This window comes from Hemicordylus capensis, chromosome 6 (genome assembly GCF_027244095.1).
Source record: "Hemicordylus capensis ecotype Gifberg chromosome 6, rHemCap1.1.pri, whole genome shotgun sequence".
Classification (NCBI taxonomy): Eukaryota; Metazoa; Chordata; class Lepidosauria; order Squamata; family Cordylidae; genus Hemicordylus; species Hemicordylus capensis.
Window position 1 is genome coordinate 66,940,395 of NC_069662.1, and position 72,089 is coordinate 67,012,483.

General features: G+C 45.6%; 1 long non-coding RNA gene across 1 annotated transcript; it reads left to right on the forward strand.

The window, feature by feature from the left end:
- Nucleotides 1–20,675: 20,675 nt before the first annotated feature.
- Nucleotides 20,676–58,406, forward strand: LOC128330763 (uncharacterized). Its single transcript, XR_008310244.1, has 2 exons — nt 20,676–20,919; nt 57,975–58,406. It is a non-coding gene; the product is annotated as an uncharacterized LOC128330763 (long non-coding RNA).
- Nucleotides 58,407–72,089: the final 13,683 nt, after the last annotated feature.

The window sequence follows — 72,089 nt, forward strand, 5'->3', positions numbered from 1 at the left end:
AAAAATTATTTACATGTTTATTTACATACAGTATTTACATATCTACACTGCATTTTTGAACGTATACCCGCCGCTGCCGCTAAGTCTAGTACTCCGTGGGCTGTGCTACTTTGGGGGGGTGTGCCGTGCCCACGCCAGGTCCCCAAATGCTGACAGGTGGATAGATAAAGGGCCTGTGCTGGTCAGCATTGGGTTTCTTTTTAGGTGGGCGTGGGCATTGTAAACATCTGGCCAGTCGCAGCACTACAACTACTACTACAACTGCATCTCTGTGTGGGCACACTACACGCTGCGACTGGCTGGCACGGCTCAGCATCTGTCACGTCAGCTCAGCTAGAGGTGGAAGGGGGGAGGGTAGGGATAAGCAGAGGTCGAGCCAGGCAGGTGACCAACCATGGGGCAACCCACGGTAATCACTCGCCCGTCTCAAACTCAAGCTTGGGGTAGCCCAACAAGGGGAGGTTCACCTTAAGGAAGACCAGCTGCTCCACCAGACCAGGGTCCAAGCGGGAGCGAGAGGGTGTCACCACGTCCCCGGCACGTGAAAACACCCGCTCGCTCTGGACACTGGTTGGGGGGCAGGAGAGGAGGCGCACAGCCACCACCGCCAGGTCCGGCCAGACTTGGCGGCGGCTCGCCCAGAACTGTGCGCAGTCCACGCCGTCTCCCTCCACAGGCTCCTCCAAGTACTGCGCAACGCATTGCTCAGCACTGGAGGGGGGCCTGGCAGGTCGAGCCTCCCGCATACCAGGCATGGCGCCATAGCAGAACCGCTGAAACCACTGGGCGGATCTCGAGTCGGTAGCAAATGGCTGCTGCGATGGCGCCGCCTGGGATGCCGCGCTGCTGGACTGGGAAGAGGGAGGGGAAGGGGAAGCTGACGCCGGCTGGCCGCCCATGCTGCTGCTGGGTGCGGGTTGGGCCGCGAGGGCTGCCCCCGCACCACTACCAACACCCTGGTCTCTGCGGGCCCTAGCGGCCTCCTCCTCCCTAACCTTCTCGACCAGGATGCCCTTCCACCTGGGCAAGTCGTCGGCACTCACGGCATTGCCCTTGAGGGCTGGGTGACAGAGACAAGCGAGGACATACTCCTCCCTGTCTCCCAGCACATCAACGAGCCGCTTGTCAACCCCAGACCTCAGCCTCCCAGCCAGAGCACGACCCTCTGGCGTGGTCAGAGAGATATGGAGTCCACCCATCAGCTTCTCGAGACCAACAGCTGTGGGCAGCGCCTGGCTCAAGGGAGTGGTGTCGCCACACAAGCCCTTCGTGGCAAGCTGGAAGGGCTCGAGTGCCGACACCGCCTCGGACATCTGCTTCCACTCTGCGTTCGAGAAGTCGCAGACATCCAAGGACTCGTCCCTCGCCAGGGCGACAAGGGCTCTCTCCTGCTCCAACAGGCGCTGGAACAGGAGGAAGGTGGAGTTCCACCGCGTCTCCACATCCGTAGGGATGAGATGGCGAGGAAGGCCAAGGTCATCCTGCTTCTGGCGAAGCAGTCTCCTGGACTTCTCGCTGCGGTGGAAGTGGGCGGCCAGCTTGCGGGACTTATCCACAAGCGTGGCCGTGGCAGCAACAGCACCTGCGATGGGGCGGGCCCCCTTCTCCTGGGACGCCCTCAGCTCCTTAAGGCCAAGGGCGTCCCTGACGGTCAGATGGAGCGTGTGTGCCATACACCGTATGTTCACACAGTCCATGACTGTCTCGACAGCGGCGGTAACGTTGGCTCCATTGTCGGTGACAATGAAGCCGCGGGAGAGGTGTGGACACCCGCCAATCCACTCCTCTATCTGGCGGTCGAGTACGGCCGCCACCTCCTCCGCGGTGTGCCTCGTGTCCATCGTCTCCACGTGCAGGACGGCCCACCTGTGCCGTAGTGCATCGGGAGCCGCGCCGGACCCGGAAGCATCGCCCGCGGAGGTCCCCTCACTCTCCGGTCCCCACCAGTGGGCAGTGAGGGCCAGGAAAGAAGCGTGCATCCCACTGACACTGGTCCAGAGGTCAGTCGTGAAATGCACGCTTGTCCCGGCCGGAGCTGCACGCAGCTCGGCCGACACGAGCTCCCTGCACCGGCGGTACAGGGAGGGGACCACGTTCCGGCTGAACGTCGTCCTTGAGGGGATGACGTATTCGGGAGCCAGGTATTGGAGAATACGGCGGAAGCCGTTGTTCTCGACCACCTGAAACGGCTGGTCATCGGTGGAAATCATCTCCCCTATGAGGCGGGTGAGGTGATGATGGTCCACGCGAACAATACGCTGGCTGCCCGAGGACTGCGTCCACCGCTGGACGGGCAGTGTAGCCTGCCTGCTGGCTGGCACACTGCCGCTGCCCGCCCTAGTGGCAGATGCACAAGGCGCACTAGCGCTGCCAGCCTGTCCCCTGAGACCTGGGTGGTGACGCTCTAGGTGTCTCCACATAGGCGTCGTACCCAGGTGCGCAGGGTCCCTTCCACGGCTGACAAGCATCCTGCAGTGGACACAGCGGGCGTGGAATGGGTCATCTTGAGGAACCTCAAAATGCACCCATGCACCACTGCCCTTGGCCTCCTGCGCCCTGGGCGCCGTCCTAGGCCGTTTCTCGCAGGGTGGCTGCAGTCCTGGGGGGGGGCGGCCGCCGCTGCCTGCCCACTGCTGCCACCCAACCCGCCCCTTCCGCCCTCCACAGCGGAGGAAGGGCCCGGCTGAACTGGCATCGGAGAGGCAGGCCTCTCCTCCACCACCTCGCCAGACCGCTCCCCACCAGAGTGTCGGGCTTCACGAGGGGGGGCCCCACTGAGCGGCGAAAGGATAGGGGGAAGGGGCCCCAGAGGGAGGGAGAACCTGGCTGCATCGCTGCCAGCCGCACGGTCCTCACCGCCCTCTACCTGCTCTTCCAACTCCACAGTCTCCTCCACCTCAACAACTGGCGGTAGCTCAGCAGCACCTGGTGCCGCCGGCGAGGAGGGACCCGCCACAGCCCTAACGGTGCCTCTGCCTCTGCCGCGATTGGCGGCAGCAGGCGTGGGGAACTGAATCCTGCGCACCAAAGATGGGGCCGGAGCAAAGAATTCTCCAATGGGGAGAACTGGGGTGTCCTCAGGCTCCCCGCGTCCTCTCCCTCCCCGTGCCGCAGGCGCACCCCGCACCTGGCCTCTCCCACCTCTGCCTGCCAGCCTTGAGCGAGCCCTGCCCGCCACACGGCGCTCAGACATGCTGCTAGGTCAGAAGGAGGGAGACTTTAGGAGGAAGGCCAGACAGGGTCAAAAAAATAATTTGGAGGGGCTTAGGGGCCAAAAAAAAGGCAGCTGATTTGGAGGCGGCGGGGGGGAAGTTTGTTTTGAAAAAAGGAAGCCAATGGGGGGGAAAGGAAGACTTTTTGATATGGGGGGGGAAGCCAATCGAAGTGAGGGGGAGGGTGTCCTTTTTGAATTTGGGAGTCAACCACCAAGCCAATTGGGGAGATGGGTCTGGGAGGGTTTTTTTTTAGAAAAATAGGGGGTTAAAGGGTGGAACCCCGGTGTGGGAGGGTGGCACGGGCAGTTGGGTGGAGTAGTTGTGGTGTGGGTGGCAAGTTTTTAGCTTTTTTGGGGGGGGGAGTGGATGGGGGGAGGGCACAGCACCTACCGGGGGTGGGGGAGGGATGCAGTCAACGCTTGGGAACCTGCAGATCAAAGGAGGAAACCCTTATTTAGTGAACTGGAACACAAAGTGTGGGTTCTGGGGGGTGGTTCAAACTCAATGCAGCCTATTTAGTGACTCTAAATTGCACACAACCAAAACCAGAACCCAGTCACACCAACACAGAGGTTGAACCCACCCACTCTGTGACTCTGCCTGCCCAATGCCATGGCAAGCAAGCAGCAGCAAACACTTGATGGCAGCCTCATGGATTGAACATCATGATCATCATCATGCGTGTGTATTGGCCCAGCATGTAGTGGCAGCATCAGAGCCCAGCCAGGACCCCACTCAGACTGCCCCAGAGGCAAGGAAGCACTCTGGCATGGCATGGGCCCAGCATGTAGTGGCAGCATCAGAGCCCAGCCAGGACCCCACTCAGACTGCCCCAGAGGCAAGGAAGCACTCTGGCATGGCATGGGCCCAGCATGTAGTGGCAGCATCAGAGACCAGCCAGGACCCCACTCAGACTGCCCCAGAGGCAAGGAAGCACTCTGGCATGGCATGGGCCCAGCAGTGGCAGCATCGCATCAGAACCCTGGACCCCACTCAGACTGCCCCAGAGGCAAGGAAGCACTCTGGAAGGCACCTGTTCAAAAACCACCTGCAAGACGCATGCAATGCAACGCAACACACAGCAGCAATTTCTTTACTGGGCATGGGCATGAAGACACAAGTTTTACAACAGTACATCTCCTCTCCAAGGTTCCCTCCCTCCTCCCCACACCCAAATGCATTTCAGAATAGGGGTGTCCCTATTTAAAACCGCCAGCTAGGGAGAGAAAGGGGCAACAAAAGGTGCACAATCGCACACGCACTAACCCCTCTTCTTCCGGTCCTTCTCCTGCCGCTCACTGCTGGTCACGGATTCGCCGCCGCCAGCCAGCCACCCTGGGCTGAGACACAGCAGGGCGGCCGCACGAGGCACACAGGCAACCGGGGTAGTTCAACAACGATGGAGGGGCAGAAGTGAGGAGACAACACTGTTTGTGTCGCTCAACTCACCCCCAAGCAGAGACAAAATCAACCAAAAACTATAAAAAGAAAAAAAAACCGATGGCAGCCGCCAGGTGGGTAGGCTACTGTGTGTGGCTGCAGCTGTGGGAGAGGAGGTGGAAAGTGAAGGGGAGCAGAGAGAGAAAAGACTAAGAGAGAGAGAAAAGAGAGGGGGGGCAGGGACAAAGAGAAAGAGAGGAGAGAGAGAGAAAAGAAAGAGAGAGAGAGGAGAAAGAGAGATGATAGAGAGAAAGAGGAGAGAGGAGAAGCGCAGCGCAGCAGGGAGGGGGGATTCAGGTGTGGGGGGAGGACACAGCAGTAGCAGCGGTCCAAAGAGGTGGGGGGAGCAGAGAGGGTGTGTGTGGTTGGGGCTAGTGTGTGGCAGGGGGCCTGGGGTAAGTGGAGAGAGTCGGGGGCAAGGAGGAAAAGAGGTGGGGTGGGGGGAGCAGAGAGGGTGTGTGTGGTTGGGGCTAGTGTGTGGCAGGGGGCCTGGGGTAAGTGGAGAGAGTCGGGGGCAAGGAGGAAAAGAGGTGGGGTGGGGGGAGCAGAGAGGGTGTGTGTGGTTGGGGCTAGTGTGTGGCAGGGGGCCTGGGGTAAGTGGAGAGAGTCGGGGGCAAGGAGAAAAAGAGGTGGGGTGGGGGGAGCAGAGAGGGTGTGTGTGGTTGGGGGCTAGTGTGTGGTAGGGGGCCTGGGGTAAGTGGAGAGAGTCAGGGGCAAGGAGGAAAAGAGGTGGGGTGGGGGGAGCAGAGAGGGTGTGTGTGGTTGGGGGCTAGTGTGTGGCAGGGGGCCTGGGGTAAGTGGAGAGAGTCGGGGGCAAGGAGGAAAAGAGGTGGGGTGGGGGGAGCAGAGAGGGTGTGTGTGGTTGGGGGCTAGTGTGTGGCAGGGGGCCTGGGGTAAGTGGAGAGAGTCGGGGGCAAGGAGGAAAAGAGGTGGGGTGGGGGAGCAGAGAGGGTGTGTGTGGTTGGGGCTAGTGTGTGGCAGGGGGCCTGGGGTGAGTGGAGAGAGTCGGGGGCAAGGAGGAAAAGAGGTGGGGTGGGGGGAGCAGAGAGGGTGTGTGTGGTTGGGGGCTAGTGTGTGGCAGGGGGCCTGGGGTAAGTGGAGAGAGTCGGGGGCAAGGAGGAAAAGAGGTGGGGTGGGGGAGCAGAGAGGGTGTGTGTGGTTGGGGCTAGTGTGTGGCAGGGGGCCTGGGGTGAGTGGAGAGAGTCGGGGGCAAGGAGGAAAAGAGGTGGGGTGGGGGGAGCAGAGAGGGTGTGTGTGGTTGGGGGCTAGTCTGTGGCAGGGGGCCTGGGGTAAAAAAAAAAAACAACACCTGGGAACAATGGGCAGAAAGTCTGGGGGGGGGGGAGAGGAACCAACAACAACCAGCAGGGAGGAATGGGACACACACACAGCAAAACCAGAACCAAAAGAAGCTAATTGATTTCACACAAAAAACCAAAGTAACTAAGACAGGACTCAACAGGCAGCAGCAGCAGCACCAGGGAGGATGGGGAACAACACTCAGTCTGGGTGGGAGGGGGCAGGCAGGGCAGGAGTGGAGGAGGAGGTGGCAGTGGGGGGAGTGGGTTTCTGGAGGGGAGGGAGGGGGGAAGCTAGGAGCAGGACCACAGGGGAACAATCAAATTTGAATCCAAACAATCTATACACAAAGTAAAAAAAAGGAAACCAAAGGGCAGCCAGAAAGTCTCAGGGCGGGGGGGGGGGGGTTTACAACTACCAGGGGGAGGGACTGGGGGAGTGGGTGACACACACAGGGAGCAAAACCAAAACCAGAACCTAATTCCACAAAGAAATCCAAAGAATGCAAGGCTCAACAGGCAGCAGCACAGGAGGGAAACAATCTTATCTGGGTGGGAGGGAGGGAGGGAGGGGGGAAGCTAGGAGCAGGGCCAGAGGGGAACAAATTAACAATCAAAATCAGAACACAAGGAATCAAATTGCAGCAATAATATAAACTAAATCCTCAGAAACACAACTCAGACAGGCAGCCAGCAATAACAATAGCTATTAATTAAAAACCAAAATCAGCAAATATATAAATTTACACAGAAGCAATAATTGAATGCAACTCAAAAAGTGGAACAAAAGTCAGGCAAGGCACAAAAACAGGAAAGCAATGCAGAAGAGGGGGGTGGGGGGGGGGGAAGGAGGGAAAGCCAAAACTTTGGAAGAAGGGTTGAGAGAGAAAGGGTGAAGAGAACAGAAAACACACAACAGGAAAAGTTGGAAAAAGTTGAGGGGAAAGTATTAAAGAGGTTTGGACAGAGACAGACAGAGGGCAGATGGACAAGGTGGCACACAACAACACACACAGAGAGCAGAGAGACAGACACACACTAATGTGACACACAGTCAGCAGGGACTCACAGCAGACACCAGCAGCAAAAGAGCAAGCAAGGTCTCAGAGATGATCCCACAACTGCAGCCAAGAGAAGTTTCCAGAGAAGAGGCTTGGGTTTATATAGGTTTGAAATTCCCTCCTTTGGGAGCCCCCACCTTTGCACTCCCCCACGGCCAACAGGGTGCCAGCTCTCAACAGTGCAACAGCCAAGCAGCCTACCAGACCAAAGGACTCATTCTGGCCAATCAAAGGATCAATAGCGCAGCCAATACAATGCCTGAAAATAGCATCACAAAATGGATGCTAGGAGCAAAAGTTTCAGGAATGAGCCACAAAATGGAGGACACACTTCAAACTTTAAAGGGACACTCCAGAGACTCAATTGAACTCCCGAACCGGTTCGGGAAACCCGAGCCGGTTCGGAGCCGAACCGACTCGGATTCGGTCCGGATCGGTCCCAGAAGGGCCCGATTCGGTCCGGGATCGAACCGCCGGATCCGGACCGGTTCGGGACGAACCGATCCGGATCCGGACCGAACCGCACATCACTAAGGAGGTATAACTGAGCCAGGCAAAAATTGGACTGGAGGATGAAATAGGCAAAGTCAAGTATCAAAATGGAAGTGGAAGATGACAAAAGCACTGCGTCAGACGAGGTCTCAAAAAGAGGTGTGGACGTCCTCAATGGCCAAATGCTCAATACAATCCGTGCAGAAGTGAAGATGTAAAATCACAAACATGCTGATAGCAGAGAACCCGTCGAGCATGCTTCCATAAATAAGCTGACCTGGATCAGAGATAAAGCCCACTGCATGTCCTTGTGGAGAAAAACAAACTTCATGAATCAATGTCGTTCATGAATCAAAGTTGAACGGCTCTTCCGGATATGTGCCGTTTCGCCCACAAAGCTTCATCAGCTTGTACAGTATAAACATACAATAGACAAAATGAACATAAATACAGCCAGGAATGAATCCCTACAGTGAATATATTGTAAAGAAAATGCCCTGATATGAGATTGCATACAAACCTCCAAAACAACATTAGTACCGGTACCCCATTTCTTAAGCTTAACTCAGTTTTACAGTCCTTTCCGGCATCAGTATCTGCAAGAAACTCTCCAATTTATACCTGTCTGAGATAGATTTCCCACAGCTGGAGGTGGCATTATAAACATCACCTTCAAGCATGCGTGCATGCAGATAGATGACTCAGCAATAAAACAATTAACGTAGATTACCAAGTCGTAAAAAACCAGGTAATTAAAGGCACAGAGTCTGCAGTACTAAACCCCGGAAAGCTGAAGGCATCCTGCATTAGTGTAGCAAAACTCACAACCCAGCCTCACAAAGTCTGGTGTGAACATTGGTAAAAAGGAGAGAAAAAGGAAAAGGAAAGGGGCATTCAAATAACATTACTTAAAATGGGAAATGGAAAAGGCATACAGCTACACAGGTCTCGTGCACAAAGGTCAAAGGGAGACTACGATAGGTGAAGCTAAATCAGTACCAGGCAGTCAGCAGTATCAGTCCCTTAATATGGAAACAAAAGTTCCGGAATAGGAGAATACTGAAAATACAATGGTCAAAAAAGTCAGGGGAGAGTACCCTACAGATAGCTGGGCAGATCTAAATAGGTGTTGAGCCCAGATGGCTCCAATGTCTGGTAGGTGAAGATAAGGGAGGCTTCTATTTGCAAAAGTGCCTGATGGACATCTACAGATATGAAATGATGTCTTTGATATACACGCAGCACAAAAAACCGGATGTCATCACTCACATGCTGAGATTCAACAAAATGACGGACCAGAGGTGCGTCCATAACTCGTGAGTTAATCCTGGACCTGTGTTGACTCTATCTATGTGGTCTCTAAGAGTCTCCAGGATGATCTGTCTTCAGCTTGGCCTTTAAGATCTCTCAGTGATGCATACATTGCTGTTGCAATCGAGTCCATCCACCTTGCTACTGGTCATCCTCTTCTCTTTCCTTCAACTTTCCCCAGCATTATGGATTTCTCAAGAGAGCTGGGTTTTTGCATAATGTGTCTGAGGCCGGTCATTTGTGCCTCGAGTGAAAATTCTGGATTGATTTGTTCTATGATCCATTTATTTGTCTTCCTGGCTGTCCATGATATCTTCAAAAGTCTTCTCCAGCACCAAAGTTCAAAAGAGTCAATACGTTTTCTATCTTGCTTCTTCAAAGTCCAGCTTTCACATCCATAGAGTGTCACAGGAAAAACCATTGTCCGAACTATTCTAACCTTTGTAGGTATAGACATGTCACAGCATCTAAATATCTTTCCCAAGGCCTTCATTGCAGACTAACCCTACCAAGTGCTAGTCTGCAGCATATTTCTTGACTGCTGGATCCTTTACTGTTGACGGTTGTTCCTAAAAAGCAGAAGCTATCCACCACTTCAATGTCTTCATTATCAATTCTGAGGCTGGTTGCTGTCATTAATTTAGTCTTCTTGACATTTTGCTGTAGTCCCACTTTTTCACTGTGCTCCTTGACTTTCATTACTAGAGCTTGCAGATCATCCACATTCTCAGCAATCAGAGTGGTGTCATCAGCATATTATTGGTTATTGACGTTTCTCCCTCCAACTTTAAAACCATGCTCATCTTCTTCCAATCCAGCTTTTCTCAGTATCTTCAACATATAAATTGAATAAACAACGAGAAAGTAGACGGCCTTGTCTTATTCCTTTGCCAATCACCATGTTTCACCATGTTCTGTCTGGCTGTCTGGACTGTGGCTTCCTGTCCTGTTTATTGGTTTATCATGAGAACAATGAGATGTTCTGGGACTCCCACTTTCCTAAGGATATTCCACAACTTGACATGGTCGATGCAATCAAAGTCTTTTCTGTAGTCAATAAAGCACATATTGACTTCTTTTTGGTATTCTTTGGGTTTCTCAATTATCCAGCATGCATCAGCAATGATGTTTCTTGTTCTTCAGCCTTTTCTGAAACCAGCTTGAACATCCAGCATTTCCCTTTCCACGTTGGGCTCTAATCTGCGTTGGATTATCCTGAGCATTATTTTGCTAGTATGTGGAATTAAGGATATTGTGTGATGGTTTGCACAATCTGCTAAGTCTCCTTTCTTTGGTATGGTTATGTAGATTGACCTCTTCCATTTTGTTGGCCACAGTGTCCTCCTCCAAATTTGCTGGCATTGTTTGATTAATAATAATAATAATAATAATAATAATAATCTTTATTACGGTCATTGACCAGCACAAATTGTTTGATTATTAACTCATTAAATTTACTGACTGGTTTACCAGGTCCTTCCGACCTGAGAGACACCAGGCTTGCACATTAGGGATGTGCAAAAAATGTCTGGCACAGATCGATCTGTGCCCTAAATGAGCAATTTCGGGTGATTCAGGGCTGAACCGAATCACCCCCGATGTCCCCTGATATTTTTCAGGCCCGAGCCAAATCACCCGAATTTCGGGGCTGAAAAATTCGGGTGATTCGGCTCATGGCCGATTTTGGGGGATTTTTTGAAATTTTAGTGACTTTGGGGCAGTTTGGGGGCATAGAATGGGATCTGGGCAAAAAGAGTGGGGTGGGGTGGTAGTGCCTAATGGGTACAGGCTACCACCCCAATTTCAGGGGGATTGGGCAAAGAGGTGATTTTTGGGGAATTTCTGAAATTTTCATGTCTTTGGGGCAGATTGGGGCAGAAAGTGGGGCCTGGGGCAGAAGAGTGGGGTGGGGTGGTAGTGCCTAATGGTTGGAGGCTACCACCCCAATTTAAGGGGGATTGGACAAAGGGCTGATTTTTTGGGAATTTTTGAAGTTTTGGTGTCTTTGGGGCAGATTAGGGGCAGAAAGTGGATCTGCCCCAAAAGAGTGGGGTGGGCTGGTAGATAGTGCCTAATGGGTGGAGGCTACCACCCATCCCCAATTTCAGAGTCATTGGCCAGAGGGCTGGATTTTGGTGAATTTCTGAGGTTTTTCTTCATAAAGTGCTTTGATTCATTCATCATATTCATAGTAAATGCGAGTGTGAAAAAGTGAAAGTGGGGTCATGAGAGTTCTTTAATTGAAAAAATCTCATTTGCTATCATTGAATGAGAATTCACACCTCAGAAGTTTTTCTGAAGGGAAGTTATTCCCTTATTATAGGAAATATAGGAAAGTTATAGGCCCAAGGGCCCAAGTTATAGGCCCAAGGGCCCAAGGGCCGGTGAATTCCTGAAGCTGGTGTCATGGTGAATCAATCTCCCTGGGCCACACAAACCACAAGGGAGCGATTAACCAATTGACCTGATAATTATTCAAAGGTGCTCACCAAAACTCACCTGAAATAACCCCCAACCCGCACTGTTCCTGCCAAGTCATGACCTGTCTAACTAAGCTAAGCACCTGAGAACAGAACGGAGTAGGCAAAAAAAGAACCCCAACAGTGGCCAATACGTTGAGGATAAAAAATTCCTACTCGGCCCCGAAGCGACCAGTCACTAGACCCGCTCTGCACCAGGGGTGGGAGGGTGGGGGAAAGTCACGTCGCGACTGATAGTTTGGGGCGGGCACCGCCGGACCAAGGTTGAAGCCCCGCCCCCTTCCTTGATTGAGACAATCAGGGCTGCTTTTTGGCCTCGTGCAGGGTGGCTGGCACAAATCGCCCTCCCCTCTGCACGGGGCCAAGGGGAGGGGCATTGTGCCCAGACCCCGAGCCCCCAAAAGACACGGACACATAATTATTTGGGTAAAGGGCCACGACTTTATTCAAATGATATAAAATAAAGCGAACTGGCAAACCAATGGTGATCAATCACCAAAAATTAACAGTGCGGGTCTGCTAAGGTTGGGTTAGGATTCCCGCATCCTTTACCCCAACCTGCATGGGCGACACACCTTGGCTCAGGCAAAAAGCAGATATAACCTACCTTCCGCCTTCAAGGCCAACCCACTCACCTGAGGGGGCCTGAATACTTCTAGGTCTTCGCCAGTCCCAGACCGCGCAGCGCAAGGGCCGGTGAATTCCTGAAGCTGGTGTCATGATGAATCAATCTCCCTGGGCCGCACAAACCACAAGGGAGCAATTGACCAATCGACCTGATAATTATTCAGAGGTGCTCACCAAAACTCACCTGAAATAACCCCCAACCTGCACTGTTCCTGCCACACAGGGAGGTTAGCCTCGCTTGACCTCCCTGCCCCACACCCTTCAAAATGCCAGTTCGCTTACCTAATTGCCCTCTCCCAATGGATGTGGAGAACATCCGGCTTGAACGTCCGGCCTGGGCATCCTACCTACGTAATCCAGAATTGCTGGGAGAGGCTGGCTCCCCTCATACCCTGCACGCCTTTCCAAACACGGATGCCCAGTTCGCGAGACCCAATTGGGTGCCCTAAATAGGAGGTGCTGGCCCTCTTGAACGCCCAAGACCAATGAATGGCCGCAAAGGAGTATACGCAAAGGAGCCGCTGCTCCGCCAGCACCTGCCCGAAAAACAACAGGCAAATCAATCAGAGCTGTGGCGTGCGACTAACGCACTTAGCGCTGCATCGCCAGGACTTTCATCGGCCAATTCGCATCACATTCTCCTCCTGAAGCCCCAGCTGACTGGCGATAGTTGCAGCCTCCATCTGAAAGGAATGGAGCGTGAATCCAGATACGGATAGCCCAGCAGAATGAGGGCCTGCGCAGGATGGCAAACAAGGATGGAAACAAACACTTCATGAGAGACAAATCGAAGAACAGCAGGCATCCGGCGCGAGAAAAGCATGTGTTCTAGAACATCACGCCTGATTGGGCTGGGCCCCTTCACCCAGAGAGGGAGGCCCTCCCTTTTTGCCGCCCCCAGGCCCAGACTTAAATCCTGACCCCGTGGAGCGGGCCCTGGTGCAAGTGGAACTGGGGTGCTTGTCCCCACAGAGGCCACAAGCGTGCTTAAAGCGACAGGGCGATCGTGAGCACTGCCCCCCATTATTATACTCCCAACAAACCATGTGGGGTTGAACCCACCGCTGGCCCGAGGCCTGGGCTAAAGGCCCACTATGTGGCATGGAGAGCAAATGGCCGCTGTCTGACCGATCCCCCTCGATTGGCCGTGAAGGGGACATAACTAACAGCCAGAGCTCTTATAAAGGGGCGTCCCATGGTAGAGAAGGATCTAACGCCGCCCTCATCCTGAAATTCTCATCATACCAAAGCCAAGCTGTGCCGGCAAAGTCAGACATTGCCCTATGTATAATTTCCATGTACTTGAGGAGGGCTGGGCCCCTGGCCGGCTGAGACTGAACTACAACCCCCATATAGATAGTAAAACCTGAAAGCCAATTGTTCCAGGTTTTTTCCACGAGCTTCCTCTTCGTAGCTTCATGGTCCCTGCACGACTCGCCCTCTCTGTTTTTAACTTCTGGTTCACAAAACAGAAGACTAAAAATGTCTACATACTCCCCTTTCAAGATCTTTTCCCTTGTAGTGGGGAGTAGGTGATCACCCAAGGGGAGCCCAACGGCCCCATAAGGAGCGTGTTGTGCGGTGGGCAGAACCCCCATGGGGTAAAAGCCCACCCTACTTGCTTGGGCTGGCGAAGAAGCAGCCGCCCCAGAGGGGCCCGTAGACGGCAACGTCAAGGCAGGCCGTTGCCCTAACCAGACCTGTTCGGCCGCCCCCTGAGACCCTGCCACAGTGCCCGGAAAACCCTGTGTGTAACCCCATGCGGGAACATAACCCATGCCCCAGTGTTGAGTGTAAGGCGGCCACCATGAGTTTCCCCATCCGCCTGACGCAGGTATCGGCCAGGGCACACCTGTCCACTGGCCGGTACCTCCCGGTGGTGTAAATGGAACAGACTCACCCGGAACCACTGGGAGAGATGGATCCTCTGGGCGAGGCCCAGATAGAAATACTGGCGCTGAGTAGACGGGAGGCGCCGGATCAGGTGCTCCTGGAGCGGGCGTAGTAACATCCGGGTCTGGAGCCCCAGGCTGTGGGGCAGGAACCTCAGGTGCCACGGGAGCCATTGGACCGCCAGGTGTGATACCTTGTTCCAGAGCGCTCAACCTGTCAGAGATAGACTTTAGTAGCTGTGTCCGAGCTGCCACCCTCGTGCGCTTGGGTGCCGGTCTGGGGACACCTGAAGGCCCCGCTTCCTTATCAGGAGGAGGGACAGCCCGGGCCTTCTCAAGGGCCTCCATTCTCTTCACTAGGCCCCTAATAAGCACCATCTCCTGATCCTCTTCCTCATCAGATGAAGGAGGGGGAGCAGGCCTCTTGAGTGGCTTCACAGGCCTACCACCCTTTTTGCCCCTGGCCTTACCAGGCTTTTTTCTTTTCTTTTTTAGTTTATTTATAACTGCTTGACTTTGTGCTATGGGGAACCCCCCAGCCAAACACTTCACCCGTTTATTTCCCTTCCTTTTTTTTTTTTTTAAACAAAACAATTCTTTCCTTTATTGTTAAGTATTATTATTATATATACATATATATATATATTACAGTTATCTATCCTTCTTTCTTTTATCTTAAATTCCGGCTAAGCACTTAGTAATAAATAAAATCTGGTGGGAAACAGGATGCTGGACCCGCTGGGCCTTGAACCTGATCAAGCAGGGGTGTTCTCACACCAGCACCCTCCTGCTTATTAGTCAAGCATTTTCCCACTATCCCACTAAGGTGACTTGAGCAAAACCCAACCTATGTAGCAACCCCTCCAAAAAGGCCCTTATAAAGGAAGCCCCAAGGGCAAATGAAATAAGAGCGAGAAGGGAAGGAGGGGGAAAAGGGGGGGTGCCGCCAGCCGGCGGGTATAGGAGATGGGGGGACCAACACCCGCAAAGTATCTCTCAGGGCCAACCCACCCCACCTGGCAGCGCAGGCCCAAAACTAAGTAGGTATCACAGGCCCACCCCAGCACCTAACAGCATGGCCCTTAAGCAAACCAGTTACCACCCAGCTGCGCCACCACCCTTTCCCTGCAAACTGGAACAGCCAGCTGGCCAAAACGCTGAAACGCCTCCTGCACGCGGCCGAAGAGGGCCCAAAAAGCGGCTGCCACCACCACCGATCGCTCCGCCACCGTTGGAGCTCGCCCCGTCCCGAGCGCGACGAAAATCCATGAAGCCTCACCGAGGCCGCTTAGCTGCTGCCCAAAAGGACCCTCATCCAGCTTAAAAGCCGAATAACGCAGCCACACGCTGCCTAAACGCTGCAGAAGAGGAGCTTCAAGAGGGAGCTCCTCTTCCAAGGAAAGTCACGTCGCGACTGATAGTTTGGGGCGGGCACTGCCGGACCGAGGTGGAAGCCCCACCCCCTTCCTTGATTGAGCCAATCGGGGCTGCTTTTTGGCCTCGTGCAGGGTGGCTGGCACAAATCGCCCTCCCCTCCGCACGGGGCCAAGGGGAGGGGCATTCTCCATGATTGCTCTCACATGTTTTAGGCCATTTTCAGGCTCTTTGTTCATCAGCATTTGAGGTTTTACTTTTTTGCACACATGCCTTGGTTGCATTTTTTCAGAGCTCTTCGTATCAGTGAGTTGGTCATTTCCTCATAGAGATATGTTTCAGGTAGGGCATTGGAGAGGTGTGACACAGTTAAGTCACCAAGTGTTGCTACATCTTCAATTCTCTAAGACAGACCAGAGACGTAAGGGATCCAGCTGGCACACAGGGCTGGCCCTTCTCTATACCGCTTTAATGCATTGCAAGAATATCTTCAGGAATGTGGTGACAACCCTGTCCCTCTTTTTAGACATGCTGATCTTATGCCGCTCACATGTTACCATTTTTGGTCCTTGGTTAAGCATGCACTGGGGAAGGAAGGCTATTTAGAGCATTCCTTTGGCACTCATTCATTTCAGATAGGGGCTGCATCTATGGAAATGGGTTTACCTCCTGCCCCTATTCATAGGATTGGATGTTGCTGCTCTGCAGCCTTTCGGCACTATGTCCATCTCTTTAAGGGGCTATTTTGAGTCTTTGAGAAGTTTGCAATGCTTTTCTTTTTTGCAGATTCACTTGTTTTATAGATTTTTAAAAAATTAATCTTGCTTTGGACAAAATGAGAAATGGACAGGTGTTGTTTTCCCTCTGCTCTGAAGATTATGGTGTGGCAAGATTTCCAGTTGGAGTGCCGACGAGGCTGCATGCTTCCTGAACAGGGGAGACCGAGGAGGAGTCATTTTGGGGGGGCTGAGTCTTCATAACCCTCCCACCACCCTGGATTAATGTGTTTGGATGGAGATTGCCCACCTACATCCCCCAAAGCCTGCTCCTTATCTCAAGTGCTGTACTGGAAGGTGCAGCCTTGATTTAAGTTGAGCATGGGGGTTGGGTAACAACTGGCTGAACCCTGCTTTGGAAATCTATGGACAGAAGCCTGCCTGGCACCTGATCTCTTTTGGTTTGGATTATAATTAATGGTCAAAGATCAAGAAGCTCACCCTGAAGCATGGTCAGTGATAAATTGCTGGAACTTTATCTGTTGTTGCTATAATCAGTGGACAGAAGTCAAGCCGCTGCCGTGAAATCCTTGTAGAAATCTTCCAGCCATAAATTAAGGTTGGGAATTCAGTTTGAGCATTAAATGCTGGAGCTTAAGAACTGGACTGATGGTTAAAAGCTTAAGAGCCTAAAAAGCAAAATTGTTGGGGTAATTTTGTTAGTCATCTCGAGAGAGTTAGGCTAAAGAAGGAACTGAACTGTTTGGTGGTGAATAATGTCTACTAGAAAGTGCACCAATTAGATGAATAAGGTGAACCATCGAACCATCGAGAATTAAAGTTTTGGTGATAAGATAGAAGTGTAGTGGTCTGGAGCTGATTCTATTTGAAAACAACTGGAGGCCTGTTCATTTTTGGATAGCATGGAGACTGGCTGTGCTGTTGGGTTTTAACATTTATACATTGCTGCATGACAAGAAGAGTTGAAAATAATGTAGAAGGGTAAAGATAAGTGGCAGCAGAATCAATCACAAATGCAAACGACTAGAAGACTTTCTGTTCCAAACCCAGGCCCGGGTGAAGGAAAAATGCCTTCAAATTTGAATGAGACACTAGTTGCCATGAAATTGTTATTAGAAGCAAATTCTGGTACTTTGCAGCAAGTCAGCCAAGACTTACAAATATTGAATTGAACATCTAACTTTGAGGAGACAGTGAAAAAATTAGCTGATGACAATAAAGAATTTAAAAGAAGGGTGGAAAGTTTGGAGCAAGATCTGGGATCATTAAGAGATGACAGGGAGAAATTATTAGATCAGATGGCTTTGCTGGAATTGAGACAAAAAGAGTGTTTTTTGAGGTGCAGAGGGATCCCAGAAAAAACTGGTCAAGATATAAAGTAAGTTCTTATGGAGGAACTAGCAATACTTTTGGGAATTCAAAGTGAAGAGATGGAGAAGCAGATAGATTCAGTTTTTCAAGTAAACTCCACATATGCTACAGCAAATAAATTAGCGAGAGACTGTATGGTTCAATTTAACTCCAAACTGAATATGGAGCAGATATTGCAAGCACATTTTGCTCACACACTTACCATTGAAAGCCAACAGATAAAGGTTTTGAAAGAAATACCATCCAGGATCTTAAGGAAACGTAAGGACTACAAATTTTTAACAGGTGCCTTAAACACGAATGTAATACACTTTATATGGGAAGTGCCTGAAGGGGTCTCCTTTTTTTACAAAGGGAAGAGAAATAGAATTATGGAGCTCCTCAAAACGCAATAATTTTGGCATAAATACAAAAAAAGGCTTAACACCGGAACATTTAGTGCCTTCAACACAGAACTCTAATTAGTCAAGATAGATTACAAAATTGTGTCATGGGATGTCCATCGACTGAACAAAAGAATTAAAAGGACAAAAAAAAATCATTTTCTAAGAAAACAAAGATTAGATATTAGATGTTTACAGGAGACACATATTAGAAAACAAGACAGAAAATATTTGGTTAATAAGACTTTGGGGCAAGAATTTGTTTCCTCTGATTAAAAAAGAAGGATGGTATTTTATGTGAAGCAGCAATTTGAACCCAAGTTGATTTTTAAAGATGAAGACAGTAGGGTGCTAGCTCTGGAAATAATAGTTTCCGGAGTTGAAACGGTGATAATTGGAATTTATGCACCCAAAGGAAAAAAAAAAGTAGAATTCTATAAATATTTAGAACAGAAAATGGCAGAATTATCGAATGCTAATTTAGTTTTACTGGGAGATTTTAATGGGGTTGCCTCTACCACTTTGGACAGAAAATCTGATATGGCAGAGAGGAATTTAGAAGCCAGGTTACCACAAGCCTTTTTTGATTTAGCAGAACACTTGTATGATTTGTGGAGAATCAAAAACTGTAATGCAAAGGAGTACACCTATTTTTCTGAAAGATACAAATCCCATTCAAGAATAGACATGGTCTGGACATCTAAATCTACTGCACTGTGTATGAAAAGAATGGATATTTTGCCCAGAACCTTTTCAGATCTTAATGCAGTTTCCTTTATATGGAAGAAGATTGGAACGGTATCCTTTTGTTGGAGATTGAATGAATATTTGTTGAAAAAAGCAGAAATTGTGGAGAAAGCTAAATGGAAGTTAAAGGATTATTTTGAATTGAATTTAGATCAAGGAATGGATAATAAGATAGTTTGGGATGCAGGAAAAGAGAGGTTTTTTTATTCAACAGAATGCATACCTTAGAAAACATTGGACTGTTTTCAAATTGGATAACATTAAGAAATCCAAGAATACTTGATTTGGAAGGATTTGATAGGTTTGGCTGGCACTCATATTTGTGGTATGATACAACCAAAGTGCATAAAGATTTTCTTTATCACTATGTACGAAGGAGTCTGATGGGAGTATGGGGAAAATATAAAAAATGGCTGGAGTGTAAAACTCCACTATAGGTATCCCCGATTGAGGTTTTGGCACATAAAGAGATAAATATGCAATTTGAATGGGGTACTTACAAGGATTTGTTATATTTTCAAGAGAAGGGCTGTAAATTAAAAAAATTAAATGAAGTACAAAATTTGTTTAGTAATTGGTTTCAGTATCATCAGTTAAATGAAATTTATAAAAAGGATCTTAAGGTTGGGTTTGTGGATCAAATGTTGAGATTTGAGAAGGAGCTGTGCGAAAACGATGAAATATTAGTCTCTCAGAGAGGGGTGGGGAACCTTGGCCCTCCAGCTGTTTTTGAACTACAACTCCCACCATCCCCAAGCCACAATAGTTCAAAAACAGCTGGAGGGCCAAGGTTCCCCACCCCTGCTCTAAGATGTATAAGTTGTTGCTTTTGGAGGAGATAAGAGATGCAATAGTCAAAACAACTATGATAAAATAGGCTCAAGATGTAGGTCGTAATATAGATATGGCTGCTTGGGAAAAATTATGGAAAACTGATTTAAAGTTTACTGCATGTCATACTTTAAAAGAAAATTATTATAAGATGATGTATAGGTGGTATCTGACACCAAAAAAAATAGTGTTAATGTATAAAATCCCTGCTAACTTGGCAAAGAGGCACCTTTTAACGTGGTGATTCTCTTTATTTAGCAGGGGGAGAGGAACTGGCCCTATCCACCCCCCAGCACAGTACCTCCAGTGACTGTTGCTGGTGTCTATCTTGTGTTTCTTTTAGATTGTGAGCCCTTTGGGGACAGGGATCCATCTTATTCATTTATTATTATTTTTCTGTGTAAACCGCCCTGAGACATTTTTGGAAGGAAGAAATCGAATTAATAATAATAATAAAAATAATAATAATAAATAAAAATATTTCAAACAAATGTTGGAAATGTGGACAAATGTGGTGGTCATGCAGGAAGGCAAAGGCCTTTTGGGATATGCAGGGACGTAACTACAGCAGGGGCAGGCAGGGCACGTGCCCTGGGCGCCACTTGGTAGGGGGCTCCAAAAAGTGCCCCCGCTGATCCCCTGCCTTTCCTGAAAAAAATCTTTTGAGCCGAAATTTTTTTTTTGAGCGCAGCAGCAGTCCGCAAAGAGCAGTCCGCACAGTCTGCGTGTGGGTGGCACCCCCTCCCCCGGTCCCGGCGCCCCCCCCCATTGCTCAGCTCCGGTGCTGGGCGGAGTTTGCAGTTCCTGCTTGTTGCTTCGGCGTCGGCAACGGACCTCTTCATCTCTTCTTTCTTCATCACATCACTCCACTCACTCCCCGCCGCCCCACCCTGCCACCAGTCGTGGGGGTTGGAGGGTGTAGAACAAAAACAAGCAAGCAAGCAAAAGTGCCAGAAATAAAGTTAACTTTATTCAAATTGCCGGTCATTGTTTTGTTTCTGTTTGCTGAGCAGCTCTTGCCATCCCAGAGAAAAGAAAGGAAAAGAAGCAGATCTGTTTAGATGCCACCTCTTGTTAAGAAAGATCAGTAATCCAGCGTCTGAATTGCACCTCTGGGTGGTGAAGAAACCTTAAAAGCCTTTGCTTAGGGAGCAGAGAGGCTGCGTGCGTGTTATGGGAGCAGCTGAACACTTGTCCTGTAATCGATTGCCGAGTCTGCTGAGCGGCTCTGCCAAGCACAGACAACACACTTCCCAGATCTCGATCTCTCTCTCAATCTCTCTCCGAGGCTCAGGGTGTCTGGGTGAGATGTGTATAGTGTGTGTGTGTGTGTGTGTGTGTGTGTGTGTGTGTGTGTGAGAGAGAGAGAGAGAGAGAGAGAGAGAGAGAGAGAGAGAGAGAGAGAGAGAGAGTTAGTTTGCTGGATCGGTTTCTCGGGGTTTGACCAGCTGTCCCAGGCTAACCCTGCTCTCTGAAGATGGAGGAAGTAAAAAACAGGATTACCCTTAGCTACAGATCCACTGCCTTAGTTTCCATAACCAACTGCAGTGCACAAACACACAGTCATTAGGCATAGCAAAGAAAGAGAGAAAGGAAAAGGCTCATTAACAAAACAAACAAACAAGGGTGATGGAATTGATTTACTGCATGCACTGCTGAGGTAAATCTTTCTTGGGGTATTTCTTTTGCTTGTCGGGGGCGGGGGCGGGTGGTGGAGAGACAAGAACAGCTCTGCTTATCTATGCAAATGTTTCCTAGCGATCTCTATCTTGTGTGTATCGTATGTGTGTGCTTTGCAAAAGTGAGGGAGGTGGGGAGGAGGGTCTGCCACAGAGTAACGCGTAATTATGTAGCATCTCCTGTGCCGGGATCAAAATGACTTGTTGCTGTTTTAAACCAATAATACATCTCTATCATAGCGAGAAGGGAAAGAGAATTGATTCACATTTTTTCTTTACAAAAAATAATCTTGAAAACGTCTCAGTTGAGCCAAGAGACTGGACAGAGAATTCCTATTTAAAAGATGCTCAAAAGCCAGAAATCTGTTTTCTAGGGTGTTAATCGATTAATCAGTTCTCGCCTTAAAAAACAAAACAAAAAAACCCACTTGGGCTTTGGGCTTGACTTGGGCTTGTCAGTTGCAGTTTGCAACAGTCTTCCATGCAAGATGCATGCAGATATCTATATGATATGATGCCTCTGAACGCTAACGTAAGATTTACTGGCATGACACACATTATGTTTAAAAATGCAGGGCTTAAATTACTTTGACAGGTTCTGCTGTGGGCGCGGGGGAGAACAAACACACACACAAAATTAAGATCTCTTTTATTTTGCCCAGGGCAAAAAACAATTCTTGTGAAGTTGGCCTTGGTTTCTTGCTCTTTTTAAATAACAACAAAACCCCCTTCCTGGTCCACTCCTTCCAAGCCCCCCCCCCCTTTTCTTTTCTCCAAGATTTTCTTTCTCTCTCCCTTTCTCTCGATTCTTAAGGAACCGGTGGATCAAGTTTTCTCTCGTCTGGTTAATCGCATTGCTGTAGCTTTGGCTGACCTCTCTCTCTCCCTTTTTGTTCTTCATCTTTTCTGAAAGTACGTTCCATTCCCAACATGACCATCCTGGAAGAGGGGCGGGAAGGGGTGTGTGTGTGGAGAGAGAGAAAGAGAAATCTTCTCCTTTCTTACTGCTTTCTCTCCCCACCGATCCATTTGCTCTGAATGACCTACCTGTAAGTTTTTTCAGCAGCTTTGCCTGTTGAAATCTAAGCGTTATATATTGAGTGTCTTGGAAATGCGATATGCAGTATGCCAGAGAGAGGAATACAGAGAAAAGTATTTAATTTTTTTTAAAAGGAGGGGGATGAGGTGAAGGGAAGTGGTTGAGGAGACAAGAAATGAAGCTGCCTGTTTTCCAGTAAGTAATGGAGAAATTCCAGGAGCTGGGGCTAAATATACTTGACGATCAATACAGAAATGGCTCATTGTGAATAATATAACTGCTTGGTGTAGTGCAAGTTTTAAAACTAAAGGCAAAAGGGAGCTGGGGACTGGAGAAGGGGAAAAAAATGAAATTCTTCTTTTACCTTGAACCCCCCCCCCAATTAAATTTCCCACTTAAGAATACAATTGTGATAACTGACCTTTTAACATTTTATTTTATTTTTAATCAAGTGGTAAGTGAGTGGGCGTCACCTAATACAGTTACTTGGGTTTCTGGAAAGTAATAGCTTGCTCTGTGTCAGGCTGACACAGATGATTTTTGGTTATTTATTGCATTTTTGGTTATTTATTGCATTTTTAGTTATTTATTGCATTTTGAAATTTTTGGTAATTTTTGTAATTTTTTAATTTTTAAAATAAAGGTTTTCTGAAACATGTGTGTCAGTCAGATGTATGTTGGGGGGGCGCGGGGGTGCAATTTCAGTGCTTGCACTAGGTGCCGTTTTCCCTAGTTACGCCTCTGGGGATATGATATACAATGAACTGAAGAACATCTTTAAAGCGACATTTCTTAAGAGGCCGGAATCCTTCCTGCCTGGAATAACTGAAAGAGAGTTCTCCAGAAGAAATTCAACATTTTTTATGTATGCAAACGTCAGCCAGGATAGTATATACACAAAAATGGAAAGACACTAAAATGCCCTCAAAAGAAGACAGGTTGATAAAAATTTTGGAATATGCTGAGATGGCAAATAAGAGATGAAAAATTGGAATAGTTTAAAGAAGATTGGGAACCATTTTTGCTTTACTTAAAGAATAATTTTTCTAATATGGACTTTTCAGTAGGATTTGAAATATAGTTATAACAGCAGGTTGGGTTTGAGTAAAATCGAGTAGTATTGTGGAGTATGTATGTTTTGAATTATTATAGCAATGGTTTATATGTCTAGTTATTGTGAACCATGCAGATAGGCAAGCAGGAAATCAATATTTACTTATGTGTAGAATTAGATACATGAATGCAATTTGAATATAAAAGCTACTGTAAAATCCAATAAAATTTAAAATGCAAAAAAGAGAAGATTATGATGTGGCCATGATCAGATTTATACAAAGAAATTGATACCTTGTGACTCTAATTCTACTGTTTCCCTGTGGGTCCCCAGTGGTGGTTGGACTCTAATGCTAATCACACTATCGTCCATCACAGCAGGGCATGATGCCTGCAGGCAGACCAAAGTTGGGCAGCCATGATCCAGGTTGGGGGGCATCCTAAGGCTCGACAGCTGTGGCAGGACACTGAAATCCCTCACCCTATCATCCATTGCAGCAGGGCATGCTGGGAGCTAGAGTCCACTCATGCAGGCAGGACAAAGTAGGGCAGCCTACTTCACAGTGTTGTTGTGTATGAAGTATGCTTCTTCTTCAGTGTGACAGCACCTCAGATGACTGTGGGCTGTTCGCTTGGTTGTGAAATAACCTCTTCATAGGGTTTCTCCATAGGGTTTCCCTTTCTTTCATAGGGTTTTCCTATGAAGAAGTCATTTCACAGCCGAGAATCCACAACACATACAATTCTTAAAAATCCACCCCTTTGCTCAATTCCTTTGGGGGTTGGGTGGCATGGCACTTTGGTGCCCCCTGCCACCCAACCCACTTTGGTGTCCCCTAGCTCTTACAAATTAGGCCAAATCTATTCAAACTGAATCAAATCACCCCAGATTCAAGGGCAGCAGATTCTAGCTCAAATTGAATCACAAAAAATTGTTTGTGCACATCCCTAGAAGAGAAGAAATAAGAATCCCAGCAAGCCAATTCACACACCAGGTACAATGTATGATGTGTTTTGTGGTTTTTCTTTTATATTATTGTGTTGTAAGCCACCATGAATTCTCCCCACTGCACAATCTGTACAAGTAAACATGAAATAATTTTATTTTTCTTAAAGCAAATTACTTCTTGAAAAACAGAAATGTGTGGCAGTTTCCACAGGACGATTGCAGGGCAGGAAAGGCAGAGCTCTTGAAATACATTGTTCTCTCAATATGCCTTAATGGCACACATTAAGACATATTAAGGCACCTCTCCGGTGAAGACTGGAGGGATGAGTGAGAGGCTTTTATCACCAAGTCTCCTCTGCCAGACGGCTGGGAGATTTACAGTAGCCTCCAACACACACACCCTTTGTTTGCTGGTCAGGACGGCTGAGACAAGCACGGTTCTGCTGCCTGATTGGAGGTCTTCCTTCTTAAGTGTCTGACTTTAAACACCTGCAAGCACTGATTACACCATCGCTGCCCAGAGTCCTTCATGAGAGGGGGGATTCTGGGGGCTTTTAAAAGGGGGGGGGGCTATGGCCCCAGGAGGCAGTCCAGCCAGCCTGTAGGTGGCCGCCAACATTTGGGGGTGGGATTGAGGGGGGGTGGTTGGATTGTGCCCGGCTTTTTTTTGCAGATATGTGAGCTCTTTTGAATGGGATGGTGTTGGGAGGGGGTGCACCCGACAGTTCTGGGGTGGCTATTACTGTAGTGGTGAGGAACAGTAGAATTGGCGCTGGCAGAGCAGCTGGCCAATACAGGGGAAGGGAAATAGGTAATTTAGTAACTGTTTCCACTTCCAACTACCTTGGCTACCCACGGAGTCTAGCCTTGCTCCTCTGCAATCAGTTCAGAATAAGACTGAAATTATCCATGATTTGGTGCTGGGGCACTTCAACATCGATTCTGAGGCTGGCTTGTCTGGGGTGACTCAGGAGTTCTATAGGTGACAACTACTTGCCTATCCCAGTTAGTTTCTGAACCAACTCATGTTGCCAGCTACGCACTCGATTTGGTCTTCTGTTCGAATCAGGAGGGTGTTCCATGGGTGGGGGATCTGGTAGTTTCCACATTGTCATGAATGAACCACTACCGACCTGCTTCAAAAATGGCCCCTTGGTATACTGCTGAGTTGCGGGGCTGAAGCAGTTGGGTAGGCCACTAGAATGCAAGTGGAGGAGAACTCAGTTTGAATCTGACAGGATACAGCATATAACCCATTTGAAGGCTTACTCGGTAGCGGTACATGCAACGAAAAAAGATTTTGGTCTGCGTGCACTGCGTCTGCAGGTTCACGTTCAGCAGAACTATCCCAGGTTGTGAGGAGTTCAATCTCTGCTCCTTCTGTTTTAAATCAGTTCCTGGGGTCACTCTGCTCTGATGCTTTTAATGGGTTCTTTGTGGGCAAAATCTCCTATATTTGGGCTGACTTGGACTCCACTATTTCTGCAAGGTGTATGAAGGAGGTGTTCAGCAATCCCACTTGTTGGATCAGTTTCAATCTGTGACTCCTGAGGATGTGGCCAAGGTTCTTGGGGCAGTGCGGCCTACCACTTGTTCTCTGGATCCTTGCCCGTCTTGGCTGCTTCTAGCAGGGAGATTGTTGGAGGTGGCCTAGTTAATATCATAAATGCATTGCTGAGGGAAGGTAGGGTGCCTGCTTGTTTGAAGGAGGCAATGGTTAGACCACTTCTTAAGAAGCCTTTCCTGGACCCCTTAGCGATGGATACTTACAGGCTAATCTCCAGTCTCCCTTGGTTGGAAAATGTGATTGAGAGGGTGGTGGCTAACCAGTTCCAGGTGGTTTTGGAGGAAACGGATTATATAGATCCATTTCAAACTGGCTTTAGAGCTGGCTATGGGGTTGAGACAACCTTGGTCAACCTTTACCGGGAAAATGACAGAGGGAGTGTGACTCTGCCTGTTCTTTTGGATCTCTCAGCAGCGTTTGATACCACCAACCATGGTATCCTTCTGGATCACCTGGGAGAGTTGGAGATAGCGAGCATTGCTTTGCTCTCCTATCTCTCGGGTAGATTCCAGATGGTGGAGCTTGGTGACAGCTGCTCCTCAAAACAGGAGCTGTTATATGGAGTCCCTCAAAGCTCTATTCTGTCACCAATGCTTTTTAATATCTACATGAAACCTCTGGGTGAGGTCATCAGAAGATTTGGTGCTAGGTGCTATCAGTATGCTGACGACAGCAGAATCGACTTCTCCTTTTCATCTTCATCATCAGGAAATGGCACTCATCCTCTAAATGCCTGCCTACAGGCAGTAATGGACTGGATGAGGAATAAGAAATTGGATGAGGGATAAGAAATTGAAGCTGAATCCAAATAAGACAGAGGGCTCAGAATCTGAGGGATGAGTTAGATCTTCCTGTGCTGGCTGAGGTTACACTCCCCTGGAAAGAGCAGGTGATCAGCTTACAACTCCGCAATAATTGTGGCTGGGGATGATGGGATTTGTAGTTCAAAAACAGCTGGAGGGCCAAGGTTCCCCACCCCTGTTCTACATAAGCTGCAATGCACATTAAAGTCATCTGAGAAGGTCCTTCTCCAGTTATCACTGGTTCGTCTGGTGGCAACTCAGAGGTGGGCCTTCCCTGTAGCTGCCCAGGGCTGTGGAATGCACTCCCAGCAGAAATCCATAATCTGAGTTCATTGTTGGCTTTCAATTTATACATCTGTTTGTCCAGGCTTTCCAGGATTTTTAATTTGTTGTAAATTGTTTTTAACTGCTGCATATGTTCAGCCTGGTTTTCCGGGGGTTTTAACTGTTTAAATGTTGTAACTGTTAATTAGTTGTACACTGTTTTTATAGTTTTGATTTTAAATAATTGATTTTAATTGTTTTTACTTTGATATAAACCACCCTGAGCCATTTTTTGGAAGGGTGGTATATTAATCAAATACATACATACATACATACATACATACATACATACATAATTTTCAAGCAGGAGGGGGCTCTTTTTCAATGGGTGATGTTGTTTCACCCAGCTGACTCATGTGGTGCAGAGCAACACACAAATCCCAATTTCACAATAGCAAAGAACCTTCTTAATTTTGCTTCAAAAGAACTGGAGGCATAAATAAGACTCCTTCCAAATCAAGAAGCAGGAATATCAGAGCTAAATAGATTTATTTATTTATTTATTTATTTATTTATTTATTTATTTATTATTTTACATTTATATCCTGCTCTTCCTCCAAAGAGTCCAGAGTGGTGTACTACATACTTAGGTTTCTCGTCACAACAACCCTGTGAAGTAGGTTAGGCTGAGAGAGAAGTGACTGGCCCAGAGTCACCCAGCAAGTATCATGGCTGAATGAGGGATTTGAACTTGGGTCTCCTCAGTCCTAGTCCAGCACTCTAACCACTACACCATGCTGGCTCATAGAAGAGAGCAATCCACAGACATCTGAAGGGCTGTCACACTGAAGAAGGAGCATACCTCATACACAACAACAAATTGAAGTAGGCTGCCCAATTTTGGCCTACCTGCTTGTGTTGGACTCCAGCTCTCACCATGCCCTCCTGAGACGGGCATTGGAGTCCAGCCACTGCTGGAGACCCACAAGGAAACAATAGAATTCTAGAGTCGTAAGGTACCAATCTCTTTGTATAAATCTGAACATGGCCACACCATGGTCTTCAGAGCAGTGGAGAAAGAATCCATGTCCAATTCTCCTTCTCAACCACTAAGCTAACCAGGTGACCTTGTGCCAATCCCATGCTCAGATTAATTTTAAAAAACCAAATAGATTAATTAAAAACAATTCATTCTTCCATACCTTAAAACAAACTGCCTTTTTCCGAGAAGGCAGGACTCTCCCTCCCCTACTGAGAGACACTAATTCCTGGTGCTAAGCTCATAATAATCAGCATTCATTCATATGTAAAAGAAGACAGATTTAACCTTTCACAGAACCATCATTGTGCCCTGAAGCACTAGGATTTTACCACTTCAAATATTGGCTTTCTTTGAGAATATCTGTGATGGAGAATTTACTGATGCAGTTTTATTCTTTTAGCACTTTTATTCTTCTTCAGGTGCAGAATATTCAGAAAAAATCAAATTGTAGAATATTCTTTTCCAAGTCTAGAATTAGTGTCTGGAGACACACTGCTCACACCGACCCATGACAACTCTGTAGGCACATGTGCTCATGGGGATGATGGGGACAAAGATGTGGGAATCGTTCCTTGCTTCCATTAAACCCATCCTGAAAGCAGAAAAGAAAAGAATGAAGCATATAGAAAGAGAAAAGAGAAAGCCCCCAAAAATCCAAGCTCAGTAAATGGGAAATAGGATAAATATGGGCTTCTCTCAAAAGGAATCCAGGGGAAGGTAGTATTTTATATATGCAAGAAACACAGCAATACATTCTCATGTAGTGAGCAACATAGCACTGACAAATATGTGACTATAGAACATGACAGATCTATATAAGGTAATATATGCTCCTTGTCAAAATATTACTGTAAAGCATCCTCTCTCTTTTTTCTTTTTCTTTTTAAAGTAGATCCACAGAAACATTACTGTATGTTTAGCTCTGTTTCTTGTATTGCTGGTGGTTTTAAATCATTTGTTCTCTGGGCCTGATGTCAATCACTACCAGGGACAGTTTGCCTTTCATTATTTGAACATCATTGTCAGCTTTCCTTTCTTTGAATTCAAACAGACATCTCTTGCAATCTTGCCAGGAAAGAATAGTATATTTATTGACTAATTTTTGTGGACATGATTCTCAAAGGCTTTGGGGTATTTTTCTACGCATTCCCCTTACTTGCTTTTAACAATAAATATTTTAAGATACAAAAAGACTTTTGAGTTTTCCAGCATTTGTTCATTTTTTCCATTTTCTGGAAGACATTCAGCAAGTCAGGCAATTTGGGGTCAGAATCACTGTTTGACTCAGCTTTTAAACCTTCTCTGAACAAGAGCCCATTAAAAACCTTGTCATATCAGCCTCAGTTTGACTTGTGTCTTTACAATACTGTGATTTAATTAAGATTGCACTGAATATTCTCTCATTTTAATTTTGATGGGATAGCAGTTGGGGTAGCAAGCATGACTTGTCCCCCTTAGCTAAGCAGGGTCCACCCTGGTTGCATATGAATGGGAGGCTTGATGTGTGAGCACTGTAAGATATTCCTCTTCAGGGATGGAGCCGCTCTCGGAAGAGCAGAAGGTGCCAAGTTCCCTCTCTGGCATCTCCAAGATAGGGCTGAGAGAGATTCCTCCCTGCAACCTTGAAGAAGCCACTGCCAGTCTGTACAGACAATACTGAGCTAGATGGACCTATGGTCTGGCTCGTATATGGCAGCTTCCTATGTTCCTACGAGATGCAGGAAATTCAGAGTATCCCATCCCCAACAGATGACCATTCAATCTTGAGGGAGAGTGCCCCCCACCCCCAGCTAATTACAGTAGTTCCATTGTGAAACTGCTTGTACATTTCTTCTCATGTTCAACCAGAGTCTTCCCTCTATAAGCCCATTAGATCTAGTCCTTCCCTGTGGGAACAATAGAGAAAACGTGTTTGCCCTTTTCTGTGTGATAGCCATTGGGATATTCGAAGAGAGCTATCATGTCTTCTCTTCTTCATATTAAGCATACCCAGTTCTTTCAACCTTTCCACATAGGGCTTGTTTTCCAAATCTCTGACAAACCTCATTGCCCTCTTCTGAACCAATTTATTTACATCCTTTCTACATTATCTACATCTATCCTTGGGTATGGCACCCAAGACTGGTCACAGTACTCCAGATGAGGTCAGACTGGAATAAAGTGGAACTGTTATTACTTCTAATTTTACAAACTATTATTCTATTAATGCAGCCTATATTAATGCAGGCCTTTATTGCGGCTGCATTGCTGCACTGACTTATTTTCAGTTTGTGAATGACAGGCAGTCCAAGATCCTTTTCACAAAGAGTCCTTCTCTGAGCTTATTAAAATCAACTTTATTGAAATCCAGGGTACATGTTTGACTACACTTTAGCTTTCTGTAAGATCATACATTCCAGTGATGACACAGTCACTTGCCCCCAATGTACCCACTACTTCAACCTCATTGATCAACACTTCCTTATTGGTTAGGCTCAAGGTAAGAACAGCTGGTTTTGTAGTTCCTTCCTTCACTTTCTGAAATAGATAGTTGTCCATACAGCATAACAGGAATATGTTGTAGAAGTGATAATTAGTGGATATCTGGTTGTGTCATGCTGCCAGGGGAGGCATGTGTGGGAAAGGTGCCAAGAAGCAATAGGAGACATACTCAGGAGAAGAGGTGGATCACTCTGGCCTGGGCTGTGTAGGGGAAGAATGGCAGTTCAGTCCCCAAATAGCAAAGCAAAACCAGTTTGCTGAGAAAGCAGCAAAGCAAGAGGTCTTGAGACAGTTCTTTAGTACTGAAGAACTACAAGGATTTATTTAAAGAAAAGGTTACAAACAAATGTGAAAAAGCCTGCAGCTTAATTTCAGCTGTAGCTCATGGCTGAAGAGGGAGACCAAAACAAACAGCCATCTCTGGAGAGACAAAATTGAAACTAACACTGGAAGAACAAAGAGGGGAGGAGTCCAGCACTTTTATCCATCATCCACCTCAGTGATCACTATGAGACATTGCAGCTGAGAGCTGATGCTGCCAGAGTCCTAGCTCCAACAGACTAAGCACAGGACAATGATTCCAATGAGTCAGGTGATTAAACAGCTTCCTAGCTGTTGCACAATGTTGAAGCAAGTTCTCCCCCACTTGGTATTTGAGGGAGCCAGGTATCAGACTCTGGGCTGAGCACAGGACAATGGTTCAGTAGCTGTAGTGGGAACAGGCAGGCCAATCAATGCACTCCAAAATCTTGAATCAGGAGGTTAAGGAGCAAGGAGCACAGTATTAAAAAGAGTTCTCCCCACTTTGTATTCAAAGGATCAGTGTCTGAGAGGTGGGTCATGCAGCAGCAAGAGAGAGAGCTCCTTGTGTTGAGCTGTTGCTACCAGCAAAGTTCCTGGGGAAATGAGCAGCTTATAAGGACTTTCCGAAGGGCCACATCCTTCCCTCACAATATGAAGCAACTCAAGAGTAGACCTTCTAACACACACACCCTCCACAGTAGACATATTGGGAGGCATACACCTGGCAGCCAGCCCTGTACTTTTGTGCTGGGCTTGCAGGGCCTCATGAGCTTTGCTGCATCATAGTTGTGGAGAGGTCTCTCTGGGAAGTTGGGGAACTTGTTCTGGGGTTTGAGGAGCCCCTGTTTGTATGGGGTCGTAGGGTCCTGATTCTTCTGTGGCAGGGTTGGACTCTGCTGTAGGAGTCCAATCTGTTGCTGGGGCTGTGATGGGGGCATGATTTGGACCAGGCCTTCCTCCTTGGGGTCCACAGACTCTACAGAGTCCAATGGGGCTCTATGGTCACTGGCCCTGTAGCCAGATTGTGTAATCTTCTTCAACGAGGGTCTCACCTTCATGCTCCTCATCTGAACAGTTCAGAGTCTGACTTGGACTCCCCGTTTGTGTGGTCTCCAACAGATTGCACCCAGAAACACAAAGAAAGATAAGGCACATTTGATGGATTAACTGGGGCCACACTTTATTAACTTTAACAGGACATGCAACATGGCAGACATTTTAACTTCCCTGAGTCAGGGAATCTCTGTGGGAGTCAGCTGTTTTTCCCACCTCTGAGTTAGTTAGTTAGTTGTTTATTTACGATCTTAGATCAAATACACCCACCTCTGAGTAAATCAGCCAGGCTTGGTGGTTGCCATCAGCCACCCGATCTCTGACTTCCACCTTACCACACTAGTTCTGTGTCAAGGGAGAATTGCTCGAGTCACCGCCCAAGTGGGTGAATTGAGCAAGTTCCCAAAAGGGATTTATTCCCAGCCGCTCCAAGCCACCAAACTCTGAGGTGCTTTTTCATAGCGTTCCTCTTTACCATAAGGTGCCTCCCGCTGAACACCAATAGGAACACTATCTGTCACAATCCTCACCCACCTGCTGATGTGACCAAATTACCAATTTGGCATCCCCAGTATGATGAAAAGTCAGCCATAAGTACTAATACAGATTCTGTGCTCAGTGTCTTATTTTCAGACTATCAACAAGTGCTGTATGCTCACAAGGATCACTCATGTCATAGCTGGTCACATTCTCCAATTTCAGCTTTCCTTTTAGTGCCTTTTAATTGTTTTTCACAAATGTGAAAAGACTTCCAGAGACATCAACCATGACTGTTAAGGTTTATTCTCCTCCAATGCCTATGAATAGAAAACTAATTCTTTTAATTATAATGAAAATAGATGGGATTGTGTTTCTGGCTCAGTGACTAGGTACACCGTTTAGTACACAGTGTCATCTAGAGGCCAGAATACTTTAAAAAAATAATCTTTACTGTGATATTTTCTCTGTAGTAATGATCAACAATTATTTTTCCTTGGCTGACCACATAAATTGTCCCTCTATAAATACCCATTTGTGAAGACTGCTGTGCTAATTCTAAGTTTCTCCACTGAACCTTGTGATCGGTGTAGAAGTGATTAACTAGAGTATCTATTTTTATTGATGCGGTATGTGACTGTAACATTTCTGGGATAAAGGAAACTTTGCAAACACTTCCCCCTCCCTTAGACTTCAAAGTATAACAGCTAACATAAGAATAAATGTTTGTGAAGGGAAATCTGTTAAGATGATTGGCTTCTAATACATTTAAACAGAGTTTCTTACAGTGGGAAGGGTACAGGAGCAGCTAGTGAGGGCAGTGCTGGTGCACTGGCGAGAGGCACCTTTAAGGAGTCATAAGCAGGTGTGTGGAGCCTCCACACATGCACAGAGACTAGGGCCATGCTGAAGCCCTTATGGTCTTTACTGGAGATATTAATTACATAAGAAAATTAAAAGAGCCCTACTGAACCTGTGCACAGCTCCATGCACAGCATTCTATTTCCAACAATGGCCAAGCAAAATGCTTGTGGTCATCTCATAAATAAAGTTTGAAAGAGCCCTACTGTTGTCCCAAGTACCTGAAATTTAGAGGTATATACTATCTCCAAGCATAGAGACTCCATTTCCCTATTACAAGTAACAGACATAAGCCCTATTCACACATTACATTCTGTATGCATGTACAGTTATATGCACATTCAACATAATGTGTGAAAAAAAGTACACCATTTTCTGTATCCTGAATTTTAGGTGGCCCAGGGTCACTGCTAAAATGAATGCAGGTAGATTCATTCACAGACATCTGAACACATGTACAGCGTAATGTGTGAATAGGGCAATAGATAAAGCTATTGCCCCTTCACCAGCAGCAACTAAGTCACAACCCTATATTAATTTTCCTGGAATAAAATCCCACTTTTAAGTAAACATGTATAAAATTTTGCTATATTGGCAGAATAAATTGATGTTGAGGGTATTCATTGACCATAAATACACTAAGTAGCTCGAAGATGGAATATTCCACCTACCACTCTGTATTTCACATTCATATTAATCATCTAATTTATTACTGGATCATCTGCATTACTCATCTAATCTATTACTGATTGTGCATGATTCAATGGTAAGGAAAAATTCAGTAAAAATTCAGGGTTTGGAGAGAGTCCAAACATGAACCTGACTAGCCCAGTTCAGATCAGACTTGTCTGACCCCTTTCATAAAAAATCGGAGCGTTTAAGAGCTCCAAACAGTGGAGAGAGTCTACTTTTTTTCCTATTTCTTTTTTAGAGATCATGGCTAAATGTGAGTGTGTGTATGTTTATCAATAAATGTATATGTATATTTATATATTAAATATATTTTGATTGTAATTTGGATTATGCTATCTATCTATCTATCTATCTATCTATCTATCTATCTATCTAATAAATATTCTAAAGTATTTCTGACTCCAACCCCATCCCTGATCCTGATCCTGACTTTGAGAAGGGTCCAAAGGACCCCGAACCAACATTTTGAGGGTTGGATTAGATAGTATCAGTCCTGATCCCTGACTTTTGCTTCCATCTACAGGCCTAGTAAGGACTACAGAACTTATGTGGCAGTGCAACTCAGAGGGATATGCACATATGTAAGGGCTCATGGGGGTTCTCTAATATTAAAAAGCACCACTGTGGGGTGTTTTTTTTTTTAATGTTGTTTTGTGGTTAAAAACTGTTACTACTAGCCAGGATCTTAACACAGTCATATAAATCACAGTGTCCACATCACTACCACCTGCACTTCCAGACACCAAAAGAAAAAGAAAAAAGGGTGGGGGAGATAATATTATTCCACCTGGATTAAATCTATAGTGTCAAAGTAAGCAGATTTCATTGTGGGATTTCACTGAATAGGGGAACTCTTTACATGACTTCTTATCATTCAACTAGTCCTTCTAAGCTGACAAAGCAGCTTGAGGATGGGTATGTGCAATGATTCTATCCACTTTGCACAACCATTGAACGGACCAAAGAAATCTACATATTTTATTTTATCTTTGCATCCTCCTCACATCCCAGCCATTTTGTCAAGTTATAATGATCGCTATAGCGTTTTCACAGAGACATCTGGAAGCCCTCAAAAATGGCTTATTCAGCATACGGATATGCAGGTCGTTCACACATTTGTTCCTTGCAGAGAAGCAAGAAACATGCTCACAAATTCATGTGACAGGCGCATTCAGAAGATGACTGTTCATTATTTTTGAGCTTTTTAATTAGCATGAGCAAACAGCTTTACACTGGCAACTTGCTATACTAGATTGCATTGCTGTCATTAAAATGAGATGTAACCCACTGAAATAAGCAACCCATGGACTCCAGCCAAATATAACGCATTTTGGTAAATAGGCAATCACTTCTCATCATTAGAACATCCCAAAATCCATAAGAGAAAGTAGGGGGTTTGTGCTCCACCACTAAATAACCCAGATATAGCTGATATTTACAGCCTTTTCTCACAATTACATGAGAGGGCCAGCTGGCAGGCAGTGGGGAAGGCTTCAAAATCTTGTCCTCCCTGTGGACAATAACTGAGGACTGTCTGAGTGCATAGATTGCACGCCCAGTCCACCTTTCCCACAGGCAGCATGGAGGTGCAGGGGCCAGGACACATTGTCCTAGAAATCCCACAAATGCATGAATGCAAATGTACGGTGCATAGTGGGGACTACCCAGCAACAGGCGGCAGGCTTCAGCACTGGCTGAAAACAGCTGGCACTGACACACAGTCAGGTAAATGGGAGCGCTCACTCCTTTAACCTCCTTCCTAGACGGATTTGCTGCCGAGGCACTGCCGGGACTTTCTGCTCAGGCTTAGCTGCCCTAGCCCAGTCTTGGATGCTCATGAGAATAGCCACTTAGTCTTGATAATGATATAAATATGGTAATTGTAAATAGAAGTAGTAAAGGAAAGAGTTGGTTGAAATTACAGGCCTATAGTGGTAAGCATGAGGGCGTAGTAGTATCTGCTTATTATTTATCAGAAAAAGGGTTGGCACAGGTGAGGACTGTATATTGGCAGAACCGGTGGATAAGAATGCAATCACCAGAAGCAGCAGCCCAGTCCTCAGTCACCCCGAGAGAGAGGGCAGGCAAGCCAGCCAAGCAGAAGTGGCTGCCCAGTGGTGCCTTTAAGAACTGATCTTTGGGCCCAAGTCTGATCTCATAGCTCTTCCTTCATGTCTGAGGGACCTCGTCAGCACTGCCAGGAATCTTCTCCCTTCTCTCACAGCATTCTGTTGTGGAGGAGCATTCAGAGGCGCTGGCATTCTTAAGCAAGCACCAGAGGGGAGCATGCTGCTTGTCTATCTTTGGCTCCTTCTGGATGTGGTGTGTGTGTGTGTGTGTGTGTGTGTGTGAAAACACACCTCATGTATTTCCAAGCCTCAGGTGTGCAGCTCTCTCTCCCCCCCCCTCTCTCTCTCTCTCACACACACACACACACACACATACACACACACACTTTCTTTTTCCCTCCACCCTCCCACTTTTCCTTCCTCCCTTCATTCCTTAGGGCTGCCTTATACTGAGTCAGACCATTGGTCCATCTAGCTCAGTATTGTCTGCACTGACTGGCAGTGGCTTTCCAAGCTTTCAGATAGGAGTCTTTCTCAGCCTTAGCTTGGAGATGCCAGGGAGGGAACTTGGAACCTTCTGCATGCAAGCATGCAGATGCTCTTTACAGAGTGGCCCCATCCCCTAAGGGGAATATCTTACAATGCTCATCTGTAGTCTCCCATTCAAATGCAAACCAGGGCATATGCTGCTTAGCAAAGGGAATAATTAATGCTTGCTACCACAAGACCAGCTCTCTGCCCCTTCCTTTCTCTCTCCCTGCCACTTATCTCTCTCCCTCCCTCCCACTTTTCACTTATCAATTTCTCCTTCTCTTTATCCTCACAATAACCCTGTGAAGTAGGTTAGGCTGAGAGATATGTGACTGGCATATCACATATGCCAGATATGATGTCATATGTCATCTAGTGGCAGATGGGTCACCCAGTGAGTTTCATGGGTGAATGGGGATTTGAACTCAGGTTTTCCCAGGCCTAGTCCAACACACTAACCACTACACCACACTGGCTCTCTTTTCACATTCTAGGGCAGGGAAGTTGCCCTAAAATAATTTAGGTGCTTGCAAACAACACTGTTGCTTTTTTCTTCTTCTTTTTAAAAAAATCCTCTATACTGGGGGCCCTAAAAGCCCATTAGGTCCAGACTCTACCATAATCTAGCTGCACCACTGTGCTTGCCATTTCCTCAACTTGCTCACCAGTGCGCTCCCTCTCCCTCTCCCTCTCCCTCTCTCGTTAATGAGATTTGTAAGAAAACCACTCTTTGACCGAGATCTCTCAATCTTCTGTGTTTGAATCCAGCCGCACTGGATCTTTTGATGGATTATTGGGATCATTTTGAGAGGTTATGTAGAAATAAGCTCAAAACCAAACTGTATTCTTCCAAATTATCACAATATTGTAGGACTAATTATATTCCAAGCAGCCTATGTCTGAGAATTAGACATGATCACAGGTGATCAATTACTCACATGGGAATGATGTGCTATTTTAAATAAATGCTCTGATTCCCATTATTGATATTTGCAAAAAATGGACTGAGGAATTGTTGACAGAATTAGATGGACATACATTGGATTAAAAGGAAATGAACACCACCAGATAAACTGAGTCGTCAAACTGTCTCAGGATTCTCACAACTAGGCAAATGGCCAATCAATCATAGGAACATAGGAAGCTGCCAGACAATTGGTCTATCTAGCTCAGTACTGTTTACACAGACTGGCAGTGGCATCTCCAATGTTCCAGGCAGGAAAGCCAAAGGGAACTTGAAACCGTCTGCACTTCCCAGAGCAGTTTACAGTGCTCACATGTGGTCTCCCATTCATATGCAACCAAGGCAGACCCTGCTTAGTGAAGGGGACACGTCGTGCTTGCTACCACAAGACCAGCTCTCCTCTCCCCAATCAATCAATCAGTTTATTTGTATAGTCATAGCCATAACAAATAAAAATTTGAATCAAACATTGGGTAGTTAAAACAACAAAATAAGAAAAATGGCAAGATACTCAGAAATGCAAAGATTGATTCAGAATAATTCAGTTGGGCAGATTATATCAGTTTGCCACGTACTTTGCAGCAGAAACTCAAAAGCTGGCTACTTTTGAGAGGCCTGGTTTTGGCTAATTAAAAAAATTGCATAGAACCTCAACAACCTCCCAGGATAACCCATAAGCAATGAGTGAATAAATATAGCATGTAAACCATTGTAAATGTTACCCCACCACACACAACCCCCCCCCTCCCATGAATCAAGTCTTCCACTTCCCGAGACTCATATGGACACAGGCATTCTATAAATAGTAATTCCAGCCATCAACTGATCAAATAGTGCAGGTTAGGGATGGGTCTGGACCGGTCCGGAGGCCATTGTAAAGGCCTCCGGATTGTCCGGACCGGTCCGGACCTGGCCGGTTCGGTTCGGGTGGAGGGAGTAGCTTTAAGGGCGGGGAGGGTTTACTTACCCCTCCCGCCACTTTTCCCCCTCCAGCACTCGTATTTATTGTAATAATTGGGGCGGCAGGATACCTCCCTGCCACCCTTTGTCCCTCTGCAATGCCGCCTCCAGGACAGGGTGGGCGCGTGCGCGGCGTGGCTCTGTGAAGGCGGCGAATGAGAAGCCAGCACAGCACCGAGCCGGCCTCCGGCACCTCTCTGCCCAGCGGCTCCCCCATTCTGAGCCACTGCCAGCAGCCACTGAGAGGAGCTCGGCCAGGGAGGACGCGCCACCGAGCACAGCCAGCCAGCCGAGCGCCTCCTCCTCTGCGCAGAGGCAGCAGCAGCCGCCGCCGCCGCGCCCAGCCCACCCTCACTTCCGGCTCCCAGGCGACTCCCCCCACATACAGCGTGGCCCGATGGGAGGAGGAGAAGGAAGGCAGCCACGCTGTATGTGGTGGGAAGTTGCCTGGGAGCTGGAAGTGAGGGTGGGCTGGGCGCGGTGGCGGCTGCTGCTGCTGCCCCCGCTGCATGGAGGAGGCGGTGCTCGGCTGGCTGGCTGTGCTCGGCGGTGCGTCCTCCCTGGCGGAGCTCCTCTCAGTGCTGCCGGCGGCGGCTCAGGATGGGGAATGTTATACAGGACTTATTTGTCATAGAGCTAGAATAGACATGAGACCTATGTTTATTGGATAGTTTATTATCACAGTCCATCAGGCCCATAAAAGAAATAAAATAAAATTGTCTGTAATTTAAATATTAGAAATAAATAAAATTGACTTCCAACTAAGGTTCAGCAAATCAGTCAGCTCAGGGCTGGGGTGGATTAAAAGCATATTTTAAAATGACTTGCTTATGTGCTTGCCTAGTAGCAGTCTAGCACATGCTTCCACCACTTCTTATTGACTACGTGTATTCAGTAGAAGAGTTATTTATTCCAAAGCTAAGTACCCTCGGTGAATGGATATGTGGCCTGCACAAACAAATGGTTATTGAGCCTGACCCTTGGCATTCACAGGAAATGCACCCTTCAGATTCCAGAACTCAATCTGTGCTGGAGTTCTGGTCCTCTCAGTTTGGATTAATTTGAGTTGTGGCAGAACAAGAATGTGGACAAGGTGCTTCAAGTGGTACAGCCTTACCACTTCTCAGCTTAACCCTTGTCCAACATGTCTACTACTAACATCCTGCAGGAAAGGTTTACCACCTTTGTACAGGAGGTATGTAAGACATAGTAGGGGTCATTTTTGTATTAGATAAGTTAGCCATATTATGTTAGACAAGTGCTTAGGTAAGTTAGCCATATTATGTTGGATAGGTGCTTGACATGAGTCCATGTGTTTGACATAAGCTCAGGCTTTGACATGAGCTCATGGTCAAAACTGGTCATATAGGTCATATAGTTCCCAATCTCCCACATTATGTCCAATATTAGATGTCCCTTTCATGGTTGAATACACAACACCTCATCTTGCCAGTGAGTAATTTTCCGCTTTACTCTTTGAAATAGCCCCCACCTTCTCGTTTGTTCAATCTTAAAGATTCAGCATTTTAACCCAGACAAACTTCCTCATTTTTGATGAAAACAGGGTCTGAAAACAGAAATTATGCTGACCACAAGAGTTCTGCTTGAGTGATCGCTCGCCCGTGTTTGTGCCCCTTTTTTTACTTTCGCTTGCATCTGTCATATTTTCTGGCCAATTATATTAAATGTCAATGGTAACAGCAAATTGGGATATATGTTAATTGGTCAAATCCCCTTTTGGCCAATTATCATCAAGGAAATATGAAGCATCCTATAGCGTATGCTTCACAGTTATGGTCTCCAGTAGAGTTAAAATTCTCACCCTGTGTCAATCTCTGATTTCTGCGTTAGATAAATGGTGTTTGCTAATAGGGTTCAATCCAGTGGTTTTACATACGTCTCATGACCCAATTAAGTATATTCTGTGTGGTTCTGTAGGTAAATCTAAGGTCTCATCTCAAAGAATAGCTCACTGGACAGATGATAGCAGATAAAGCTATCACGGTAAAATGTGACTCAAAGGCAGGGTTAGCCCCATTTGGTTTGCTGGCCACAGGGTTAGCACACAAATTCGATTCTGAGCTGTGGGAAGAACTCGATTTGCCAGTTTCATTGGGAAGGTATTTACAACAGACAGAGCAAGAACAGAGGGAAATCTGGTTTTCAGATGGCTCAGCTTTTTGGAAGGATGGGGTAGCAATGTCAAGATATGCAGCCATTAGGATCAGGGATGAGTACACTATCCAGAGTTCGGCTCCTGCTGTGTCAGCCCAACAGGCTGAAATCCTGGCATATCTTAGCTATCTATACCAATTCAGACTATATAACCCTGGCACTGACTGAACACTTAGTTCTGGAGGCAAAATGACTTCAAAAGGCTGGGAGGTGGTGATCTTGCCCTCAGAAAGTTATGGGAGGAAATTGATAGTCTCTTGAGGCAGAGAACCGCGAGGTCTCTTCTAGTGACTCATGTAGGTGCACATGGAAAAAGCAAAGATGCCAATGTGGTTTTCGGGAACAATAAGGTTGATCAATTGGCCAAAGAGGCTGCAATGACTCACCCAGTGAGAACAGTGTCAAGGGATATATGTGTAGTGACCAGGGCCCAAGCGAAACAAGAAGGAATAACTTTGGAGGAAGGTTTAGTAAAGGAAGGGCGAAAAGTGAAAAGGAAACTGAAACATCAGGAAGATGTTCCCCCAGATATTGGAGCTGAGGAAATGGACTCAGCTATGTCTTCTTTAGAGGATGAGGTACTTGATAAGGATGGAGATGTGGAAAATGAGGGTTTTCTACATGCTAGACCTGAGCAAGAATTGGACTTGTTAAAAATACAACAGGCTGACCCTGAGTTGGTGGAGTGGAAGCAGAATTTAAACAGACTGAAAATAAAAGGGGAATGGACTGTTGATGAGTCAGGAATGGTTTGGGTTAAACTAAAAGGAATTCTACATTGGGTGGCCCCTAAACAAGTCAGAGCTGACCTTTTGAGCATGGTCCATGGTCAGAACCATGCAGGGAGAGATGCTACCTATGCAAGGGTCTTACAAACAACCTGGTGGCCAACTGCCAAAGCAGAAACTGAATCCTATCTCCATGCTTGTTTAGCATGTGCTCAGATCCTGATCCAGTTCGAAGGGGGCAACCCCTTGGGCATCAGAGAATCACTGGTCCTTTTAGTGCAGTCCAAATAGACTATATGGGACCCCTTCCTAGGACATCAGCTGGAAATGAGTACATTTTGATATTTTTTGATACCTTTTCCTGATGGATTATGGGATGTGCAGTTAAGAATAACACTGCCCTCACCACAGCTAAGAAACTTTTAGATTTTTGTGGGATATTCGGACTTAGCTTAGTTTGGATAGAGGAAGCCATTTTGTTAATGAGATTATGGCTGAGGTTTGTGAACTTTTTGGAAGCTGGCAAAGATTCCACATTTCTTTTCGACCTGTCACGAGGTTCCATGGAACGTTGGAACCGCTCCATAAAAACTTCCCTAAGAAAATTGGTCTCACACAAGGGTAAGGATTGGGATCAGAAATTGCCTCTTATTCTTTGGGCGTTGAGAGGGATGGAAAATTCCTTAGGATTCTCGTCATATGAAGCCTTGTTTGGAAGAAAAATGAGAATGCCAGAGAAATTGTGGCTTAACACGGATTTACCACCGGAATTAGACATTGTAGTGGCCAATGGGTGGCCTATGGGTGCAAAACAGAGAAAACAATAAGAGAAGTGCAACTTCAGGTAGCTCATTTAATTGGTTTGAAATGTAAGCAAGCAGAAAAGTACTTTGGGAATAAGGTCATGACACATAATTGGAGAATAGGAGATTTGGTCATGCTCAGGAAAATGGGTAGAAAGGCACACGCGCTGGATTTCAAATGGACAGGTCCTTTTAGTATTGTCCAGAAGATTTCTCCAACAGTTTTTCAAATCCGTAAGTTCAGTTCCAAATCAACTGAACAGGGGCAAGGCAGCCTATCCTTGGAATTCTTGGCCAGGCACCTCTCTCCTGCACACATTGTCCCTTTAAATAGTTTTAAACATCCAGGTTGAAATGAACTAATTGTTTTGAGGGTTCTGAAGCCAGAATTGGGAGGGGCAAGTCCTGGCAAGTTCTGGAGAGTTACTTCCTGCTTCTGAATAAAGTTGCCTAATGGGGAGATCTGGCATTTGTATGATAAGGAGAGTCTGGTGCTTATGTTTTTTGTTTTCTCTTTCCACTGAGGTAGTGGCAAGGTGGTAGAGAAGCCATACACATGAGCACATGAGCAGAGATGGGGCACCTTGTGAGAGAATGTGAGGTGGCAGGAAGGTGACAAAAATACTTTTGGAGTAGTGAGGTAGTGAACGGACTTCCAAGGGAGCATGAAGCAGTGGTGGGGTGGTCAATGAACTTATGAGAGCACAGGAGGTGGCAGTGAGGTGGCAGGTTCCACATCACACAGATTCAACATCATAGGTATACTGCACCCTATGAGCAACTAGAATTCTGTCTTTGAACTTCAATGTCTGTCTTCTGTGTCTGTCTTCAATGTCTGTCTTCTGTCTTTGAACTTCAACTTCAAATTTGAACCAAACTCGCCAAGCCAGTTTTGTTCACATCCCTACCAAGCAAGAAGTTTAAGAATAAGGATAGAACTAGATTTTCCCATGGATCTCCCTTCCACAAGTATCCCCAGAGGCGTAACTATAGGGGGGGCAGGGGGGGCACGTGCCCCGGGCGCCATCTTTTCTGGTCACGTGGGGGGGGCGCTGCCATGACCAATTTTTTTAAATTTTTTTTTAATTTTTTGTTAATATAAATGTTTCCTGCTCAGTGCAGCAGCGCTGCAGCAGTCAAGGGAGCGCGTCAGTGCCCCCTTCCCCACAAGCGGTCCCTTCCGTGCCGCCTGTGCCCCCCCCCCCATTGCTTTGCTGGCGCCTGGCAGCCAGTCAGTGGCCTGGCTTGGCGGTGGCGGCGGGCGCTTGTGAGGAAAAACCTAAGTATAATGTAGTATGTTGGGGGGGCGGTGGGGGGGCGCCATTTCAGTGCTTGCCTCGGGCACCGTTTTCCCTAGTTACGCCTCTGAGTATCCCTGATAAGCCTTGGTGTCTCTGAAATATCTTTCTGTTCCACAAGGAGAGTGGCTGCCATGCCATAAGTCACTCACTTGGAATCCTGTTCCTAAAGCCTCCTGCTTCCACTTCATTTGCTTAGCACTGTCAACTAGCTGCCAGGACCTCTCATTCCTGGTCAGTCAGCACACACTCCTCCCAAAGTCTCACTAAGATACTAGGATTCAATCACTCTATGTACTTTATTTATATGACCTTGCACTGTGTAAATTTACAAACAGGGAGACAGACCAATGATTTCCCCCCCTCTAAAAGTGCAGCCATTTCTCCTTGACCATTTCTCCTTGGCCAAATGGTTTATCCATTCGCATTTGGCCTTGGGGGAAAAGGGACCATCTTAATTAATTATGTATTTATTTTTCTATGTGAACCGCTTTGAGAACTTTGGTTGAAGAGTGGTATATAAAAATATTAGTAGCAGTAGTATAAAAGAAAAGAGGGAAGGTGCTGTCTCTCCTTCCCCTAGTAAAAGTCTGGTGTCAACAGAAAGCAAGGATAGGATGGTCTGTGTTAAATGTGCTGTTTAAAGACCTCTTTTGACTACTTACAGAACTCAAGCATTTAAAAAAGATTGAGTAAATTAAATGTCTAATATCCTTACATTCCAGTAAAATCCTGTGTTTGACAAAATGTTTTAAATATTTTGATTTTCAACTCTGGGGGTAGTATAAAAATAGTGAAACTACTTTACTTTAAAATTCAGTGTGTTTATTAAATAAATAAATGATATCTAGTCAGTGATATCTAGTTACACAATAGAACAGTCCCCGTAGCTAGAAGAATTATTCCTGTAGATACCCTTATGTGTAGAATTTGGAAATGGTACACTTCAAGGACAATTTTTCATGTAGAGCCTAAAATACCACTTATACAAAAAAAGAAAATAACAGCTCCAGAATGGACTTATTTTGATGTGACACTTAGTGTTTAAACAATGGAAAACCAACAAGAGGAACAACTACTCATGATACTCTCAGCATGCTTAATAAAGATATCTTTCTGGCAGATATGCAGGCCTGCTGTTATCACTTATTGCTAATGAAGCATTCACTTAGTGCCATGAAATGATGGCTATTAGTCATCACAAAGGCATTAGTAGTATAAAAATTCATCACTGCTCCCTGTCATCTCTAAAGAATGATAGTTAAGAATATTTACATCTTATTTTCTTCTGAATGATTTTAAGGTCTTTAATGTCTTTAAGGTGTCACAAGACCATATAAAAATATAAGTGTGCCTTTGAAAATAGACATGCAAGCCTGCCCTCATACACGTATGGCCCCTAGCTGGACGGAGGTGCATAGGAATAGGACAATTGAATAGGACTGAAAACTCATCATTCCGATTAGAACCTCTGTTACAAACTGCATGATTTGTATTTAAATATTCATTCCAATTATAATTCTGTCAATTAAAATCAAGTGGGTTCAAATATTCCTTTACTTATCCTTAATTATACTGACAAGATTGAAAAGGAATATGCAAAGGGCACGTCCAGATGAAGGGCACATCTAAGGCCCTTTGAAAAGTTAGACTATTTAAATCTTGATCAAGGTGGGCAGGACATTCACATAGAAGCTTTCACACATGAATTCATAACTGAATTCATAACTGAGTGTGAAAATCAGTGAGGGATGCTGAGTTCCCTGCTCCAAAATAGCAGCTGGGACTATGCTTAAAGAAAGAAAAAGCTGGACTCTTCCTTACCAGCTGTTTGGGAAGAAAGCAGGCATGGACTTCAATCCAATCTCTCTTCCTTCAATCTCTCTTCCTTTCAGTGTTGTTGTTTTTTAAAGGGATACATATAAGCAGTTCACTCTGTTGGACTGGGACCAATGTATTGTTTCAAATTAGTATATTGCTAATCTCAGTCAGTATTTTTAATGAAAACAGAAATATGATTTAATGATTTTTAATGAAACAGAAATATTTTAAACATTTTTAAACTCAAATATCTCTGTGATGCTGTATCCGCCCAGGGCTTGTATTATTGGGGATGAGGGCAGAGAGGCTGCACTTTTTAATCTTCTGTGCTGGCCCCCTTAGCTACAGCTTTTAAAATGTTCAAGGGGGCATGATTTTGCTAAAATTGGTGAGAGAGGATTTCACCTATGTTCCCCTCGCACCGCCACCATTCAAGCACTCCATGTTACATGTCAGCACAACTACCAATATTTAAAAAACTTTTAAAAAATTGAGTTTCCAGAGTTTCTACGCAAACCCTCCGCTGCATCCAGAGAAAATTTCTTTGAGATAATTCAATTCCTTTTATGAAAAACAAAATAGAAGATGATTAAAAGGAGGCTGAAGTAATTGCACTGCCAATTATTTCTGAAACAGCCACAGTAATAAGATGTTAATCTTCATTAATAACTAAATTGGCAAAGGAGAAAACAGCACTGGCAATGTAAAGATCTCACTCATTTTTAAAAAAATCTACTACTTAAATGTTTTCAAAATTCCTGTAAAGAGGAAATAGGCCTTTGTACATAATGCCAAACCAGAGTTGAATAGGGCAGAGATCGGAATTTGTGTGCATCCGAAATGTCATTTCATGGCAAAAATTGACCTGCAGTTTCCCTCACCAAATTTCAGTTTGAACCTTCAGTCTGTAGTGAGTTTTGCTGCTCCACCCTAAGGTTTGAAGGTGGCAGTGTTATGTCTGAATGCAGAAACCACCATAACCTGTGCTGTTTTTGTGCTGTTTCTGGAACTGAAATCATAGAGAGGGTGGCCCAGACCCACCCAGGAACATGCCCACTCCATGCCTGCTGCACTTCTCACTGGCAGCCTCTCCGTGCTCATGCCTTGCCCCCTGTCTCCACGGTTCTCAAGCTGTTGCCCAGAAAAGGGATGCTGCCTTGTCCCATCCCAAGCTTCTAAGCCTGTCAAAGGGGAAAGCCACATTACAAGGTGACTGCTTTCCACTGTCTCTTGTTCCCCGCTCTGACAATCAGAAGAGAAAGGGTACAGGGTGGCAAAATGGGCACTAAGTGTTTTGGTTTCAAAAATGAATCACAATGTTCACAAGCACATGAAATCATGGTGGCACCATAAATCGGGCAACCTGATTAGATCACTATAAAGATAACATATGGCAGGGCAGCAATACCTGGAGTCATATTTAAAAGGCAGCCCCACCCAGGCATTTTTGAATGGCTCTGTTCTTTTCTTTTTCTTTCTTTCTTTTTTACAATAAAGTTGGCAAAGCAGGGGCCCAGCCCCTTCTTCCTAGGTAATAGCATCAAATCTCTGGCAGTACTCATGAGAAGAACCACCAAGCAGGGACAGTATTACCTCCAATCAGGAGAGATTCCTCCTATGTGATGAGAATAGATGCTGCTCCAGAGCATTCTGCTCTCTCATGAGAGAGAAAGGCCATGCACTACCCCCTGCTAAGTGAGCAAGAGGCACTTTTAAAAGTGGTAATTCTCTTTATTTAGCAGGGGGGAGAATAACTGGCCCTATCCATCCCCAGCATGGCATCCCTCCAGTGGCTGTTGCTGGTGTCTGACTTGTGTCTTGTGACTCTCTTTTAGATTGTGCGTCCTTTGGGGAAAGAGAGACCATTTATTTATTTATTTATATCTATGTAATAAATGGGAACTTTTGTTGAAAAGCGGTATATAGATATTCAGCGTATTTGTATTCGTACTTATGAGAAAAACCATCATGGGGTACACTGACTGACGACGTTTATATGTGTGACAATGCCCCTTCTCCCAACGACCATTCTCTCATGTGATTGAAAGGCCATGGAGACCCAACAGCAGCTGCTGCCCAGTATGGTTGCTCGACATAGGCAAGGGGATGGATACCCCAGTGACACCCTTCCCTGTCCTGATGAGCGCCATGAAGAAGCATTCCAAACAGGCTTCCAGTCCATTCCAGTCCTGTCTTCCACCAGTCTAGTCTTCCATTGTCACTCATCAGACCCATGTTTGGTTTTACCCGATACAGGCACCCTACTTTTCTGGGATCACTGATCATCAGGGGTCCCCTCACCCATGATTCCCTGCGGTGACTGATGTACATACACTGCAATGCTGGTCTAAACCCCAGGAAATTTGAATGAGTGTAAAGATCAATCCCTCCACTTGGGACTGTCTGGACACAGGGAGCAGCCACTGCTCTTCGGGAGTATGAAAGGGTTGTCTGGAGATGGGGGGGGTCACATTGTACAAGTTCTATTATTTACCAGAGATAACAGGAGGCCCACACAAGTGGGGGGCCCTTAATTTGGATGGCCTACCTCCTGAGAGCACAGTTCCAACAGAGGCGTAAAGCTCACTGAGCCTCTGGTCCTCAGGGTGGACTGGCCCTCTCATGAGAGGGCTAATCCCCAAGTGGCAAACTGAAATGTGGGCAGGACTGTGCTTCAATGTTTTGCCCAGGTCTGCCATTGCAAAGCATCCTTTGTCACAGTGGTCCAGATCCCAGGATCCTTTGCCCTCCCTCATATACATATACCCGCCTAGGAAGTCATCATGACCCCTTCCCGAAATAACAGATAAATAGTGCCTCCTGCATCCCCCCCATTGCCAGTAATTGTGCTTGTGCAATACTGTTCTGCTGTGGGGCTCTTATGAGGGATTTAAATGCCCTTTCCCTGCTGAAGGGAGGCGGTCCATTCCAAAAAGGCACGATAGTGCTTGGCATGCCCCCTTGAAGATAATAAGAACAAGAACAGCCCTGCTGGATCACTGGAAGCCTACAGACAGGAGTCTGTAGGCATGCCCTCTCTCCTGCGGTTACTCTCCTGCAACTGGTACTCAGAGGCATCCTGCCTTTGAGGCTGGAGGTGGCCTATAGCCCTCCAACTAGTAGCTGTTGATAGACCTCTCCTCCATTAGGTTATCCAAACCCCTCTTAAAGCCATCCAGCTTGTTGGCTGTCACCACATCTTGTAGCAGAGAATTCCACAAGTTGATTATGCGTTGTGTGAAAAAATATTTTCGTTTGCTGGTCCTAGATTTCCTGGCAATCAATTTCATGGGACAACCCCTGGTTCTAGTGTTATGTAAGAGGGAGAAGAATTTCTCTCTATCCACTTTCTCCACACCATGCATGATTTTGTAGACCTCCCCGCAGTCATCTTTTTTCTAAACTAAATAGACCAGTTGTTGTAGCCTTGCCTCATAAGCAAGGTACTATAGGCTAGGCTTGTGCGTTTTGTTTGTTTTTCTGTTTTGTTTTTGGCCCAGATCCAAAACACCCCTGTTTTGTTCTTTGTTTGAAATCAGCCAATCCGAAACACCCCAATTTTGTTCTTTGTTCGAAATTGCAAAATCCGTAACGTTTTGGATTTTGAAAAATGGCCCCAGGGGAAAACTAGTGGGTGGGGGTGGTAGTGCCCAACAGGTGGAAACTACCACCCAAATTTCAGAGGAATTGGGCAAAGGGCTGATTTTTGGTGAAGTTTTGAAGTATAGGGTTTTTCCCATAGGGAAGAATGGAGGTTTCAGCAAAAGTATAGCTTCATGTTGGGGGGGAAAGGGGTGGCCCAAAGCAGAGTAGGGTGGGTGGTAGTGCCCAGTGGGGGCAAGGAAGCTGCCAGAATTATTTCAAAGGAATTGGGCAGAGGGCTGATTTTTAAAGATGTAATGGAGTTTGTGTGTCTGTAAAGTTCTTCCCCATAGGGAATGATGGACCTCCATCATTCCTGCCCCATAACTGCACTTGGGGGGCACCAGGGTGGCCCAGAGCGAGTGGTGGTGTAGAGCACATAGGGTGCCAACCACCCCCATGGGTTGCTAACCCATGGGGTACTGGGTTCTGTTGTTTCTGAGATGTTTGAGTGTAGATTCAGATTCTCTGGTAGCATATGAGAGTGGATTCATGGTTTGTCATTGAAAATCTCATATGCTACCAGAGAATCTATACTCAGAACACCTCAGAAACAACATAACCCAGCACCCCATGGGTTAGCACCCTGTGTGCACTACACCACCACTCGCTCCCGGCTACCCTAGTGCCCCCCAGGTGGAGTTATGGGTCTTCTGAAACCTCCTTTATTCCCTGAGGGGGGGGGGGTAACCTTAAAGAAGTGTAAAGTTCAACAATTCCTAAGAAATCAGCCCTTTGCCCTATTCCTTTGGAATAGGGCAAGTGGCAGGCACCCCTTGGAGCACTGCCACCCAACCCACTATTTTGCCCCTCAGGCCCCCTTTCTGTCCCGAATCTGCTCCAAAGACATGTCAACTTCAGACATTCTTTAAAAAATCAGCCCTTTTCTCAATTCCTTTGGAATCTGGGTGGCAGCAGGCACCCATTGGGGCACTACCACCTGAACCACTCTTCTGCCCCCTTTCTGCCCCAAATCCACCCCAAATAACATCAACATCACACATTAACAACAGCAGAGCTTTGGAAAAAATCAGGCAGATTTCCAAAGGTCATACACATACACATCCCCCCCCGCCCAAAATGCAATTGATCTATACACAACAGTGTGAAACAACAACAATGAAATGCACACTGCCCCACTGGGCAATGAGGGTAAAATTTACCCTCATATTTGCTTAAAAGGAATAAGGAGGCAGTTGCCAGCAGATCAGCCCATGCTTTCGCTGGCCAGTCTGTGGGCTGGAAATTCAAACAGATGTCAAAACTCAAAATGGAGACTGAAGGAGAAAGACTTTTTGCGATTGCAAAATGGAGTTCCAAAACAGCCGAAACAACAAAACATTTTGTATCCGAAACAGGGACGTTTTGTTTTGTCTACAAAATTTTCTGTTTTGAGCATTGGGTGTTTTGTTTTGGCTACAAAACAGCCGAAACGGCCTGTTTTGTGCACAAAACGTTTTGTATCCAAAACGAAACGCACATCCCTACTATAGGCCCTTGATCATCTTGGTTGCCCTCTTCTGCACCTTTTCTAGTTCTACAATGTTCTTTTTTAGACGTTGTGACCAGAATTTTATGCAGTAATCCAGGAGTGGCTGCACCATCGTTATAATATTAGCAGTTTTATTTTCAGTCCCGTTCCTAATGATCCCTAGCACAGAATTGGCCTTTTTAACAGCTGCCACACATTGAGTCGACACTTTCAATGAGCTGTCCACCACAACCCCAAGATCCCTCTCCTGGTCAGTCACTGACAGCTCAGATCCCATCAGCGTATACAAGTTGGGGGTTTTCATCCCAATGTGCATCACTTTACACTTGCCAACGTTTAACCTCATTTAACCTCATCAGAGAGCGCCTTCTTTTACATGATCCTCACCGCACGTTAAGGTCAGCTGGGGAGGTCTGTCTCCAGTTGTCACTGGTTCGTTTGGTGACGACTCAGAGGCGGGCCTTCTCTGTAGCTGCTCCTGGACTGTGGAATGCACTTCCAGCGGAAATTTGTAATCTTGATTCTTTGCTGTCCTTCAAGAGAGCCCTTAAAACCTATCTGTTTGGCCTGGCCTTTCAGGGTTTTTAATCAGTTTTAATTGTTTTAATACCTGGTTTTCAGGGTTTTAATTGTTTTGATAGTTTAATTGTTTTTTAAGTTGTTTTAAATTGGTATTTATATTTGTATCTCTGTTTTAATTGTTTTTAATGTTTTCTGTTTTAATTGTAAACCGCCCTGAGCCATTTCGGAAGGGCGGTATATAAATCAAATAAATAAATAAATAAATAATAAAATTTGCCATTTTTTTGCCCACTCACCCAGTTTGGAGATATCCTTTTTGGGTTTCTCTACCTGAAATAGTCCAATGGCTGCCACCCTACAGACGTTCTGACATTTTCCCCACAGTCTAGGGCTGGACAAACATCTGTGATGCGATTCACGATTACAAAAATTAACCTCAGCTTTGTCTACCCACAGTTTGCCTTTATGTGCAAATGGGGCCACAGGGTGAAATCCCACACTTAAACAACTTTTTAAGCAGCATAGAATTAGTGTAAGACCCCCTTCAGCTGGCAGATTGGGATGTTCCATTATCTTTATGCCAGCAAAAGAATGACACTACATCAGATAACTGCTACACCAGCATATCTGAAATACTGGTGCCACCAGCTGGTGGAATCCCAAAAATGAGACAGAGATTTGGGATTTCCCTGGGAGGGGTGAATCCTATGCACCCTCAAATCCTATACCCTCTCCAGACAAACCACCAATGGCATACCATTACACCAACCAGGGGTGGAGACACCATTGTGCCAACAGGTTCAAAGAACCACGGCCACAAATGGAAAGGGCTGCCAAAGCCCTCAGGGGTGTGTGACGGGGTCTGGAAGAGTCCTGAGCTAACACCCCACACCCGGGCTGACAGCCTTTATTTCCCTTTCTTTCTCTCCAGCGAGGGAGAGAAAGGGAAATAGATGTTGTCAGGCAGCAAGCTTCACCTGAAATTACAGGGGAGAGCTCGCTCACACTCTCCAGAGTTTGAGGCCACCAGTTCCTTGCCAAGAGGGAGGTGAAAAGTTCAAGGTGACTATGATCCCATAGTCTGGTACTGCGAATACATCTTATAGATGCACCTCTTGGGCTACCCCTGATGGCGCAGTGGTAAAAGAGCCCCTGGTGGCGCAGTGGTAAAACTGCCGCCCTGTAACCAGAAGGTTACAAGTTCGATCCTGACCAGGGGCTCAAGGTTGACTCAGCCTTCCATCCTTCCGAGGTCGGTAAAATGAGTACCCAGAATGTTGGGGGCAATATGCTAAATCATTGTAAACCGCTTAGAGAGCTCCGGCTATAAAGCAGTATATAAATGTAAGTGCTATTGCTATTGCTATTCCTACCCCCCAAACATGGCTTTCTGGCAAAACATTAGCCTTGGACTTTTTATTGTTGTGGCATGCAGAAAGACGTACAGTGATTAAACAATGATAGAGTGAGCTTGGAAGTGTGATTTGCTTGTGAAGCTTATTTTACGTGGTCCATTTAGTGCCAAAGTATTTTACTGTAGCTAGACTTTTGTTGTAACCCATGATACATCTTCTGCCAGCTAATTGCTCTGTTATAGCTTTTCGAGTCATTCCATGTTCCAGGTTAGGACTGTAATTATTAGAGGTGACCTGGGGGGGAAATGTATTTTTTGCTTTCTTTTAACAATTCATCAGGAATACCTGATTGCTAGGATTTATTTTGGTTTTTTTTTACCTTCTCCCCCTGCCCACCCTTTAATAAGACTTTTGGGCTACTTGCTTTTTAGTTAAGAAATACCACATTTTTCTTCTCTGGAAAAGGCATTAATGGGTGATAGGGATGCACTTTAAACACTTTTTTAAAAAGTGGAGGTGAAAACAAAGACGCCCAACCACAGTATTTGAGCAGTATTTGACCAGCACCTTGAATTGAGTTTGGAAATAGATAAGGCAACTAACAGAAATAAAACAAGTAGTTGTTACTTGTAAAAGTGGCCCTTGATATTCATGGGAGTTCCATTCTGGCATATAACTGTGGATAACAAATCTCTGGAGAATGAAAATTTACGTCAATAGGGAATTAGGTTCCAAGAAAATGACTGAAAAATCATCGAAAAGACAGGGTAAAAGCAGAAATAAAGATGGAGCATAGCATTCTACCTTGGCCACCTCAGCTCTCCCACTCTTCAGCTCCTCCAGCAATGCTCCCCCAGCTTCTCCAGTAATATGTAATCATGATTTTTCCGCAGCCCACTGTTGAAGTCCAGCACTTAGCAGCACACTTGGCCTGTGGTTGGCCAAAGAGGCAGCACAGATTTAAATCCAATTCAAGTACACACACAGAAGTGTGAGAATGAAGGAGTGAGAGCAGAATCAATTTTAAACAGATAATTGGTTTTAATTATCCATTGAAAATGTATTCTCCTCTGGTTTCCACACTCTCCTTCAATTTAAATTGAATTTTTAATTGCAATTTAATTACTATAGTACTGTAATTATCAAAATTAATTTTTTTAATTTGCAATTTTTAATTGAAAATAAAATTTCCTAAACATAAAAATTCTTAAAAGTGATAATTAGCTTCTTAGGAGGGCTGCACAATACTGCAGGAGGCTCCACAAAAATGGCTCCAAGAAGCTCCACAGGAATGGCCCAAAAATGACTTCCAAAGGCTCCAGAGAAATGGCTCCAAAAAGCCTCCAACAGCTCCAGAACAATTCCTGAAGGCTCCCAATGGCTCCCTAAGGATGCCACCGCAAATGGCTTTTAGAAGCAAAAAACCCACATCTAAATATGCAAACCAAAGCACTCCACTGTCCTCTCCAAACTCAGTGCTTCTTTGCCCAATTATTAAGGGTCATGGAGTTACATGCTCTATCTGGGCAGCCTCAGATGAAAGTTTGGTAGTGGCATTTTAGAGCAACTGACGTAGCTGAGGAGCAGCCCTTCAAATAGTAGGTTACAGTAGTCTCAGTGATCCTTACAATAGCCGCATAAAGTAAGCCACTGTAATTATCAGGCAGTACAAAGAGATAATATCAGAATGTCTATCTACTGACTTCATAGCTGAGATTAGATCTGAATTCGGAGTTTCCCAGTGCACATCCTTAGCCACTAGACTACAGAGAATATGAGCTCCAGTACAGACTGCTTGTACTGAAGTTTGTACTTATAACTCTTTACATAGCTCTCACACCCCAAAAAAATCCACTAAAGTCAGTGAGGAATTTGCCAACAGAAGCTTGCAGATTAGTGCTCTAGATTCTCAGAATGATCTATATTACTGTGCCTAGAATCTGATAGGTGTTTTGAGGACTGAGTGTAATGTTGAAATTCACTCATCCAGAAGTGTATGTTGTTGTTAAGTTCAAGATTAGCAACTTGCTGCATATAGATTCTCTTTTTGTGTTTGTGGCCAGAACTTTCCGACCATGAACAGGGCCATTCCAAGTGTTCTGAACTTGGAACAGAATGCCCTTCAAATCAAGGGCTTGTTCTGAGCTCAGAATGGAAAAACCCTGTTCTGAGTTGGAACATTCCAAGTGCCATTTTGGTGTCCAAATGACACTCCTCTGGCCTCTGCGCATATGCAGCATCCATTTGCATGGTCAGTACCACCACGCAAATGGCTGCTGCACATGCGCAGAGGCCAGAATAAGATTCCAAAATGGTGCTCAGAACGTTCAGACTTGGAACAGGTTCATTCCATTGGAACAATTGGCTTGACCAGCTGTTCCAATTGAATGATCTGGGGCATTTGCGTTCTGTTCTGAGCTAGGAACAGAACACAAATGCTGTTTTGTGCACAGCCCTAGTTTGGTAGGGTAAAGAAGAAATAATCAGGTCGCATTTTGTTGTGTTTTGGTTGCCACTTAAATGAGCACAAGCAGCTCCCATGCCTGAACCACAGTTTCTGACTGGGTTGCAGTGTTAAATTTCCTGACTCTAATATGCTGGCAAGATATCTAAAGACTTGTTAGACAAAATTTTGGAACCTCTGCCCAAACAACTATCCTATAATGGCTTCACACATCCTTATTAGTAGTAGAGGTACATACCTGCTGTTAAAAGCCATGTGCTTTTGTTTACAAACAAATGCACTTGGCTGGAGGATGACATCATAGTGACATCACAGGGGGTGGGGCGTGCAGCTGTCAAAATATGCTGACGTCACTGGAAATATGTCACCAGATATGCGTCATTGGAAATACGTCAGCGGAAATGGTCAGAGGAGACCCCCACATGGCCAGAAAGGGTCAGAAGTAGGGGAACGCCCTCACCCCAGGTCACCACCTTCCACTCCTACCCCCATGCCTAATACAGCACTCTGCTTTGCAGCAAGTCTCATGGCTGTTCTAGATGAGAGAGTTACCGCTACACAGATAAAAGAAGGTGCGAAAAAACTGTACAGGGATCTTGGGTGGGGTGAGCAAAAAGAAGTGTCTTTTGCAGATGTGAAAACCATAGAGGCTCACATGAAAGTCAATGTTGTGGTTGTGCAATGGGATACTTCAGGATGGTGTGTTTTAAAAACTCCTGAACAGAAATACCGCAAAACCTGTTTTCTGTTACTTCATGATGCTCACTATTATGGGGTTAAGAACATCAAAGGTATTTTTAGCTCCAGAAATTTTTGTTATGTCTGTTACACACCCTATGCACACCGCCATGACTGTTTGATGAAGTGCCACCGCTGTTTGGACACTGGGTGTGTGAAACGTGTGCGGCAAATAATCATATGCCCCAAATGCAAGATCACAAGAATGTCTAGGAAGGCATAAGAAGCTTTCTGCAATGGGGCGGGTAGAATGCATCCCACGTGAACCATGTGATAAGTGCTTCTGTTATGTTGAGGTGGATCATGAAGATGAACGCCCCTGTACAGGAAAACAGTGCCGTGTATGCTAGGACTACCTTTGCCCTGGGGAAGAACATGACTGTTACATTCCACATTTACTGTACCCCGAGCTATCAGTAAAATATGTGTTTTATGACTGCGAATGCAGGCAGGAGGATGGGGTCCACCTGCCAAACTATATTTATGCCAGGGCTTTTGAAGGAGAGATGGTGGAAACTGTTAAAGCATATCAAGAGAAACAGAAAGGCTGGAAAAAGTGGGGCCCCCAAGGGGAATATTGAGAATTTAAGGGGGACTCATGTTTGAATGAATTTGTAATAAAATTTATATCGGACAGTAGCTTTATGGGGTCCCACTTTATAGCCCATAATTTGAGAAGCTATGACGGAATCCTCATCTTGAGAGAGCTAATCAAAGAAGGTCTCGATATAGATCTGCTCACTCGGGGGGGGGGGACTACTATGTATAAAAGTTAAAAATAATGACATACAATTTATAGATTCCCTATGCCATCTACCCATGGCACTAGCAAAGCTGCCCAAAGCTATGGGTTTTCAGGGGTGTAAGGGTTATTTCCCACATTTCTTTAATAAAAAAAGAAAATGAGAGGTATATTGGGAATATGCCAGAACCCATGTACTATGGTGTGGACACCATGAAACCTGCAGATAGGGTAGAATTCATGAAGTGGTATGAGGAAAACAAAACAAAGACGTTTGACATGCAGAAGGAATTGGCCTATTACTGTCAGAAAGTTGTAGACATCTTGATGCAGGCCTGTACAAAATATAGACATGAATTGGTTGAGATGACATGGGATGTAGTTGATAAACTTAAGGGGAAGAAAACTGTCAGGGTGCTGGTGGGTATCAACCCCTTTCAATACCCTACACTTGCTAGTGTGTGTTTAAGAATGTACCATTACAAGTTTCTGAAGGATAAAGAGATTGCCAAACCGGCCCTAGATAATTACCATAATCACTGCAAAAGATTCTCAACTCGGTCCATTTAGTGGTTGGAATACGTGTCCCACAGGGAAAACATACATATTCAGCATGCTCTGAAAGGGGGTGAGTTTAAGGTTGATATTCCTCAGGAGCTGCAGGAGGCATCAGGGGGTGTTAAGGCATATTATTTAGATGGCTATTCTGTGAATGGGGGAAAGAAACTTGCCTTTTGAATTTAACGGGTGTTTCTATCATGGGTGTCTAACCTGTTATCCCGCACACAGACAACACCCTATGTTGCCGGAAAACCTATGGTTTTCTCAACAATGCTAGTGAGAGGAAAGCAGATGTCTTAAAAACGATTGGGGTTTGAAGTCCACTGTATATGGGAGCATGAGTGGACTGATATGGTCACGGGGGATCAGAAGGTGATAGATTTTCTGAAGCAGCGGGAGTTTCCAGAAACTCTGGGACCTAGAGATGCGCTGTTTGGGGGCAGCACAGGCTGTGTGCGTCTGTATTATGAGGTGAAGGAGGGAGAACAGATTCATTGCTCAGATTTTACCTCTCACTATCCTTTTATTATGCGAAATCACCAGTTTCCTATAGGCCATCCTGAAGTAATTTATGACGATTTTAGGCCACTCTCTGAGTATTTTGGAATTGCCAAGGTGAAGGTTTACCAAGTACACAGTCTCTTTTTCCCTGTCCTACCTGTCAAGGTGAATGGGAAGCTTATGTTTCCCCTGTGCAGGCTCTGTGCAGACTCACAACAGCTGGAGCACTGTAGCCACAATGATGAGGAAATGGCGCTGGTGGGTACATGGTGCACAGTAGAATTGGAATTTGCTGTGGCTAAGGGTACAGGGTGGCACAGATCTATGAGGTTTGGCATTTTGAAAGCAGGTCTGACAGACTGTTTTCAGAGTACGTCAAAACATTTCTCCGGCCGAAGCAGGAGTCTTCTGGTTACCCCGCAGAGTATGTTAGCAGGGCGGACAGAGAGAGCTACATTGATGAGTATTATAAGAAAGAAGGGGTGTGTTTACGCCCCGAGCTGATTGAAGCCAACCCTGCTAAATGCCAAATAGCCAAGCTTTTTTTTAATTCCCTGTGGGGGAAATTTGCTCAGAGGGCTAACCTCCCTAGGACCTCCATAGTGAAAAAACCTGATGAGCTTTTCCAATACCTCTTTTCAGATAGCTATGAGGTCTCTATGTGTGAATTGATGATGATACATGTTGTGTGTCTTGGAAAGATGCAAAAGGACATATAGTTCCGCCAGGTAACACAAATGTTTTTCTAGAGTGTTTTACAACATCGTATGCATGCCTGCATTTGTACTCTATCATGGAGAAACTAGAGAAATGATGCCTGTACCATGACACAGATTCTGTGATTTATGTGTCTCGTGAGGGGGAGTACAATCCTCCCCTTGGGAACTTTTTAGGGGAGCTGACAAACGAACTGCCGTCAAACCAGTACATAACAGAGTTTGTGAGCACAGGTCCTAAATCTTATGGCTACAAGCTGTCTGGGGGTGCATCCTGTATAAAAGTCAAGGGGATTACTCTGAATGTGTCTATCTATCAAAAGATTAATTTTTCCTGTCTGAAAGATCTGGTTTTTGCCTACGTTTCAGAACACGATCCTGCACGCGAGATTGTGGAAGAGCAGAATGGTATCGTTAGAAATAAGAAGAGGTGGCAGATAGAAACACGGCTTTTGAGGAAGACACAGAGAGTGGTATTTGATAAGCGCGTCATCATTGAGGATTTTAAGACTATACCATACGGGTATTAAAAATGGACGCTCGCTGGCAACACCCCTTCTCTGCCATCCTTGTGGGACCTAGTAACTGTGGTAAAACTTTTTTTCTAAAAAAAAATTCTGGAGAATGCACACAGTGTGCTATCTGTGATGCCTGAAAAAAATCGTGTGGTGTTACTCTTGTTGGCAGCCTTTGTACAAACAAATGCTCTGTAAATACCCTATGATAACTTTTGTAGAAGGTATGCCTGAGAAAATTGATGATGATGAGTTGTTACCCCCAAATAAAATCTGTTTTCTTGTTCTGGATGACCTGATGAGTGCTTCATCTGACAGTCAGCAAACTTAACGCGCTTTCACGGAGTTTGTTCACCACAGGAATCTGAGTGTTTTTCTCATCACACAGAATGTTTTGTACAAAGGGAAATCTGCCCATACCATAAGCCTTAATGCCAAGTATATGGTGCTCTTTTAAAACCTGAGGGATAAATTACAGATCATTAATTTGGCACACCAGATTTTTCCCGGGAATGTCAAGTATTTCACAGAAGCCTACCACGATGCCACACGGGAACCTTATGGTTACTTAGTTGTGGATTTAAACCCTAGAACTCCTGAGGATTATAGGGTCAGAACGGGTCTTTTCCCTCCTGACTGGCCTGTCATATACATCAAGAAAAAACTACAGGGGGGATGCAAAAGGGGGACACACTGATGCTTTCACAGGTATTCCTGTTAACCCACTGCACTGAGACATGTCACTGAGACATGTTTCTCTTCTGCGTGAAGAGAAACCTCGCCCTCTTAAAACTCTTTATTAAAGCCTCACCACGTCAGAGGAAGGCCATACTATGTGCAGCTTCTGATGATTTAATATCACCCATAACCGAGATTGCCCTGAACACCTTAAAAGGGAATATTCCATTGTCTCCACACCAAGTGCGTGTGCTAAGAAAAAAATGCGGATTAATTAAAAAGCTGAGTAACAAGCACGTATCTCTGAGAAAGAAGAAGCTTTTGGTCAAGCAGTCTGGAGGTTTTCTTGCACCGCTGTGAAGCATTGCAGTTCCTTAGATAACAAGCCTTTTAACCAAACAATAATGGAGTATGCGGAAAAGATGTACTTGGTCCCCAAACACCAGCTAGATCTGCTAAAAAGGAACCCTCCTCCTAAGGAGGAAAACATCAGAGCGGCTACAATCTACGCTTTAGACACTGAAATGCAAGGTGTTCTTCAGAGGTCTGACTTAACAGAATATGAAAAGGCTAAACTTTATGACGGTCTACTTCAAAAATATTTAACACATGTGAGGCTAGGTGATACTGAAAATGGAAAACTAAACCTGTTTCTACCACAACCCGAGATGCCTGCTGCTGAAGTTCCACATAGCTCTGACCCCTCCTTTCAGGAGATCTTGGACACTTTACCTGTGCACTCTAGGAACTCGGCAAAGATTTTGTTAAACAAGTTGAGGCAGAATGCTACAGTTACAGCGTGGGATAAGAGAGGTCATTTTGTCTATAAGGGGGCTGCTGTTGAGGGTTCCAACATGGTGGACATGATCAAAGCATTCACCCAAGTTCATGCACTGCGTTCCATACGCTTCCCTAAAGGCTGGGATCTGCTCATGAGCGGTTTGGCAAAGTTAAATGTCCCTACCTCTGTTGCAGGAAACCATACCAGCAGGGAGTTTTTGGAGCATGTGAAGAATCCTACCCCTGCAGCTAGCCCTCTACCATTAACTCCTACACCCATGACTTCTAAAATACCCATGAGAAGACACTGGCTCCAGTTGTAACCTGTTACACACACACATATATATATATTAAAAAGAAACAAAAGTGTCAAATAAATTTTTTCTCTGAAATATATTTTACAGGCTGGTAGTAGCTGCTTTGCGGGTAAGGAAGACACAAGCACACACACACACACACACACACACACACACACACACAGCCTCAAGGCTTACTTTATTGTTCTGTGAAAATCAGTACAGGATCCACACACTTGTGTGTTTTGAAAACAATTTGGGGCATGTCTGGGCATGCATTTCTTTTTCTTAACATACAGCTCAACCATTTGGTCATTTCTTTCTAAATCCCCCAAATACAATTCTTGAATCTGCTTAAATGTTAAACCCCTACCCCTCTGCTGTAGAAAGAACACACAGTGGTAGCCGCAGGTCACAGAATCAGGAGCTTGGAGCTGTCGGGGTTGAAAGACTGTCTTAGAGGCATTTTTTTCTTAAAAAATTCATTACAGCATTGGGAAACCATGGGTGATTTGTGGGGTGTCCATAAGAATAAAAAAAAACTCTCCCTGGTTGTCCTCTGTCAGGTAGATGGCTAGCCGGTACTCTCCCGGGAGGTTATGGGTGTGTGTGTTCACTACAAGACCCACAGGACTTTGTAGCAGTCTCTTTCTAGGTAACCAGTCACTAGGGAAAACTCCAAAGAAAGTCTTTTGGGTGCAGGTGCTTGCAGACAGTACGCGTGTTAACTGTATGCTATCCATATTATATATAATTGAACAGTACATCCCTCCTGTGGTTTATCTTGATGAGGTTGTCAAATTCCGCATACACAGTCATATTGATGGTCAGTTGAAGTGCTCTGGCAAAGCATATTCCGGCCCTCAGATTCCCTGTTTTAATCAGGGAATAGAGGCCCCCACATTCTTGGTCAGGCATTAGATCAAATGCAAACTGTGTGTAGCCTTTCCCATATTCTTCCCTATTAATGAGCAGGGGTCTGTCTTCTAGGTGCTTGCCAGTGGCCTGTACCAACCCCATATACTCACGGACATAATTATGCACTGCAAAATCTGGCTAGTAAGGTTTCATGGGGACTGGAGTACTATCCATATAGAGGCAGGCAAAGGTAATGTCATAATGCTTGAAATTAAAGGGATTTTTGGTATACGACCCACTAAATGCATCATTATCCACAAAGCCAATGATGACAGTTTTTGGCAACTGTCCTCAATACAAATTTTCCTGGTTGCAGACATGACTTCCAGTGGGGATACTGAACACTTTCATACTCACACGGTCCACCGGGTATTTTGCATTGGCTGTGAGCAACACCTCAGCATGTGCTAACTGCACAGCGGTGTTCAAGGAGCATTTCTTGATAAAGAGGGATGCCGACAAGATTTGCAGCCTATAGCATGGGTTAGCTCCACCTGCCATCAGACAGAAAGTGTCCTTGTTACGCGTCAGTTTAATTTTCACATCTACACCATCTAAAAGCAGTTTTTCTTGAAACATAAGATCTGTGTGTAGGTGTCCCAACAGGTCCACCTTCCGACTTTCAGATGTAAAGGTGGCTCTGTCAACAAACCTATCATTCGCTCCATCTAACGCCACTCTCTCGTGGAACCCTGGGGGGTCCTTATAAAATAAGCCCGCTGAAAGCTGTGTAGATAGAGTGGCCTCACTGTAATTCATCATCACTTCACTGAAAGCCCAGTAGTGGTAGGTGCTACTGCTCTGACTGACAAGACGGTCTCCCAGGGTCACATCCACCTGGCTAAACATGGTGGCTATTGGGTAGTTCACTAGCCCCACAGCAGAATCCTGGGCCAGGTTGATTCCATCCTCCTTGACAATTTTACAGCACACATATTAAAGCGTGTTATTCAAATCCAGGTAAAAATCTCCAGCCCCAGCAATGAAAAAGTCCAGAGGTGCCGTGTCTGTTAGTGCAGTAAGCGGCGGCACCTCAACATATACGCTTCACTCAATACTTGTTTGTGTTGGTGCGATTTGGAAAAGGTCCAGTTCTTATTTCATGCATTCTTTGGAGCTGCAGTGTATAAAGGCCATTATGAAGAAATCAGCTTTTATTTCGGTCAATGACCAGAACACAAAAAAGAGGGAGAGAGACATCATAAAATGGCAATACACAGCTTGCATGCAATGTAACAAAACCTGGCCACAGAATTAGTACTCATACTATCAAATTTAGACAGTAATAAATCAAGATAAAAGTCATCTGAACAGCCAGGAAAAGACTTCAACAAGGGTGAAATAAAATCTAAACGGACATCCCAGTAGAGGTCACAGTAAAGAATAAAATGTGCAGTGGATTCAATAGCACCTGAGCCACAAGGGCAGAGGCGTAAAACATAAGGAGTCCCCTTGAACCTTCCCTTAAGAACGGATGTTAGAAGAACATTAAGACGTGCAAGGGTCAAGGCATGCCTAAATTTAGGAAATGTTATGTGACTTAGGTAATCAGCAGGCTTAAGATTGTAGAGCTGGTTACCTATAAACAAACCTCTAGGTATTTTGGAGGCTTCAACTTGTAGGTCAGTATCAATTATTCGCTGTTTAATAACCTTCATAGCTGTGGTAAAGCCCATCCTAGCGAGTTCTTCAAGTGGGATCCCATTATGACTTAAAAGATGTCACCGGAAGCACGTTTCCTCATCCCCTTAGGATGCCTTTGAAGCTTCTGAGGATTTTTCAGGCTCACCCCTTTTCTTTTAAGAGGTGGGGGAGGTCCTGATAGCTGCACACGTGATGCTTTTCATTTTCTTTTGATATACATAAGTCCTGACCCCCCTTGTGAGGAAGAGGCATGATCCATCTTGTTCAGAACTGCCTGGGAGGTGTGCCCCACCAGATCTTTAGCAATGCCTCGCGCTGCTGTTTTGATGTGTGGCTTAATGATTTCCAGACCCCGTCTCAAAAGAGGAACCGCTTTCCTGAAAAAGATCCAAAATATACCACGAATTCCTGCCCCATACATGACCGAGGCCCCCATGAAGCCAGGAAGGGCGCTTCCAGCTTGGGCCCTGTAATAGTTCTTGTAAAGGGCGGGGTCGCCACAACTTTTCAGAATTGGCATTTTTATTTTCCCTTAAGGTTGTAGTCCTCTCCTGGGGCGAAAGTGTAGCTTCACAATAACGTTGCCAAAATGGAATAGCACACATTTGTCCTGGTCCATCTTTATATGGACCGTAATTGTGTCACTGTGGTGCTTGCTCAAAGAGATGTAATGTGGCTTGTCATAAACAATGTTAACACATTCACAGTTCAGTCCCCTCACGGTAATACTTTGCAAAAGGGGGACATGGTGATCTCCCATGATCTGATACTCTACAATGTCTGTATAAACAAACACAGTGTTGATCCCCCCTGTTATGTCAGCAGGGAAAGGGAATTCTTTGCTTGGTGTATCATGAACAAACAGAGTTTTGACCCCACCAGCTATGCACGCTTTTGGCTGTGTGTAAGGAAGGAGTCCTAATATGTGTTCTAATTCCACCCCGGCAGAAAAGGTGAATGCATTGTAAGGACTCATAAACTGAATATTTCTAGTAACAGGGTCATAAAGCAGTGATGCCCCCTCTAGAGCATTCTAGGTGCTGGTGATTTCATTCATATCGTGCAGCAAATCTGCAATGCAGGAGTAATACCCCTTTCGTAGGTAGAAGGTCCATTTCTTTAATCCTTTGCTATATTGAAAGGGGGTATCTGTCGTGATGGTGTCCCATGTGCATGGGTGCTGTATCTCCGAGAGCCCCACTTCCCACTCCCCAGGAAGATCCAGAAGCTTGGCTAGTTGGATGGTGAAGTCTGAACTAGTGTTCTGTGGAAATGCCTTCTTGCTGGCATTACTAGGGAGCGTAATGTAAAAACCCCTATCACCCACTGCGGTGGTCTGAAGCAGGCACCCAACTATTGAACTTGTCAGGCCACCCTACCCACTTCACTAAATGTCGTTTTACTTTACCATGCCCTTTTGTAGCTAGAATTTGTTTGACCCTGTACAGTTTGTCCTCTCCTGCTTTAACTTTCTGCAATTCTTCATGATAGAAGCTCCCAAGAACTGGCTCACCCATGTAGTCTTTTAGCAGATAGACCGGCTGTTCAGCTTTTCTGATGACTCGGTCCACTATAAACAATTCTGTGGTGTAGTTCTGTTCATAACCTTTCTCAAAGAAACCCCTTTAATTTTAGAAATCCGGACGTGATCTCCTTTTCTTAACACTAGAGACTTGGCTTTTTTATGGTTACTGCAGCCATAGACTCTTCTCCAAACAGACAGGTCGTTGCTGGTTGTGACATCTACCGGCCTGCACTGTATGCTTTAGGAGCTGAGGCAGGACATCAATATACCGGAATGTGTTGTGAGCTGTAAAATACCTCCACATACGTGTTTTTAAGGTTTGGTTCAGTCTCTCCACAAGGGCTTCTTTGACATCATTGTTGGTGACAAAGTGGTGAATACCTTGCTCCTTTAACAGTGCCCCTACAGGCTTTGTATAAAATTTCCCTCCCTCTATCTGTCTGGAGCTTGCCAGGCTCTCGGCCTTCTCTGAAAATAGCCTTAAAAGCACCGGCCACTTCCCTCCCTGTTTTATCTTTTAGAGGTACAGCCCAGGCTTATCTAGATAGAATATCCACCACTGTCAATATGTACTTGTAGCCATTGTTGTATTTACAATACTGTTGCACGTCCACTAAATCTGCCTGCCATTGTGCATCCACCCCTGAAACAACAGTCTTGTTTCTTTTAAAATGAATCCTTGAAGGTTTGTGTAGAGTGTAAGCATCCTGCTCTGAAAGCCATGCCTCAACATGCCTTTACTATGCCTTTACAACAGCTCTTTACTATGCCGTCTGGCCCCTTGAAATAGTGGGTTTACACCTCCAAAACTCCCCACTCTCCCAGGGGTGTAATATATTTTCTTTAGAATTTCTTCGGGCCCTGCCATGGTTCTGTTTAACACAGGTATGAACACACATATTTAAAACAAATTTCTTTTATTGGTCCCCATCAGTACACGCAGGAAATGCAGGACACGTTGACATCCCCGAGGTGCATGTTCTCAATCCCCCGTACCTGCACAAAAGAGGGGAATATTTTAATACTGACAGGTAAAAACACAGGCAAACAAAGCAAGGCAGATTAAATCCCCTCCAACTCACCAGCTTGTCGGTTTCCGCAACAGGGTCTGGTTCTTCAGGCTTTGTAAGCACAAGCCCTTCCATGGTTTCCTCCTCCTCACCACTTTAAGATGATGAAGTAAAGCCCACAGCCCCACAGTAAGTGGTCCATGGTTTGCTGGGCTTGGGGTCAGACAATCACAAGATGACCAGTCATCGCTCGACCTGCAGCAGTTATACTCACAATTGAATAGCCTTGGCCTGGATGACAAGTAAGATTCACACCCACACTCATCTGAATAAGTATACTCTCCACATGAGCTATCACAGCAATGCTTGTCGCACCATGTAAATTGGGGTCTGCTCTTCACCCATTTTTTCTTCTTCCTACGCCGCTTTTGTTTCACAGGCACTTCTGTTTCAGAATCTGATGAACACACATTTCCCACTTTGGAGGTAGTAGCTGGAGGCTCTCCATCTTCCGTTTCCATGGGGGTTACAAGGCTGGTGTTACAGGGTCCGCAATCACATTCTAGTCTACCATCCTCATCCATTGGCTCTGTTGCAATGTTATTTTCTGGAACCTCACCAGCAATAAGGGCAGCCATCTGTTGGGTTTTCATAACAGTAGGAGGGAAGGGCAGACTGCATAGGCTTAATCTTCATGGGTGCTTGTGGCAATGATGGGTCAGTGGGGTGCGGTGGAGTCCTAGCATCAGCCATCGTCTCTGTACAGCTGTAAAATGGTTTCCCTCTAAACACATGGCCCCCCCAGTCCTGTTTGTAGAGGGGTCACTTGACCCCATTTCAGCCAATAAAGTTACACAAAATAGCCGCCCGGTCATTATCACGCCTGCGCACATGGACCTTTCCAGGGTCTGAAACCTGTTCCCATTGGTCCAGAGTGGCTAGGCGTGTTCGTAGAGGGGGTCACATGCCCACCTTCGGGACATGTCTGGACATATTCTGGGGGTAGGAATGGAAGGTGGTGACCAAACTTCTGGGGTGAGGGCGTACCCCTACTTCTGACCCTTTCTGGCCACGTGGGGGTCTCCTCTGACCATTTCCGCTGGCGTATTTCCACTAACGCATATCCGGTGATGTATTTCCGGTGACATCAGCACATTTTGACAGCTGCATGCCCCGCCCCCTGTGATGTCACTATGGCATCATCCTCCAACCATGTGCATTTGTTTGTAAACAAAAGCACATGGCTTTTGACAGCAGGTCTGTACCTCTACTACTCTTATTTGTATTCACTATACCTTCCCCCATGATATTCATCCACAATTTCCAAAACAATATTTCTTGATCTATTAGCCTTTCCAGTACACTTGCAGCTGCTGCATACAAAGCAACTTGCTGCTTTCTGTGATTACATCACATATCAGAGCCATTCATTCCATTCCTTTGTACTTGTCAAATGCATGTCTTCTAGTGACAAGATGATTATTTGGCTTTTATCAGCAGCTGCAACCATTTCAATGATTGAAACCAACACACTCCTCCTCTTGCACACTGGTATGACTGCTTGAGAGCTGATCACACATTGAGTCCCAACCTAAATTAAATTTAAGTTACTCAGAGGCAAGGTAGTATGAATGCTCTGCTAGAAAATGAAACACTTGAAGTACTGTACATGTTATGCTAAAGAGAGTAGGGATGTGTGAATTGATTTGGGTACAAATCGCTTTGTACACAAATCTAGCTGATTCGGGTGATTTGGAGACAGAACAAATCACCCCTGTGGTCCATTGGCTAGATTCAGGTCAAAATCGAACCATGCCAGATTCAATTTGAGATTGGGATTCCTCCTATTAATTTCCCCAGAATCCCAGCTTTCATGTTTTAAAAAAACCCTGAGCTCTAGCCCATGTAGAAGTGGAGTTACAGTATGGAGTGGTCACTATTTTTCAAGTGTTTGGATTCTTTGGTGTATAATAATGTTTCCTCAATACACACCATTTCATCTATTCATTTTGACTGTCTTTGGACAGTGCCAGCTGTCACCTGCCATGTGCCAACTACACACTCCTCCCACCCGCAAGGCAGTGGGCTACTACTCAGTTTATGTTCTAGGGAATTTTTCAAGTGTTTGGACTCTTTGGTGTCTAATAACCTTTCCTCATAATGAACCCCTATGAGGATTCATTATGAACCAGAATCTAAACACTTCAAAATGTCCTAAAGTATATATTGAGTACCCAGTGGCTTGTGGGCTGGGGGGCAGTAGTTGGCACATAGGATGCCACTAATTCCCCACCCCCAAAGCAGTGTAGTCAAAATGAACAGAAGAAATGAAGGTGTGCAATGAATCCTCATAGGGATTCATTATGAGGAAAAGAGACACCAAAAGAATCCAAACATTTCAAAAATATTGACAGCACATTTTGCTCTGTAACCCCACTTCTACAAGCGCTAGAGCTTAGCTTTTTGGAAAATTATAAATAAAGATGGGGATTCATGTTAGGGTTAGGATAGGGAAACTTCGAATCCCCATTATTTCCTATGGCGGAAGTACGTGCAGTGTTCCCTCTATTTCCCCCCCCCCCTTCTGTAATGCAGAATGAGTTTTGTTCTGAGTGACAGTATAAAGTCAATGTTTCCATACATGCATTCAGAGTGGGACCTTCCTGATTCAACCTGAATGGGATTTCAGACTGAGTGGACATCAAAAACTGTGTGTTCACATGCAAATGCACATGCCTTGGAGGGAACACTGGTTCCCTCCAAGCCTACTTCACAGAGTCATTAAAGCATCCTTGACAAGTAGTCCTCCAGCCTCTGTCTGAAAACTTCCAGTGAAGGTTAACCCCACACTCCATGATGAAAAGGAACTCTTCCATTGTGCCCTTTCCAGATGTAGGATTATTCCTAATGTAATGTTTAGCCTAAATCTGATTCCTTGTAATTGCAGGCAATTGTTACATGGCAATTGTTACATGGCAGTTACATGGAAGTTTAAGTTAGACATTATTCCTAATGAAATTATTCCATTCATTGCATTAGGAAGTGGATTCAGAGTAGACATTACATTAGGAACTTGGACTATGTCCCCCTGCCCCCGAGGATTCTTCAGTTCTCTAACCACTACATCACACTTCTCACTCATTCCTATAGTGAGAAGGCAATAATGATTACAGCCTATAAAAGTCTATAAATTCCAGGAGCACCTATGTCATTCCCTGACTCCATGAGAAATGGAGTCCAATACTACCAAACAGAGGTGGAAATTGCACCACTCACTTCTGCTGATCATAATCCATTAGTTGTCAAAATAATGAGAGACCAATGTTCCAAGAAGGTGGAGACAATAATCTCCTATTACTTAATGAAGATATTAAACAGAAATGTCTAGGTGAATTAAAGAGTTTCTTTGAAATAACACAACACAAGAAGTTTGTTTATTTACTCTAGTAAAGCTTTTATGAGGGGACTCCTTATTTCAATGGACTCAAAGAGAAAGAAAACTTTACGGAAGCAGAAAGAAATTCTGACAAATGAATTACATCTTGAATTAAAACATAAGCAAGTTCTGTCAATGGAGATATAACAAAAAATAAAGGAGACACAAAAACAAATAGATCTTATGGAAGCAAAAGAGACGTTCAAGAAAAAACCTTACTAAACAAAAATACTTTGAGAAGGGCAAAAAGCCTGATAAGTTATTGGCATATCAACTACAGAAAGAACAAGAGAAGAGAACTATTACTTCTATCTGGAATAGTGAAGAATTGATATATAGAAAAGACACACAGGACTTGGAAAGGATATCACAGTATTTGGAGAAAGCACAAATTATTGAATTTACAGATCAGCAGAAAGAATTACTTAATAAACCAATTGTCAAAGAAGAAGTCATGGAGGCGATACATGTCGAATCCTAATTTGCCACAGCCGGATGGCTTTACTGCAGCTTACCACATATTGTTTCAAGAAATCCTAATTAAATCACTGACTCAAGTGATGAATGAAATACAACATCATCATGCCTTACCTCCCTCGTGGCAAGAAGCTTTTATCTCTATGATAAGGAGAGAAGGAAATGATCCAACTCATCCGGAATCATATAGACCCATCTCTTTACTGAATGTGAATTATAAACTTTTCTCTGCTATTTTGGCAAAGAGATTGAAGGGATTTTTAACTGACAATACATTTTGACCAGACAGGGTTTGTACCAAAGAGATAATCTATGGTAATCTGTTGAATACCATAGATGATATTACTGTGGGGGGAAAGAAGGCAATGATGATTTTTTTTAGATGCAGAGAAAACTTTTGATAATTTGGATTGGTCTTTTATGTTTAAATTCTTGGAAAAGATGAATTGCGGGGTGAACTTTCTTTCATGGGTTCAAAGTATTTATCAGTAACAAACTGCGAAGATCCTCCTCCATGACTCCCATGGGAGTCATCACAAGTGCAGTCATGGCAGCAGCAGCACCTAGTGGCAGGCAGGCCTGTTACTTGGCCACCCTGGCATCCTCCATCACAGCAAGGTGAAGTGTGTGTGCCATACATTGTATGTTCACAGACCTCAACACCTGCTCTACAGCAGCAGTGACATTGGAGGCATTGTCTGTCACAATGGGTGAGGTTTGGCAACATGGCTCCAGTGTCTGGAGTATCCACGTCCACCTTGGTGTGCATGGTGTCCATTGTCTCCACGTGCAAGACGACACACCTGTGTCGAAATGTGTTGTGGGATGGGCTGGATGCAGAGGCAGCACCAGAGGTCCCTTCTCTTTCCAGCCCCCACCAGTGAGCAGTGAGGGACAGGAAAGTAGCATGCATGCCATCCACATTGTTCCAAAGATCAGTGGTGAAATGCAGACTGGTGCCAGGTAACGCTGCACTTAGCATTCCTTACTCGAGTTATCTGCACTGCCTGTACAGGGAAAGACCATCCAACTGAAGGTGGTTCTTCAGGGGATATTGTAGTCGGGAGTCAGCGTCTGGAGTATCAGGTGGAAGCCAGAGTTCTCAACCAGCTGGAAAGGCTGTTTGTCATACCAAATCTCCTCTATGAACCAGATGAGGAGGCGTAGTTCTATCCAACCTTGATGCTGCTTGCTGCCCAATGGGGCCTGTGTCCATCGGCAGCTTGCCATGCTTCAATGAAGAAGCTGTTGCATGGCCCTTGCCAGCGCTATCTGCAGGCACACTAGTACTGTCAGTGGAGGCAAGGAGATCTAGGAGAAGGTGATACATGTGTTGCCACATGGAGGTCATCCTCAGAGGCTTAACATCCTTCCCCCAAAGAATCTGTGCCCTGCAGTGAAAACAGCAAGTGGATGTTGGAGCATTTTGAGGGACCCCAAAGTGCCTACAGACACCGCTTGTGGTGGCCTCCAATGTCCTGGATGCTATCTTAGGCTGCTTTGGTGAGGGTGGCTCTACTGGGGCTGCTGACTGCCCGACACTGCCACCCCCACCCCTACCACCCTGCATGCCAGAAGGGCCTGGCTGAGGCTGAGAGGGCACCTCCTCCACAGCAGCAGACCCTTCCTCTATGTCTGTCTTGGCCCCAAAAGACCCAGAAGAGGACACTACTAATTTGGTAGCAAGGGCTCCACTGAGTGGTGAGAGAAGCATCATCAGAGATAGGTCATCAGAGAGAGGGACAGTCTGGCTCCGCCAGCCGCCATCGAGCCCCTGCCTTCCACCCCCACCATGGAAGTATCAGCTTCCCCAGCAGACGAGTGCCCTGCTGCACTACCAGCCGCTGCCGGAGGAGGCTGCTCTGGCGGTGCCACTACTGGACCTGGATCAGAGGTGGCAGGCTCCTCCAGGCAGGAGAACCTTTGTGTCACCACCTCATCAGAGGCAAAGAATTTGGCAATGGGTACCCTCACCCGTCCTTTCTGCCCCTCCCACCCCATACCTCCCTTGACAGCTGGGACACCCCTCCCTTTCACTCTGCTCCGAGTCTTGCTCTGAACACCAGCTCAGACATCTTCCCTCCCCCTGGGGCTTTTAAAATTTTTTAAAAGGGGGGGGGACCCTAAACCTTCAGCTAGAAAAGTTAACCTATTCACCCACACTTCCCAACAACAACACAATATACAAAACAGTAAAAGGAGGAACAACTAAAGGGGGCCTGCAAAGAAAAAGAGCTACCTCCCCCAAAACCAACCCAGAAGTTCCTATTTACCAGACACTAAGGGGCAAAGGGGGTAACAAGAGGCAATGGACTCACCCCTTAGTCATCCTGAAGTTTTCTTTGCTGGGCGGCAGCAGCACTTAATCTTTAATCTTATCTCACACTGCTATCATTATTATTATTATTATTACATTTCTATCCCGCTCTTCCTCCAAGGAGCCCAGAGTGGTGTACTACCATAGGCGTAACTATAGGGGGGCAGGGGGGGCACGTGCCCCGGGCGCCACTTGGCAGGGGGCGCCAAAAAGTGCCCCCGCTGATTTGCCGGAAAATTTATTTTATTTTATTTTATTTTATTTTATTTTATTTTATTTGCAGAGCAGTCCCCCTCCCCCGGTCCTGGTGCCCCCCCACCATTGGCATTGCTCATCCAGCACTGGGCGCCACGGTGTCTTCATAGTCCAAGTCTCTGACTCTCACTCCCCGGCGTGCCCCGCCGCCCCGCCACCAGACACGCATGCGTCGAGAGGAGGACACGCACCAGAGTAAACTTCCTGAACAACTCCCTCTTCTGAACAACTTCCTGAACGCCCGAACCAGTTCCCCTTTTTGCTCATTCAAGTCCTTCCTCCCCTATAATCTAACCACGTTTTAACTGAAAAGGTTCAGGGAGGGGGAGATGGGGGGATGTGGAACCTTGGGTTCCACATCCCCCCATCTCTCCCTTCCTGGACTTTTTCACTATGTAATGCAAGCTAATTTAATTATATGTCATCATCAAAATGGATTAGCTGTTTCGGCCCATCAGGAAAGTCTAAACCTCCACCGATTTAATTAACCAGACTGAAAATCAGATGAACAGAGAATGTTTTAATGAAAGGTGGTATATAAATTTAACAATAAGTAAAACTATCATTAGGAGCAATTAGCGATTACTTAAACATTGGTGCTGCCAAGCAATTTGTAAATAAACCTAGAAGCCC